Source organism: Ambystoma mexicanum, chromosome 4q, assembly GCF_040938575.1.
Source record: "Ambystoma mexicanum isolate Mex_15411 chromosome 4q, UKY_AmexF1_1, whole genome shotgun sequence".
Classification (NCBI taxonomy): domain Eukaryota; kingdom Metazoa; phylum Chordata; class Amphibia; order Caudata; family Ambystomatidae; genus Ambystoma; species Ambystoma mexicanum.
This window is the reverse complement of record NC_090928.1, coordinates 481,507,130-481,579,218: the sequence shown is the minus strand read 5'-3', so window position 1 is coordinate 481,579,218 and position 72,089 is coordinate 481,507,130.

Sequence of the window (72,089 nt, the reverse complement as noted above, 5' to 3'; positions counted from 1 at the left end):
TAAATGGAGGGCGAGTTAATGCTTCGTGCCCAAGTTGTTTCAGACCTGGTCCAAGTCCGTCCTGCAGTTTGGGCTGTGCGCCCTGGCAAAAATATACCTTTTATTTGTCTACGGGAAAATCAATGTGAAGAAGGCCGCAACTTTGGAAAATAATGTTTTCTTTCTTATTTTTTAATGTATCTTTACAAAACTTTGCAGTTTGGGGAGTCGGTGGGGGCAGTCCCTAATCACTTTCGCAATCTTTGTCAAATCTGTTACTTGAATCTAAAGTTCTTAACTATTGAATTTTGAAAGGTTCCTATAGGAGGTCGACTCAGCGTTACTATAGGGTGGCTATAGAATGGCAATATTCTTACACCTGTGATTAATGGTTTCCTTGTTTGGACATTTTCACTCTCTCATTCAAAACCCATTTTCTTAGTTAGGCCAAAATTCACAAACCAAAATTTGGAGAAAGCTAAATTCTGATGTAAAATTTCCATACTTTCTAAACTGCATTGCTTAAGTATTTGTAAACAGAAGCCCGAGGAGGGTGCTAATTATGAGTATCGATTCATTTTTATTAGGATATAGAAAATATCCATCAAACTATAAAAAGATAACATTTACATGTAGACAAAAAATAAGAAATACAAATGACTAATAAATAAGATAACACTGAATAATAGCATAAATAAATCATCTCCAGTTCACCATAGATTTCTATTTATCAAATCCATGGTTTAATCAATGAAGACACTAGTACTTATGTCCAAGCTGCTAAGGCAAATGTCACAAAACCACCTTTTTCACAAATGGATCACCTTAAGATAACAAGGCATGCAAGGCTATAATATACCGCCTTATGGCAATATAGCAGAGGATCAGAATCACATTTGTTTCCAGATCAAACTGTAGGTACCATATGATAGAAGAAAATGCACCAAAGTTTCATGTTGGCCACAATGACACATAGGTGTCAGCATTGTGTACACTTTCTTTCCTAAACAGCCAAAGCCTGACTCAATGGAAGGGTAATAACTCCCATGTGGGTCAAAATAACACAATGGATTTTCCAAGGAACAAAGACCAGGTGATCAACCGGCCCCTTCTCCAGAGCAAATGGCAGGAAATCCCTGTTAAGTGTATCCTTTTTTGCAAACAATCCACCTTTGACATTCTGCGGGGAAACTAAAGGTCACTTTTTTGGGGTTGTTTTTTTCCCTGCTTATGCATAGTTTCCTGTAACCTTAACTTCCATGAATATGGAGTATTGATGACATGCACAGGTATTAAAAACAGGTATTAAAAATAGTGTAGTAAACAACCACGAAAACACGATATTAATATTACTGCCATGCTGTTCAATATTCTCCTGTACAATTTAGAACCAGGGCAGCAAACTTACAGAGGCATTTACCTAAACACAACGGTATTAATCTGTGCACACTAGTGCACTTTATGTGATAAGGTCCTAAACGTGCAATTGGTGGGTGATCTGATAGTGATTCAGTGAAGTCCCCTTGAATATTTCTAGCTTGACTACTGACCAACACATATAAAGTCAATTAATTTCACCATGCAAATCAATGAATTGTATTGCATTGCATGTGGTACAGGTGACAAGGCTAACAATCGTTATTTTGATCTAGTCTAATATATTAAAAACTGTTTGTCTACCAGGTAGAATGAGTCAAGAAGGGATCCTTTCTGGAGTTAATGCTCAGACAAATAATATGTCCAAGCCCCATACTCCCCAGTGACCTCTCATGCATGTCACACTTTTTGCCATTGAGTGTGATTTCTAGTTCAGGCACTGCTTTTCTACTCAATCCAAATTGTCGGACACACTAACGCGTAGCTACAGTCCATTTAGACATATTAAAGGGCTGCAATGGAGAGCATTAACGCTTGGTTGAAACACTCCATATTGTATGGAAGAGCAGAGTTCTCTGTGAAATACGCATAAAATTTGATTTTCTATACCAAATGGCTATATATGTGGAATATTGTCTAGCTAGTCCTCACAGTTACCTGAATTTCTGATTAATTACTCTGACATTTCTGTTTATTTTGCATAATTAAAATTAACTGAGGAAAGTATATTATTAATGCCTTATTAATGATAATGGCCTAATTGGTGAATAAGAAAAAAAGAAGACACAGTCTCAATCTGTTGATCAAATGCAGTTACATGGTACATTAGCATAACACGTTTACTGCCAGGCGTATGATCAATACGAATTTCACTAATTCAGCTTCATGTAATGTTTAATAATTGATTTCTTTTTGTAAAGACAACAAATGTAAAAACTGCACTAATAGCATAATGAATGCTAATGAGCATGTACACAATGAATACTCAAAGCAACTTCATACAGAACTGCAATCCAAGTACAGGTTTCTAGCCGCTAGGCCCTAATCGTTATCATCAAGGTGAAACCTGAAAATGAGCAGCCTGTAGAACTTTAGAACAGCAACCAATTGGTGTGGATTAATCAGTCAGGATGTCAGCATGTATGGTCAGAAACATGATAGTTGTGTTTTATTCAGAAATGTGATATATGTATGTGCAGTAGCACCTGGAGCGTTCCAAGTGCCAGATTAAATTGCCATTAAACGTTTTCAGACCCAAATAACCAGAAAGACTCAAAGAATATGGCAAATTACTACTTTATTATCAGCTCAAATAAAGTAGGACACTTGGTGAAGAAACAGATTGCAGCTCAGACACTCTGGGTTATTTCAATTATTCAACAACATTATACTTCGATATCGTCAGCTATGACATCATCCTATGTGGCAAACAGTAAAAATTATTGGGTGAAGGGATTGGTTAAGGGAACACATATACCTATATGTTGTGTAGGTGTTAGTAACATATCTGTCTGCCCCTTATCTGGTAGAAACGCCTCACACTACCTCTAAATACATATAATACAGATTAATAGCAGAATAACAGCAGCAGATTGGCTTCTGCAACTTTGTATAGTACACTGTTACATAGGCCCTCATGAATATCTGGCATTCTCTCCCAACCATGGACTTTCAGCTCATTAGCAGCATGTGAGCAAAATGAAACTCATGTGTGGGGAACAAAGTCAGCCTACTACCCACATGGTCAATTAGCCTACCATCTCTCATCACTTACGTCTCAAGCCAAGTCTTCTTCTTTGACCTTGCTGACTGTTCTCTTCTCTGGGACTATTCAGGAAGTGTAGGTGCATCACTATCTTCAGTTGGAGCCTAATGAATAAGCTTTGTTTTCGGGTCTTGAATCACATGTGAGGAGACCACAATTGTGTCCATGTCAACCTTTTATTTAATGCAATTTAATTGAATTATACTGAGTGCTATTACTCCTCTTAGCCTCTGGAGACTTAGCTGTTTGATATCACGTATGATTTATGTGTCTTTTATTGTTCAATACTTGGCACTTGCCGATGTTTTCTTCTGTGCTTAATCTAAAAGAACTATGTCATGCGTATGTGGTTTATCCTCCTTGATGATTTCCCTTGTGCCTTCCAATTATTTCTTGATGTGGCCTCCTTGATCCCAGACCAATAGATATTCCTTATTCCTCACACAAAGATTTTTTCCAGCGCCTTTTAGTTCTGCAGTCCTGGTCTGCTTCTGAGGTAGTTTGGTCATTCTTAACACGAGTCCGACATTCATCTTATTCTCCATGGCCACTTTAATCATGTTATATTTAGTCTGCAGCAAGCTTTTAGTTGTCTTATCTGTCTTGCGTTTCTGCATATATACATTTATTTATCCTGCTCTCATTTATCTTCTCAATGAATATGGCTTGTTCATTTCTATAGGTTTCTATTCTTACTTCAGTTACATCTTTATTCTTCAAATATTTGCATATCCTTTCAGTATGTCGCTGTATCTTCTCTTCATGATGTCACTATGCTCTGGTCTGATGTCTCTTATAGCTCTTCTATATCCAATGGTGTATGCAGACATCCATCCAGCATGTCAGTGTAAGGGTACAATCGATATGGTTGCCTAAGTGCGTAACGTCTCTCAAATTTTCGATGCAGTATTGGGACGATACCTGGTGTCACATACAGTGCTCTCTTGCTGTTATTCCAGTGTGACAGAGCTGGGGGCAGGCACTAGAGATGACATGTACATCACCCACCTGGTTGAGTCCTCGGCCACCTCCTATTTCTCAATCGTCTTCATTTTTTCTCCATACTTTCGCTTCTACTGAATCCATATCTTTGTCCCCCTCTCAGGTCACATGCATTCTTAATGTGCTCACCCACACTCCTAGTCATGTGACAACCCTCTCAAGTCAGTTGACAGAACACACAACGTCCCACATAGTTCTTATGATCCTTGGGAAAGTAAACCTTAATTCCATGTGGTGTTAGGGGAATTCCTTTCAGGTGTTCACAAGTGGTGCTTTTAGTCTGTGTGTGCTTAGTCATAGCATTCACAACAATCTTTATCTTCGTTCCCATAGCTTTGCTGTTTTCTTGCATTGTTCTATAATTGTTCTTACAAGACATAATCCTAGCTTTACAAACACTAGTATTGCTCCAAGCAGTTGGAAGGTATTCACCAACCAGATTGGAATCCACGAAAACGGGGACGAGAACCAGTCATACTCCTCAGTCTCGTCTACTTCTTCATCTTCGTATGTAGAGTTGACAGCATAGTTATTGCCTCTGTCAGGGTTTCATTTTCTCCATCATGGGCTAGGGTGTATGTGCAACAGGAAGGCCTGATCTTTGCACAGCACTGCCTTCCAGTGCTGTAATCAAGTCCAACATATACCTCTTCTGGAGGGTCATGAGTCTGATAGCCCTCAATTCTTCTTGAATCACATTGAAACCTTTGATAGTTGTGTTTATTGTGTTTAACAGCTCCCATTTGGGTTATCTGCAACCACTTGACATTCAATGCAGTCTGTATCTGTATTCATGGCATGAATATAACTGTAAATATCACTGCAGTCTTACTGAATAGTGTGTGCTCAGATTGAATATCGTCACATGCTTTTATCAACTTTGCTGAAAAATAGCTCTCTCTCGTTTTTATGTATTCATTTATGGTTTACAAAGAAACCTTTACAACGTAGCACACCAGTTTAGACATATATATGTGATATCACTTCATATAAAACTCATACAAAACTCAACATTATACATTTCAAAGATCAATATCACATTTTACAACAAAACCAAAGCACAATAATCTGGCATTAAAAAGAAAAAAAATATATTTTAAAACTATAATCCTATTAAAAACATAGCCGCAATAGCATTCAATACATTCAGAGTAACATACAGTACAATGTAGCTAATGAAGGAATGTTACTTATCATGAATGCTACGCATGCCATTTTTAATAGGTCCAACTGTTGGAACCTATTAAATAGGAATACCATACGATACATCAAATATTATTACAACAGGGCATCTATCAAAGAATCATTAATAGACTTTATCTGTTATTGTGGTGGTATACTTACATTTAGAAATAGTTAGAAACACTCATAATGTTCCCCATCACCAGCGATAGTCAGGACAGAGAGGGCTTCATAAAGAGATGACGGTCTATGTATTGTATCTGTTCCTGGGCCATTGAGAGGCCAAACCTTCCGATATATTCTGAATGCTAATATATCTACTCCAAATATATTTGACATCCCCCTTATACCCAAATCTATAAACTTTTCCAGATAAGTCTGTAAAAACAAAGTTAAAATATTGAGGCTGAGAACCCCAAAAGGAAATACACTGAACACGGGTTACAAAGGAACATACAAAGATCTTTTATTTTATACTGAACAGTTTCAAAGGACAAAAGTAACAGATAGCTATCGGCCCTCAGTACAACACAATGAACTCCAGCGTGGTTCAGTGTCCTGAGTGAGTGGGGGTGTACATTAGAATAGTCCCACTTTATATACGTTTGAAACATGACGTCCAGCCCCACTGTGAGTTAATATTCCTCTAATACATTACTGATCTAGGGTTCATGCCGAGTTCACATATCTATATGCATAGGGTTTGCCTTTAATACATTCGCCAACAAGTCTAAACGGTATCAGTGTATTTTAGGATTTCTCATAAAGTCTTCGTCAAACATTAATAAAATGTAGTTAAACAAGTGTTCTCAGTTCAGTATTTGGATACATTGTTGTTAACATATGCTCGCGAATTAGCTTCATGGGCACAAGTAATCCTTTATATACAGGTCAACGAAGGATAAGGTCTCAGTTCACGACCCCAACATGTGGCCTGCAGGCAAGTTACATATTAGTTGTACACAGAGGTCAAGATGGCCATGTTGTATTTCGGAATAACATCGTCCACCATTTTAACTCACAGGGTGACTTTACAGCGAGAACCTAAAATGGCGGATTGTCCTAAAATGGCGGTTTACATCGATTCTAAGGTCAGGACCTTGCAACACGGATTTCTTCGCAAGTGGCTTACAAGCAGCTTGGCATAGGCCAATATACATATATTCATTGCAATAGGAGGCACGATATAATTTTCCCTCCACGATTTCCCACGATATAAAAACCCTCCTTTTGGCCTATGCCAAGTGCTAAACTACTTCTGATCTCCTTGCAAACAATTTCATGCATCATCGTCCATGCACCCTTAAAATTTCTTTTAACACATATTCCTTGGAAGTGTTATCTGGGGCATACACTGCATGTCCTATTGTATCTATCGCTTGTGCGCAACATCCTCCCAGTACCGAACATATACTAGGTAAACACTGGATACAACAACAAAGGAACAACAGAATTCCCAAAATGATCACTAAGACCAAAAGTACCTTCCAACCCCAAGATTCCAAGAAGTCCCAGAACCAAGCGCTAAGATCCCAGTTTCCCTCGGGAACATGCACTTCTGAACTAAGGACGTGCAGATTCTGTATTGCTTTGAAGATAGTTGGGGAGGAATCTGGCACGAAAACACAGCAAGCGGACCCCACTAAGTTACACACTCCACCACGTTCAGCCAGAATGACATCTAATGCCATCCGGTTCTGGAGCGCTACTAGTCTTATCACTTTCTGTTCTAATGTCATATTATAGATTATGTCCGTGGTCCGGTTGATGGTTCTCTCCAGTACTCTCGCTAGTCTTCTGATATCTTCGGAATTCGCTATCTGTCCCCAAAATTGCACAAATGATTTTGCTACATCTCCCAAGACCTGTGCTGGAGTGTCACCATTCTCGTCCCTCCGCGGACGAGACTTTGAAACCTCTACAGTACTAGCTAACACCCCAGGTAACAGGATCCCTAAATAACAGGTTCCCTGCCAATCCCTGGGTAACCATGGAAATGCTACATTACCGCAAACAAAGTAGACAGGTTCGCCTACATACAAAGGTCTGTCTTCCCCAGTCAAATTTGCAATGTTGGCACAACCTTTAAAATCTCCCATTGACTGAGTACCATTCCTCTGTATGCAGAAAGAAAATGAATCCGGGCTATGGTTAACAGAGTAAGAAGGAGGCATGGCATCCTTATTGCCTATCAGAGCCATCTTGAAGGAAATCAAAGATTGAAAGGGACGAGACAGTCTATCAGAAGGCCTAATAGAAGCAACATTGAGCTTACTCCTATTTGCGAAAAGCGAGCATCCCAGGGGAGTCAGAACATGTTTCTCAAATTCATTCAAATTAGTAGCATCAAAGTTCCCCGAGATGCTATTGTTCCATCGGCCAAAGAACAGTGCTCTAAAAGAAGCATAACAAGCAGTTGTCAAAGGTAAAGGATGAATATACCAACATAACCCCTTATCCCCATGTTGCGGTAAATGTGAACAGACCCAACAGTTGGACCTATTAAAAATGGCATGCGTAGCATTCATGATAAGTAACAGAGTATTGTTATGGTACCTTTGTCTATGCTGGGAGTCCCTAGGGGACAGAGTATGCAAATGTACGAAGGTATTAGAAACAGTGGGTACATTTTCAGTCTGTAACAAGGACTCTAAAGGATGAATTTCCTCGAGGTACCATAGGCCTAAGACAGTGACTATTATAAAACCAAATATTATTATAAAAACACAGCAATACGCTTTTGGGGCCCAAGTGCTTTGTCCATTATCCCGGCTGGTCACACAATCATTTACAAGTCCCATATGAGCGGTAGCGGTGGCAGGCATTGAAGTCTTCAAACAACAAACCCCAATGTTATTAGCTGGCGACCTCTCGGCCGCGCGACTTCTTAGTCCTTCCACAACCCTAGCCAACAGAATCCCCTTTCTCAAATTTGGGCAAAAACAAGCCCTCGATGCCTTCTTCGAATGCACAGCCGAACCGTGCCGTAAGTCTATCAGATGCACAGCAAAACTGTGCCGTAAGTCTATTTCCTTGGACGCAGATTGTACCTTGCTTTTCCCGGTACTGATTGATCTGGAAACAATGTGTCGTCACTTCCCGTTGAGAGCAACATATCAGGAGCAAGTGAAGATGCAGAATTTGAAATGACAGTTTCCGGAAGCAAAACTTTTTGAGAGTGTGGAGACAGAATGGCAGGTTCCCCAAGCCTCACGGGCTCAGAAAGATTCTCTGATGCACTCTCAGCGCTATTTACTGCTTTGGGATCGTTGGTTGCAGTGTTAGTGAGGGGTTCTGTTTCTTCTGTATCGTGCAGCACTGGGTGAGGAAGGCTCTTGACATGCGGCGCGTGGATCCAATTCTTTCTGCCTGAGACATGCACCGCCGTTTGTGTGACCAACAGGACCTGGAATGGGCCCCGCCAACGAGGTGCAAGGCAGGAAGAACGCTCAAATGCCTTGGTAAAAACCCAATCCCCAGGCCATATGCTGTGGCCTGGGCCCTCGTATCACACAGCTAAAGCCTCTCGCAACTGGTGATAAATCAAATACAGGTTTTTAGTCAAATGACTGCAATAATCTGAAAGAAGTACATTTTCAACATTTTTCAAGGATCTACATTTAGGAAGATTCCAGATATTGGCAGGTCTCCCCATTACCACCTCAAATGGAGAGAGCCCAGTCTTAGTTTGAGGGGTTGTACGCATGGCTAATAACACAATCGGTAAGGCGTCCGGCCATTTTAATGTAGTGCCGGCACACATTTTAGCGTGCTTGTTCTTGATGATACCATTGTGTCTTTCTATTAGTCTGGCACTCTGAGCGTGTCTGGCTGAATGGAACCGTTTGTCGATCTGTAATGCTGCACATATCTGCAGAATTACAGCAGTGACAAAATGTGGGCCATTGTCCGACCAGATGACTCTTGGTAGCCCAAACCGAGGAAAATACTCCTTTAACATGGTCTTCACAGTATTCATGGCTGTAGCATCTTTGACAGGGAAAGCGTCGACCCATTTAATAAACGCACAGATGACAACTAATACATACTTCATATTGTTGCACCATTCCATATCAATAAAATCGAAATTAATTACTTTGAAGGGGACAGAAGGTGGCCCATAACGTCCCCTTGGAGTTGATGTCCCGATTCCCACATTGTGTTGTAGGCAAATCATGCCGTCCTGAACATGGCGCTGGGCAATTTTCGAAATGTTGTCATTTGCCCAAACTTTCTCTAACATTTTCGTAACTTTCTGGGCACATATATGCATAGGACCATGGGCCATGATGACCATCATCATCACATAAGCGTCAGGAAGTAGCCATTTCCCTTCAACTACGTCCACCCAACACCCATCATCATCGAGTTTCCCCAAGCCTTCAGCCCACCTCTTGGATTCTTCTAACGTGGCATCGGCTTGGACATCCCGTACAGACCCGACACCCTCGTCCATTGCATAGGCATTTACAGTCTCCCTTGAAACATACATCTCCGTAAAGAGATCGGTGGCAGTTTGTCTAGGTATCTGATCAGCGAAAGTATTCCCTTTTCCTATATCATCTATAATCTTTCGATGTGCTGCACATTTCACAACAGCTAACTGAGTAGGGAGCGCAAGCGCTGAGAGCAGTTGTACTATTAGGGAGCCATGCTGGATCTTTGTGCCATGCGAAGTTAAGAACCCTCTCTCTGACCAAAGTCACACAAAGTTGTGAACCACCCCCAAAGGCATACTGACTATCAGTATATATGTTTACTGTAAGCCCTTCGGAGAGTTCACAAGCTTGGGTCAATGCTATAATCTCTGCGGCCTGCGTGAGGTGTTGCGTTTGTGTTCTGTTCAGTAGAACATCTACAGAGTGAGGCACCATCAGGGTTATTTCATGGCCTAGGACGATTCCCTCACTCTGTTTTACAGACGCAGCAGCAGCAGCGACAGCTCGCAAACATCTTGGCAAAGCGCATGCTACAGGATCAAGGGCGGAAGAAAAGTAACCGCATGGCCTATTCTTCCCTCCATGTTCCTGTGTTAATACAGCCAAAGCACATCCATCACATTCATGCACAAACAACACAAAGGCCTTTTCATAGTTTGGTGTGCCAAAAACTGGTGCCGAGCATAATGCAGTCTTGAGCAGATCAAATGATTGCTGGTGCTCTGTGTTCCACGGCAATGGTGAAGAAATGCCCTTTTTTGTCAAAGCCAACATTGGTTTAATCACTAGTGAGAAGTTTGGGATCCACAACCTACAGTAAGAAGCCATACCTATCAAGGCTCTAACTTCCTTCTGTGTATTAAGGACAGACATGCCAGAAATGTGTTTTATTCTTTCAGGTGTCAATCTTCTTCCCTCCTTTGACTGGAGATAGCCTAAATAGGCGACCTCCTGGCAACAATATTGAAACTTTGTGACCCTGTTTAGCTAGATGAATCAGCAATAACACAGTGCCCTCCTTACAGGCACTTTCAGAGTCTGCAGCTAAAAGCAGGTAATCAAAATACTGAAGCAATGTACAAGTAGAGGGCAATTCAAGAGTATCAAGCTGTTCTTTCAAAGCCCTACTGTAGATGCTAGGACTCTCTGTGTAACCTTGCGGTGCACGAGTAAATGTAAACAAGCGTCCCCCTAAGGTGAACACGAACAAGTATCTACTGTCCTTGTGTATAGGAATACTAAAAAAAGCATTCTTCAGATCCACAACACTAAAGTAAGTAGCTGTAGCTGGAACCATGGTCAATATTGTCGTCACATCAGGCACAATTGGAAATTGCGGAGCGACGACTTTAATAATGGCACGCAAATCAAGTATAAAACGGAATGGAATTGCATTATCGCCTTTCTTGTACACGGGTAAAATCGGACTATTGCACAAACTTCCTGAAATTTCCTCAATCACCCCGTGATGCACAAAATCAGAAACAATGCATTTCAAAGCTTGCTCGCCCTCAACTGAAATCTTATACTGTGGAATGCGTGGCAGCTCAATTCCATGCTTCAAAACTATCTTAACAGGCTCAATCTGTAAAACACCGACATCATTGTCGTTAATTGCCCACAAGCACTCTGGTACATCAATGAATTCCCGCGGCAAAGGTCTGGTTAAGAATTGAGAGACAGAAAGTTGCTGTGGTGAAATCGTCAAACGCACTCCGTCAGAAGAACAATGAATTACCATATTCAATTCTTTCAATAGATTCAACCCCAGCAAATTCTCTCCAAAATTCAAAGTCAACAGAAATGGACAGTGGTCCGTAAAGGGACCCAAAGAAATAGGTACTGGCAAAGAAACTGGACAAACAACTGGTGTGCCAGACAACCCTACAGAAACATTGGTTTGCCCTGACAGTGGAATGTTTGGAACCCGAGAATGATCAATTGAACACGTCTGTGCTCCAGTACCTATCAAAAACAGATGTTTCCTATTTCCCACTACCATTTCAACGTAGGGACCTTTCTGATTAATGGGAATAGGTGTAGGTTCCAAACCCTGCTTCGGGCAATCCTAACAAAACAGATTATCGTCAAAAGGAAGCTCTTCAGAGAGGTAAGCAGCGGAAGGATGATCAAATATGTTTCTAGTATCCACACTGGGTACCTGATTATCCTGTGAAAAAGGTTGCTGAGGATCCTGTGCAAACTGACCTCTACCAGGGCGCCCTACCCCCGGGCGACCTCTGGATCATCTACCCATATTTCCGAATGTGTTATTCAACCTCTGTTGAAGGACGGGGCATTGTGCATGCCAATGACCCTCTTGTCGACAATAGGCACACTGGTTAATGTTCACAGGACCCAAGGGCACATTCCCTTGCGGAACATACTGACCTCTAATCTGCGAACTACCCCCTCTGGGGCCTCTAACAATTTGCTGTAATAATACTTTAGTCTTTGAATCACCTTTTCGCTTCTCAACTCTATCTTTTTCATTGTTGACACGATTCGCGTAGTACAGAACCATGTGCTGTACTTCTGATTGGGACTTCGCCTGCCAAGTGCTCTCAGAAGACAAAGTTTATGACTGGATGTCAGGCAGCAATCCACGCACACATTTGTCCACAAATAATCTTTTCCAAGACTCTGTGCCTAAGTCTTGTCCACTGAAATCCGAGAATACCTGTTCGAACCGATTAAAGAACTAGGTAGCACCCTCAGACTTCCCTTGGACAAAGGCCGTAAGCTTGTCCCAAATAATTCTCTTTTCTGGAATTATGGTTTTCAATTTTGCAATGATTCTATCAGGCAAAGTTAGTATCACCTGGTGCGGTCTTTCACCAGCTGGCCTTTCTCCATCGAGTCTAGTTATGTTAGCCCATGAATCTCCCAACCCTGATACATCGTCTATAGTCCTAACTTGTTTCCACAAATCTACAGGCAGGAGTACAGGAAATAACAAATCAATATCACCCAGGGTGAATTCTGAGGACTGCAGGACAGACTCTATTTCTTTATAGAATCCTGTCAGATTTTTCATAATGCCAGGAATAGATTGTCTAATAGTATTCACTTCCTGTCTTGAGAACGGGACATGAACAAACTGTGATACATAATGTGCAGGAACGTTCACAGCAACTATACCCGCTGCAGCATTGGCTGCAATCTCAACCTTCGGGACAAATGTCGGAGGAAACTCTCTCATAGGCAAATAAGAAGTAGGCGACCCTGAACGCTTACTAAGCGACAAGTCGAGTGCTAAAGCAGTCGAAGAAGTGTCAAGTGAAAAATCTCTCTTATATATATTCAATAACTCTGTGGGACAACTAATCTTTCACACAATCATCCTGTAGGTACCCTAACATTACCTGTATCACTTCCTCTGCATTTCTGGCGTATACTGACTGTATGTGTCATATACCTCAACTGCAGTTATCGACATGTCTGTAATCCATCTAATCGCATCTTTCATACAAATTTGTGCTTCCTCAGATATCATTTTACGACAAGGAAGGAACCGTTTCTGTACATACATACATTCCCCATCGTCATCCGCATTCTGTAACCTTTCCAACTCCTTTCTCTACTCAAATAACCTCTCAACATGCTCATTTACTTTCTCCACAGTGTCTCTTGAAAACGCTAAAGTGTTTAGATCCCTTAACCCTTGCAGGAGATTTGTATTATTTAATTTGCCCCACATTACACATAAATGAATCCCTAAACCTTCAATGAAAACGTTTTTCTCAGGAAAATGATCCATATTAGAAAGTGTGGCAAAAACGTTAGTTTGATCATCTCTTTCTATACGATGCTTAGCCCATGCAATTAATTAATGTTTCTTTTCCGGAGATACAGTATTACGAGTGAAAACCCTTGACCCCGCACCCTGATCGACTATAAGCGGCACGACACCACTTGAAAGAGGGGGAGCAGGCAAATTCAATGGAGGTACTGTTACTGGTGCAATAGGAAGAGGTGGAGGAATAGGTGGAAGAACAACAACTGGAGGAAGAGGAACATTAGGAGGAGCAGGAACAACAGGCAGAGCAGGAATAACAGGAATAACAGCAGGAAGAGGCACAACAGCAGGAAGAGGAACATACAGAGGTGGCACAGTGGCACCAGGCCTCATTTAACAATTTGTCAATGAATTCATCAGAAACATTTTAATCTTTAGAAGGATAGATTTCCTGAATACCAAGTGAGAAAGCCCTATCCATATTCCTAGCTGACTCAGACTGTTTATCTTGGTCATACAATAATGCTTTTTCGGCATTCGTCTTATGACGGCACGCATGTTTTTCCCTACTCTTAAGTTGCTGTAACGCTTCTTTTTTCCAGTTCTGCAAAACATCGAATGCTGCAGATCTAGCCTTTTTCTTTAATAGAATTGACTCTAAATACTCAATACGAGGGATTTCAAAACTACCATTGATTGGCCACTGAAGTTCGGAGGCATGTCTGGTTTGCCTGTGCCAAATATCATTAAACACTATATTTCCAATGCCATGCTTACAGTACATAGTACACGCCTGCGACCCCTCCTGTGGTGCTGGACGGCTAAATTCGAAAGACTGTCTATCGCTGCGGAATAACGCCCTGAAGCAGGTAGACAATTTCCAAGGCATATCAAAATATTGGTGTTACCTGGTCAATAATTGTGTCTGCAGATACAATACGCCAAAATCAAATTATCAGGATACTTAAGAATCGGGTCAGGACTCACCTGATCAATCCTAAGGAGGTCCGATCGGATTACAAAGAATTTTACATAACTAATCTTACCTCGTGTTTGGTGATTTCTGCAAATCTGCCCGCCTTGATAAGTGGACCCTCGTCAAGATGCTTTCTCGGACCACACGCTAATCATCCAGGGATCGGGTCGTGCAGCGCTGCTGAGGTGTCGCATCTCATTCAGAAGGTGCCCCTTCACTGTCCGATCCCGTTCCGATAGCGCGTGTCAACCTTTGACAATCCGGCATCAATATTGAGGGTTCCTATTCGGGTACCAACTGTGAAAACAAAGTTAAAATATCGAGGCTGAGTATCCCAAAAGGAAATACACCGAACATGGGTTACAAAGGAACATACAAAGATCTTTTATTTTATACTGAACAGTTTCAAAGGACAAAAGTAACGAATAGCTATCGACCCTCAGTACAACACAACGAACTCCAGCATGATTCAGTGCGCTCAGTGAGTGGGGCTGTACATTAGAATAGTCCCACTTTATATACGTTTGAAACATGACATTCAGCCCCATTGTGAGTTAATATTCCTCTAATATATTGCTGATCTAGGGTCCATGCCAAGTTCACACATCTATATGCATAGGGTTTGCCTTTAATACATTTGCCAACAAGTCTACACGGTATCAGTGTATTTTAGGATTTCTCATAAAGTCTTCTTCAAACATTAATACAATGTAGTTAAACAAGAGTTCTCAGTTCAATATTTGGATACATTGTTCTTAACATATGCTCGCGGATTAGCTTTATGGGCACAAGTAATCTTTTACATACATTTCAACGAAGGACAAGGTCTCAGTTCACGACCATAAAATGTGGCCTGCAGGCAAGTTACATATTAGTTGCACACAGAGGTCAAGATGGCCGTGTTGTATTTCGGAATAACATCGTCCACCATTTTAACTCACTGGGTGACTTTACAGTGAGAACCTAAAATGGCGGATTGACCTAAAATGGCGGTTTAGATCGATTCTAAGGTCAGGACCTTGCAACACGGATTTCTTTGCAAGTGGCTTACCAGCAGCTTGGCGTAGGCCAATATACATATATTCATTGCAATAGGAGGCACGATATAATTTCCCGTTTGACAGGTCAATCTCCTTGCCTGCAATTCTGGGAAATGTAGTATCAAATGCTCCATTGATTCAGTTTCTCCTGTTTTCTCACAATAAAGGCACCATGGGTTCACCATGTCTGCCATCTTCCTCCTATAGAGAACCTCTCTTGGATGTTTCAATTTAATATAACCAATACATTTACGATAGTGTCGGTTTGGAAATTGAGTCATCAAAAAGGAGGCAGCTCCACTGCGTTTATGGCCCCACTGTAGATGACTTAGAGACAGATAGATGTGAAGTTTCTACATTGTTATAATCCAGTCCCTTTCATATATTAGTGATTTAACTTTATTAGGATTTGATATCAAGGTAAATCTGTCCGTATCCAGCTCCAATAACAATTTATCGCAGATGTCCCGGAGAGTAGTCAGATATTTTTTTATTTTTTTAAAATGTATTTATTGATTATTGTTTTAGTTGGAAACCCAACTTTTTCAACAGTTTATCTCACTTTATGTTACACATATTTTTGCATAATTGTTGTACATCAAATTCATCATGACGTACATCAACTCAACATTTATGAAAGATCATTGAAGTGAACCCTTAGCAATCAAATTGTTCAAAGTTACATGGCTACATAATGAATTCTAGTATTTACAAAGTAGAATATTGCAATTATTTTTCTATTTAAAACATAGAATTGATTGAGTTTTAATTTTGATGAATAATATCACTTTAAAAATGTAAGAATTAGCTGTGTCTTTTAAATGGGTCAAACATAAAAAGTCCAGTGATATAAAATAAGTTAAAAAACTTTGATGTAGTTAAATAAGAAGGATAAAAATGCAATATTTTAGTTGAGTAACAGACATTAGCAACAAATCTTACCCTTTTAAAAAGTTACAGTACTAAAATATTATAAGAAATCTGAAAAAGAACATCAGTAGATACAAATAGCACATAATTAAATATATCCATTGTTCATTTCACCTATCACTAAAGGCTGATGTAAAGTATTCTCAAATAATTTGACTTATCTTTATAGTAGAATTAATTAATTGTAGATAAGTCAGATCGATTTAGAGCTTATAAATAATGTATAGTTGCTATATTAAGAGACGTTTTTGTAGAATTAAACATATAGATCCACATATCATTCATTGTCATTGTATTAAATGGTTCTAGGTATTTAAAATACATGTTTTTTTTTCTCAATTCTAATGAGGCAGGACAATTCTGTAACCAGATGACATATGTTTCTGTATGTTCTGCTAGTCTACAAAAGTGACATGTTGCCTCTACAGAGACAGTTTTATTATAACACACTAGTTGGGTTTTTGTTAGCCAAATATCTAGGCAAAGTATCATGATTGATATTGCACATTTTGGATGCAGATATTTGGCAAGATATAGCGCTAGCTGGTTTAATGGTTTGATTTGGAAAGCACCCATTCGAAAAATACGATATGTGTTACAATGTTCCCATGCGTTCAACCAGTCGTGTTGCCACAGCTTACGTTTTGCCTTATCTGGATTTTCAATCATAGTTGTAATGATATTTCTGCATCATTTAAAATGGATTTGCAATGTAGATATCAGGAGTTCAAAGGGTTTTGTTTCTGAGAGATAAACTTGTTTCGAATATAGATAGAATAGTTTGAGATTTGACATCATAAATAGCTTTTCTGTACCATGCTAGGGTTAGCCAATCTACTCTTGTAGCTATCGATATAAATCCAAGTTCAAATCTTATTATCGCAATTGGTATACTTGAGGGCATGAAAAGAATTCATTTCCAATATAGCCCCTTAAGTAGATCCCAATTAGGGCAGTTGGATTTTAGTTTTGCTAGAGCTCCATAGATTACGATTGGAACTACTATTTGGTTATAAAAAATGATTGCTGGTTTGAAAGAGAGTTTGCCATATTTATTTTGTATTGCTTTTGCTTGAGCCGTGAGATGTTTCATTTTTATACCTTAATTCTTATTTATATGGAAGATCTTGAGGATGAGTGTTTACATTTTAACCCAGATATCTATATATTGACACTTGGTCAAGGGGTGATTTTGCTAGTGTCCAGTTGAACTTATATTTTTGTTTATGATTCTTGAGTTGAAATACCATTGTGTTTGATTTTCATGAGTTAATTAAATGATTTTCTAGTGCATACTTATCCAGTGTTGATAGTTTTCTTTGAAGGCCTATGGGAGTCTTATCTAAGATAATCAAATCATCTGTATTTAGCAACCACAATATTTCTTTATCACAAATGTTTAATGGAAAGGAGCAAATTGAATTAAAAGCATTATACATATCTTTTATATAAAAGTTAAATAACATTGAAGCAAAGATGCATTCTTGCTTAAGACCTGATGATGTTAAAATGTCTTTTGTTAAGAGACCATTGGTAGTTAATTTAATTCTTGTCAAGGTTTCAGAGTAAAACTGATAAATAAGATTAAAAAAATATATGTAGGGCAATTTGCTTTAACAAGTTTTTGCCATAACAGATTGCGAGAAACTGAGTCAAAACCTTATTTAAAGTCCACATAAGCTATAAAAACAGTTTGTTTTGATGTTATCTCATATTTATTGATTGCCGCCAGTAGTGTTAAAGGAGAAGTACCTATTCCTTTTATAAAATCTGATTGGTATTTATCTAAGAGATTGTTTCTGTTGAGCCATAGATTTAGGTCTCTTAGGAGAAGTCTAGCAAATATTTTTCCAAGGACATTCACTAATACAATAGGACGATAGTTTAGGGGGTCTGACCACATGCCTTTTTTAAATATTGGGATAATCACTGATTTACGCCATGTTCCTGGAATTTGAGATGTATCGATGACATCTTTAAAAATTAATTCAAGAATTGAGGCCCACTCAAGAGGATGAGATTGTAATGTAACATTTGTTAGACTTTTATGTCCCGGGGCATGAGATGGGCTTAATTTCTTAATTAATACAATTATATCTGTTCTATCAAAAGAAAGACTTTTGAGATCTGGAATTTCATCAAAATATTGTTGCTGAACTTGACTAGAATGATTCGCAAAGAGTGCTGTAAAATGAGAAACCCACTCTTGTTTGGTTACTGAATTGAGCAGGACTAAGGCTGCAGCACATTTATCTCTATTGTTAATAAGGCCCCAGATCTGCGCCAACGATTTAGATATTAATGTTGACAGCATTTTTTCTGCATTTGCCTGTTTCTCGTTTTGCCTTATCTGTTTGATGCAATTTCTATATATAGTTTTCAAAGTACGTTTACTCTGAACATCAATGACTGGATTTAGCGTTCTTACAAGTTGACAAAGTTGTTTTTTCAAAATTCTTATATCTTCATTCTGAGGATGTTTATGTTTAAAAATAGGTTTATTCTGAAATTTTGTTGATTCTGTAATTAATTAAATGCAATCATTATAGAATATAGTGTTCGACATATCATGTTCATATACATTAAGAGGGTAATTCATAGAATTTCGCAGAAAAGTGTCGCAAGCGGCTGGCGCAGAGTGTCCGCGTGTGATTGTCTGCGCCAGGCACGTGCGCTAAAACCGATTTCCGCGCACAGCGTATTCATGGATTTTAGGCTCCCAAACCAGCCGTGGCGCAGAGTATCGCAGCGACCCTGCAGCAGCGCCAGTAACACCACCAAGAACGCCCTCGCGCAAGGAAAAGCCATCAAAATCGCTAAATCATCGCAAAGGGCTGCGCTAACCCTGGACCAGTTTACAGGGCTGCCAAACAAGGAACGCAAAGCGGGTAACGTGCATATCAGGGGTACGCGTGAAGTAATACACGCGATTAGCCAGGGTACGTGTATTACAGGGGTACGCGGGAAGTTCTACACGCGATTGGCCAGGGTATGTGTATTACAGGGGTACGCGTGAAGTTTTACACGCGATTAGCCAGGGCACGTGTATCACAGGGGTACGCGGGAATTATCACACGCGATTTGGCTGGGTACGTGTATTACAGGGGTACACGGGAAGTTTTACACGCGATTCGGCTAGGTACGTGTATTACAGGGGTGCGCGGGAATTCTCACATGCGATTTGGCCAGGTACGTGTATTACAGGGGTGCGCGGGAATTATCACACGCAATTTGGCTTGGTACGTGTATTACAGGGGTGCGTGGGAAGTTACACACGCGATTAGGCTGGGTGGGTCCTCACAGGTGTTCCCTGTACACCCTCGACGGCCCCTGCAGGCAGCCCACAAAACAGGGGACTACCCTGCACACCTGCTCATGTCCCCCTGCACCCCCACCCCCCAGCAGTGCAGGGGCAGCCTCCACCAGGCCCCCACCCATGTCTCCCACCACCCCCACCCCCCAGCCACCAGGGGCACCCTCCACCAGGCCCCCACTCATGTCTACCACCACCCCCACCCCCCAGCAGTGCAGGGGCAGCCTCCACCAGGCCCCCACTCATGTCCCCTATCACCCCCACCCCCCCGCCACCAGGGGCACCCTCCACCAGGCCCCCAGCCATGTCTCCCACCACCCCCACCCCCCAGCCACCAGGGGCACCCTCCACCAGGCCCCCACTCATGTCTCCCACCACCCCCACCCCCCAGCAGTGCAGGGGCAGCCTCCACCAGGCCCCCACTCATGTCTACCACCACCCACACCCCCCAGCAGTGCAGGGGCACCCTCCACCAGGCCCCCACTCATGTCTCCCACCACCCCCACCCCCCAGCCACCAGGGGCACCCTCCACCAGGCCCCCACCCATGTCTCCCACCACCCCCACCCCCCAGCAGTGCAGGGGCAGCCTCCACCAGGCCCCCACTCATGTCCCCTATCACCCCCACCCCCCCACCACCAGGGGCACCCTCCACCAGGCCCCCAGCCATGTCTCCCACCACCCCCAACCCCCAGCAGTGCAGGGGCAGCCTCCACCAGGCCCCCACTCATGTCTACCACCACCCCACCCCCCAGCAGTGCAGGGGCACCCTCCACCAGGCCCCCACTCATGTCTCCCACCACCCCCACCCCCCAGCAGTGCAGGGGCAGCCTCCACCAGGCCCCCACTCATGTCTACCACCACCCCCACCCCCCAGCAGTGCAGGGGCACCCTCCACCAGGCCCCCACTCATGTCTCCCACCACCCCCACCCCCCAGCCACCAGGGGCACCCTCCACCAGGCCCCCACCCATGTCTCCCACCACCCCCACCCCCCAGCAGTGCAGGGGCAGCCTCCACCAGGCCCCCACTCATGTCCCCTATCACCCCCACCCCCCCGCCAACAGGGGCACCCTCCACCAGGCCCCCAGCCATGTCTCCCACCACCCCCACCCCCCAGCAGTGCAGGGGCAGCCTCCACCAGACCCCCACTCATGTCTCCCACCACCCCCACCCCCCAGCAGTGCAGGGGCAGCCTCCACCAGGCCCCCACTCATGTCCCCTATCACCCCAACCCCCCCGCCACCAGGGGCACCCTCCACCAGGCCCCCAGCCATGTCTCCCACCACCCCCACCCCCCAGCCACCAGGGGCACCCTCCACCAGGCCCCCACTCATGTCTCCCACCACCCCCACCCCCCAGCCACCAGGGGCTCCCTCCACCAGGCCCCCACCCATGTCTCCCACCACCCCCACCCCCCAGCAGTGCAGGGGCAGCCTCCACCAGGCCCCCACTCATGTCTCCCACCACCCCCACCCCCCAGCAGTGCAGGGGCACCCTCCACCAGGCCCCCACTCATGTCTCCCACCACCCCCACCCCCCAGCCACCAGGGGCACCCTCCACCAGGCCCCCACCCATGTCTCCCACCACCCCCACCCCCCAGCAGTGCAGGGGCAGCCTCCACCAGGCCCCCAGCCATGTCTCCCACCACCCCCACCCCCCAGCAGTGCAGGGGCAGCCTCCACCAGACCCCCACTCATGTCTCCCACCACCCCCACCCCCCAGCAGTGCAGGGGCAGCCTCCACCAGGCCCCCACTCATGTCCCCTATCACCCCAACCCCCCCGCCACCAGGGGCACCCTCCACCAGGCCCCCACCCATGTCTCCCACCACCCTCACCCCCCAGCAGTGCAGGGGCAGCCTCCACCAGGCCCCCACTCATGTCCCCTATCATCCCCACCCCCCCGCCACCAGGGGCACCCTCCACCAGGCCCCCAGCCATGTCTCCCACCACCCCCACCCCCCAGCAGTGCAGGGGCAGCCTCCACCAGGCCCCCACTCATGTCTACCACCACCCCCACCCCCCAGCAGTGCAGGGGCACCCTCCACCAGGCCCCCACTCATGTCTCCCACCACCCCCACCCCCCAGCCACCAGGGGCACCCTCCACCAGGCCCCCACCCATGTCTCCCACCACCCCCACCCCCCAGCAGTGCAGGGGCAGCCTCCACCAGGCCCCCACTCATGTCCCCTATCACCCTCAACCCCCCGCCACCAGGGGCACCCTCCACCAGGCCCCCAGCCATGTCTCCCACCACCCCCACCCCCCAGCCACCAGGGGCACCCTCCACCAGGCCCCCACCCATGTCTCCCACCACCCCCACCCCCAGCAGTGCAGGGGCAGCCTCCACCAGGCCCCCACTCATGTCTCCCACCACACCCACCCCCCAGCCACCAGGGGCACCCTCCACCAGGCCCCCACCCATGTCTCCCACCACCCCCACCCCCCAGCCACCAGGGGCACCCTCCACCAGGCCCCCGCTCATGTCTACCACCACCCCCACCCCCCAGCAGTGCAGGGGCACCCTCCACCAGGCCCCCAGCCATGTCTCCCACCACCCCCACCCCCCAGCCACCAGGGGCACCCTCCACCAGGCCCCCAGCCATGTCTCCCACCACCCCCACCCCCCAGCCACCAGGGGCACCCTCCACCAGGCCCCCACTCATGTCCCCTATCACCCCCACCCCCCCGCCACCAGGGGCACCCTCCACCAGGCCCCCAGCCATGTCTCCCACCACCCCCACCCCCCAGCCACAAGGGGCACCCTCCACCAGGCCCCCACTCATGTCTCCCACCACCCCCACCCCCCAGCCACCAGGGGCACCCTCCACCAGGCCCCCACCCATGTCTCCCACCACCCCCACCCCCCAGCAGTGCAGGGGCAGCCTCCACCAGGCCCCCACTCATGTCTCCCACCACCCCCACCCCCCAGCCACCAGGAGCACCCTCCACCAGGCCCCCACCCATGTCTCCCACCACCCCCACCCCCCAGCCACCAGGGGCACCCTCCACCAGGCCCCCACTCATGTCTCCCACCACCCTCACCCCCCCCAGTCACCAGGGGCACCCTCCACCAGGCCCCCACTCATGTCTCCCAGCGTGCTACGTGTATTTCAGGGGTTCGCGTGAAGTTTCTCACGCGATCGGGCCTGGGGGAGCGGCTACGTGTATTTCAGGGGTTCGCGTGAAGTTTCTCACGCTATCGGGCCTGGGGGAGCGGGCTACGTGTATTTCAGGGGTTCGCGTGAAGTTTCTCACGCGATCGGGCCTGGGGGAGCGGGCTACGTGTATTTCATGGGTTCGTGTGAAGTTTCTCACGCGATCGGGCCTGGGGGAGCGGGCTACGTGTATTCCAGGGGTGCGTGAGAAGATCCACACGCGAATAGCCTGGGCGCGTGTATTTCAGGGGTGTGCGGGAAGTTCCACACGCAAATAGCCTGGGCGTGTGTATTTCAGGGGTGCGCGGGAAGTTCCACACGCGAATAGCCTGGGCGCGTGTATTTCAGGGGTGCGCGGGAAGTTTTTCACGCGATCGGGCCTGGGGGAGCGGGCTACGTGTATTTCAGGGGTTCGCGTGAAGTTTTTCACGCGATCGGGCCTGGGGGAGCGTGCTACGTGTATTTCAGGGGTTCGCGTGAAGTTTTTCACGCGATCGGGCCTGGGGGAGCGGGCTACGTGTATCACAGGGGTTCGCGTGAAGTTTTTCACGCGAACGGGCCTGGGGGAGCGGGCTACGTGTATTTCAGGGGTTCGCGTGAAGTTTTTCACGTGATCGGGCCTGGGGGAGCATGCTACGTGTATTTCAGGGGTTCGCGTGAAGTTATTCACGTGATCGGGCCTGGGGGAGCGGGGTACCACTCACCGTCTGCCTTGCGTGTAGAAGAACGCGTAGCCAACACCCGCTGTGAAGTAATAGCGTGTAAACCCCAACGCATGGAAAACACACGCACCGCACGAAAAGCACGTACAGAACATAAAGGCACGCGGGATCACCAAGCCCTGCCAGGGCAACGCCCGTGCGCAAAACGTCACAGACGCGCTTACGCTGTAAGGGCCTCTGGTCCAATGAAATCACGTACGCGTGCTGACGCGCTTACGCGCTAAGGGCCTTTCCACGCTGACGTGCAGGATTTTCACGTGCCAAATCACTCCGTATCAAGCTGGCCACGCGAAAACACACGGAAGACCACGCTCCTGCCCAGAAGGCCGAATTACTGCCCCCCAGTGCCCCGAGCAGCCTCCCACGTGCCATCTGCTGCTGCCTGCCTGCCTGCCTGCCTGCTGCCACCGTGCCCTGCCATTTGGTGCCTGCACATTAGCCATCTGCAGGTGTCCATTTGCTGTGTCCACCCCTGCTGGAACAGAAGACTCCCGACTCGGATAACATCGCTCCACAGCCCAGCCCCAGGACCCAGTTGGCCACCCACTCCTGCCCCTGGGGTTGCCATGTCGGGCACATCAACATCTGGCACCAGTGGCAACCCCCAGCCAGAGGGGCAGAGGGGCACCAGCTTCACTGCCACCGAAGTTGGTGTCCTGGTGGAGCAAGTCCTGGGGCAGTATGATGCCCTCTTCGGATCGTCCCGCGCCAACAAGGAAGGACGGGACAGGATCTGGGCCGACTGTGTGGTTGCCATCAACACGGAGGGGGTGGCAACCCGCACCATCCAGAAGGTCAAGAAGCGCTGGGAAGACTTGAGGTCCAGGACCCTCATGAAGGCCCGGCGCCTCGTGGAGGGGGGCCGGGGGCGCATGAGTTCCATCCAGTTGAGGGTCCTGGAACGCGCACACCCAGCGCTCCACGCCCAGATCCTTGAGAGGGAGACCCGTCTGGAGTTGAGCGGTAAGTGGCCAAGCATTGCTGTGTGAGACAGGGCATGTTGCAGTGTGCTGGTTGTCTGATACTTGCCTGCATGTGTGACATAGGCCATGTACGCATGTATGTGTGCAGGGACATCATGGGAATGCATGTGCGACCTGTAATGTGTGAACCGCACGGTTGTTGCATGTGTTTGAATGCGACATGGGGAGCCCTGTGCAGATTGCACACATGAGAGCATGGCAGTCTCTGTTCCTGGACATGGGTGGGGGGGAGGGATGGGTGCTGATGCCAGATATATATGTGGTATCCATGTCTGTGTGCCTGACCTGCGTGTCTGTGACTTGTGAGTGCCATGGATGCATGACACATGTCTGTGACAATGTACAGATTCACTGATGCAGCCTAGTCATCCTTGTATGCACTGTGATTGGGGTGTACGGGGCCAGATGGATGTGACTGAGGTGAAGTGTGTGCATGTGATAGGCGTGACCCATGATGCATGTGAGTCCCATTACATTGTATGATTCGAGAGTCCATTGGACATGCATTGAAATGTCCATGGCACGCACCATGACTGTCACTGTGTGTGTTTTGCCTGGACTGACACATGTGTTGTGGTGTGACATGATGGAAGTGTACTTTGACAGTGGCACTCATCTGCTATTGCTTCCTGTCTAGGGGACCATTGTACAGTACCCTGATGCTTGTGTTCTATGTCTCCCTCTACGCAGCGGCTAGTGAAGGAGAGGGCGGAGACGGCGCTGTGGAGCAAGGCGGCGGGGATGCCCCCACGGCTGCAGCGGAAGGGGTGGGTGAGCCCCCACAGGGGCCTGCTACGGTGGTAGACGGCGAGGAGCCTTCCAGGTTGGTGGTTTCCACAGAGGAGGAGGAGGCCGCCACTGAGGCGCACATGGGGCCTGGTGGGGGCATCCCTGCTGGTGCAAGTGGTGCAGTCCAGGGGCAGGGGCAGGAGGCAGCACAGGTCTCCGTGGAGGGGCCTGTGCATGTCGCTGTCCCTGAACCTGTGGGTGCACCACCTTGCACCAGCAGGGATGCCCCGTCCCAGGCCCGTCCGCAGGTAGAGGGGATGTCCATGTCATCTGACTCCCCTCCACCTGCGGACGAGGGGACCCCTGGCCGTGTGGAGAAGGTCCTGATTGGGGTCGCGATGCGCACGGCTGTGATTCGTGATGCCGTGCGTGCTTCCCAGGAGGAGCACGCACGTCATCACAAAGAGCACCGTGCCGACGTGGCCCAATTGAGATCGGCCATGTTCGGGGGTTTCCTGCATGTGTCGGCCAATCTGGCGGCCCTCTCCTCCTCTGTGGAGACTATACGCCAGTCGTTCTCCTTGCCGTCTTCCAGCCCAGATGCCACCAGGGCCCCCTGTGGACCTGCCCTGACCAATGCAGCCAGCTCGGTGGGGATCCCATCCCTGCCACAGTCGGGAGTCAGAGGTCCAGCAGGGGTGGACAACACAGCAACTGGACCCCAGCAGATGGAGGATGTGACGGCATCATCGGGCAGGGCACGTGCACGACGGCGTCAGTGGTTTCCATCATCCTGGATGCCGTCGTGCTGGCAGAGGCAGTGGCGTCGGAGGCAGCAGCAGGCTCGACGTGGGAGGCATCATGGCTCGGGGCCATCAAGATCAGAGGGGCAGGCATCGGCCGGAGGGCAGGAGAACCCTGGAATGGTAGTGTCTTCCGTGTGGGAGCAGTTGGTCCAGCGGATAGGTGCGGAGCGGCAGCGGGCGGAAGAGGAGCGGCTCACCATGGTCAGGGCGGAGTTCTCCATGCGTCGGGCGTTGAGGCGGGCTGAGTGCCTCGAGGAAGCTCGCAGGGAGTTTGAGGTGAACATGGGGTTATCCCTGCGAGACCTCGGGGCCAGGACAGAGTACCGCCTCCAGGACATCGACATGGAGTTCGATGATGCCCTGGCCGGCAACATCACAGAGTGAGCCGCAGGACTTGCCCGCTGCCATTGTATATAGTTATATAGTTAGTGGTAGGTTTCCTTTAAATTTTTTTTTTTTTATTTGGTTGCGATTGGACAATGCGCCACTTTTTTGTATATAGTTCAGTTTTTAGTTAGTTGACATAGGTAGGTTTCATTTGGTTGGGCTCATGGACCCGGGATTGTCTTGTAAATAGTTCTTCTATGGATTTTTTGATTTCTTGGATTTTTTCATGGACATTCATCTTCTTTTTGTTGTTTTGCTTTGTGGTTTTTCTAATTTCATTTCCATTCAAGTTGATTTTCAATACATTTTTATTTTCATCCTTCAATGTGTCGTATCATCTCATTGCTTTCATGCATGTCATGTTGGGTGTTTTAACATTCACTTGCAGCCATTGTGTGTGACAGACATGTGTTCATTTGCATTATTTACATTGGGTGTGTAACATGTAATTGCCTTTGATATGTGGGTGGATGTGATAGTTGGTTGGGCCTTTTGGCAGGGGAGGATGGCCATTACGGACATAATTGGGGATTGTCGGGACCCAGGTGCAGGGGGGCATGGATGGGACATGGGCGAGGGCCTGCTGGCAGGTGCCCCACAGTGCTGGGGGGTGGGGGTGGTGGGGGACATGAGTTGGTGTTCATTAGTTCAAGGAGACATGTGCCTTTGCTGGGGGGCATGCCCATGTTGGGTGGGCTGCCTGCGGGACATGACCAGGGATGCAGGGTAGTCCCCTGTGGTGTGGGCTGCCTGCAGGGGCCGTGGAGGGTGTACAGGGAACACCTGGGAGGACCCACACTGTGAAATCACATGTAGGACTCCCCGGCACCCCTGAAATACACGTACCCTGCTGAAATCGCGTGTAAAACTTCCCGCGCACCCCTGAAATACACGCGCCCAGGCTATTCGCGTGTGGAACTTCCCGCGCACCCCTGAAATACACGTACCCTGCTGAAATCGCGTGTAAAACTTCCCGCGCACCCCTGAAATACACGCGCCCAGGCTATTCGCGTGTGGAACTTCCCGCGCACCCCTGAAATACACGTACCCTGCTGAAATCGCGTGTAAAACTTCCCGCGCACCCCTGAAATACACGCGCCCAGGCTATTCGCGTGTGGAACTTCCCGCACACCCCTGAAATACACGTACCCTGCTGAAATCGCGTGTAAAACTTCCCGCGCACCCCTGAAATACACGTACCCTGCTGAAATCGCGTGTAAAACTTCCTGCGCACCCCTGAAATACACCCGCCCAGGCTATTCGCGTGTGGAACTTCTCACGCACCCCTGGAATACACGTAGCCCGCTCCCCCAGGCCCGATCGCGTGAGAAACTTCACGCGAACCCCTGAAATACACGTAGCACGCTGGGAGACATGAGTGGGGGCCTGGTGGAGGGTGCCCCTGGTGGCTGGGGGGTGGGGGTGGTAGGAGACATGGCTGGGGGCCTGGTGGAGGGTGCCCCTGGTGGCTGGGGGTGGGGGTGGTGGGAGACATGGCTGGGGGCCTGGTGGAGGGTGCCCCTGGTGGCGGGGGGGTGGGGGTGATAGGGGACATGAGTGGGGGCCTGGTGGAGGTTGCCCCTGCACTGCTGGGGGGTGGGGGTGGTGGGAGACATGGGTGGGGGCCTGGTGGAGGGTGCCCCTGGTGGCTGGGGGGTGGGGGTGGTGGGAGACATGGGTGGGGGCCTGGTGGAGGCTGCCCCTGGTGGCGGGGGGGGTGGGGGTGATAGGGGACATGAGTGGGGGCCTGGTGGAGGGTGCCCCTGGTGGCTGGTAGGTGGGGGTGGTGGGAGACATGGCTGGGGGCCTGGTGGAGGGTGCCCCTGGTGGCTGGGGGGTGGGGGTGGTGGGAGACATGAGTGGGGGCCTGGTGGAGGCTGCCCCTGCACTGCTGGGGGGTGAGGGTGGTGGGAGACATGGGTGGGGGCCTGGTGGAGGCTGCCCCTGGTGGCGGGGGGGTGGGGGTGATAGGGGACATGAGTGGGGGCCTGGTGGAGGGTGCCCCTGGTGGCTGGGGGGTGGGGGTGGTGGGAGACATGGCTGGGGGCCTGGTGGAGGGTGCCCCTGGTGGCTGGGGGTTGGGGGTGGTGGGAGACATGGCTGGGGGCCTGGTGGAGGGTGCCCCTGCACTGCTGGGGGGTGGGGGTGGTGGTAGACATGAGTTGGGGCCTGGTGGAGGGTGCCCCTGGTGGCTGGGGGGTGGGGGTGGTGGGAGACATGGGTGGGGGCCTGATGGAGGGTGCCCCTGGTGGCTGGTGGGTGGGGGTGGTGGGAGACATGAGTGGGGGCCTGGTGGAGGCTGCCCCTGCACTGCTGGGGGGTGGGGGTGGTGGGAGACATGGGTGGGGGCCTGGTGGAGGGTGCCCCTGGTGGCTGGGGGGTGGGGGTGGTGGGAGACATGAGTGGGGGCCTGGTGGAGGCTGCCCCTGCACTGCTGGGGGGTGGGGGTGGTGGGAGAGATGGGTGGGGGCCTGGTGGAGGGTGCCCCTGGTGGCTGGGGGGTGGGGGTGGTGGGAGACATGAGTGGGGGCCTGGTGGAGGCTGCCCCTGCACTGCTGGGGGGGGGGTGGTGGTAGACATGAGTGGGGGCCTGGTGGAGGGTGCCCCTGGTGGCTGGGGGGTGGGGGTGGTGGGAGACATGGGTGGGGGCCTGGTGGAGGCTGCCCCTGCACTGCTGGGGGGTGGGGGTGCAGGGGGACATGAGCAGGTGTGAAGGGTAGTCCCCTGTTTTGTGGGCTGCCTGCAGGGGCCGTCGAGGGTGTACAGGGAACACCTGTGAGGACCCACCCAGCCTAATCGCGTGTGTAACTTCCCACGCACCCCTGTAATACACGTACCAAGCCAAATCGCGTGTGATAATTCCCGCGCAACCCTGTAATACACGTACCCAGCCGAATCGCGTGTAAAACTTCCCGTGTACCCCTGTAATACACGTACCCAGCCAAATCGCGTGTGATCATTCCCGTGTACCCCTGTAATACACGTACCCTGGCCAATCGTGTGTAGAACTTCCCGCGTACCCCTGTAATACACGTAGCCCGCTCCCCCAGGCCCGATCGCGTGAAAAACTTCACGCGAACCCCTGTAATACACGTAGCCCGCTCCCCCAGGCCCGATCGCGTGAGAAACTTCACGCGAACCCCTGAAATACACGTAGCCCACTCCCCCAGGCCCGATCGCGTGAGAAACTTCACGCGAACCCCTGAAATACACGTAGCCCGCTCCCCCAGGCCCGATCGCGTGAAAAACTTCACGCGAACCCCTGTAATACACGTAGCCCGCTCCCCCAGGCCCGATCGCGTGAATAACTTCAAGCCGACCCCTGTAATACACGTAGCCCGCTCCCCCTGGCCCGATCGCGTGAATAACTTCAAGCCGACCCCTGTAATACACGTAGCCCGCTCCCCCAGGCCCGATCGCGTGAAAAACTTCACGCGTACCCCTGTAATACACGTAGCCCGCTCCCCCAGGCCCGATCGCATGAAAAGCTTCACGCGAACCCCTGTAATACACGTAGCCCGCTCCCCCAGGCCCGATCGCGTGAGAAACTTCATGCGAACCCCTGAAATACACGTAGCCCGCTCCCCCAGCCCGATTGCGTGAAAAACTTCACGCGAACCCCTGTAATACACGTAGCCCGCTCCCCCAGGCCCGATCGCGTGAGAAACTTCACGCGAACCCCTGAAATACACGTAGCCCGCTCCCCCAGGCCCGATCGCGTGAGAAACTTCACGCGAACCCCTGAAATACACGTAGCCCGCTCCCCCAGGCCCGATCGCGTGAATAACTTCAAGCCGACCCCTGTAATACACGAAGCCCGCTCCCCCAGGCCCGATCGCGTGAAAAACTTCACGCGTACCCCTGTAATACACGTAGCCCGCTCCCCCAGGCCCGATCGCGTGAAAAGCTTCACGCGAACCCCTGTAATACACGTAGCCCGCTCCCCCAGGCCCGATCGCGTGAGAAACTTCACGCGAACCCCTGAAATACACGTAGCCCGCTCCCCCAGGCCCGATCGCGTGAGAAACTTCACGCGAACCCCTGAAATACACGTAGCCCGCTCCCCCAGGCCCGATCGCGTGAAAAACTTCACGGGAACCCCTGTAATACACGTAGCCCGCTCCCCCAGGCCCGATCGCGTGAATAACTTCAAGCCGACCCCTGTAATACACGTAGCCCGCTCCCCCAGGCCCGATCGCGTGAAAAACTTCACGCGAACCCCTGTAATACACGTAGCCCGCTCCCCCAGGCCCGATCGCGTGAGAAACTTCACGCGAACCCCTGAAATACACGTAGCCCGCTCCCCCAGGCCCGATCGCGTGAGAAACTTCACGCGAACCCCTGAAATACACGTAGCCCGCTCCCCCAGGCCCGATCGCGTGAATAACTTCAAGCCGACCCCTGTAATACACGTAGCCCGCTCCCCCAGGCCCGATCGCGTGAAAAACTTCATGCGAACCCCTGTAATACACGTACCCTGCTGAAATCGCGTGTGAGACTTCCCGCGCACCCCGGTATACACGCACACGTACTTTTTGTCAGCGGGTGTCCGTGTTTGTGGGTACCCCTTTGCACGTCATTTGTCCTGGAGGGCCACAGTATAGGACATTCATCATGGCAGTATATAGGTGCTATTTGTTGGCGCACCTTTTGGCGCACATTTCTTACAGCCGCAGAGACGCTACCGCCTGCTTTCTTGTGGCGGTCGTGTTTGTGCCTGTGCGCTGGTTTCAGCGTGCGCTTTTTTGCCGTATTCTATTCCATGAATACGTGTTGTAGGCGAGTGTGTGGGCGTTCCGCGCACTTGTGCCCTGTACTTTCCCCCGTGACGCCCACGTTTTGGCAAGTTGTTCCCCATTCCGAGTGTTACGCCCGTGTTCCGCCTACTTTTGTTGCGTGCGCCGCGCTATGTGCGAATTTCGCTGTGGCCTGTGCGATTTTCGCTGTGACCTGGCGCACGCTGTTAGATGGCCTGTGCGCCAACGTGCGCCGCGCACTTTTTTATCGCACATCCGCTGGTTTTCTCGCGCACGGACTTCCATGAATCGACGTGTGCTGCTTTTCGTGCGATTTTCGCACTTGCACTGCGATTTTCGCTATTCCACTGCGATTCGCACGTTTTTGCCCACTTGCGCCGCGCTAATTATTCCATGAATCGGCCTGTAAGTTTGGTTTTTAAAGCTCTATTCTATACAGTGGCCAGATCAATCGATGTCTACCATGGCTAATATTAAATGGATGTTTATAGCTTTGAAATTAACGTAATATGTATGGATGCCATGCAAGTTCTAAAATATTGTGATCCCTTGCCGAATTATTTTGACTTTAAAAGCAGCCACTTTTTTTATAGATGAAGTAAAGACATATTCAAGAGTTGAAACTACAGATCCTCTTGACCATGTGGGTTTTGAACTTGTGTTAACACAGTTTATGTTGAAATCACCTACCTTCACTGTATTTATGATAGAGGGGTCTAGTGCAATAAGGTCCAAAATATATTCTATGTGCTGTAAAAATAGTTCATCTGAGATGTTTAGCGGATTCCAATAAATGTTGATAAAGGTCGTAGCAGGATAAAATGGGTGAGAAGAATTAGGTGTTGAGATCTTGGCTACCTGGATAGCTGAGCAAGGAGAGGCTGGATGTTTCAAATGAAAAGATGAATGAAGATTAACTGCAATTAACAGGCCTGTCGCTGGGCGTCCCTTAGATGCTTTGGTAGCAACAACATGGGCAATATGAAAGTCAGGCCATGTTGGGATGATGATCATCCATGTCTCTTGTAGTAGAAGAATGTCATATTTATATTTCAAGTGCAAATATGGGAAAAGCATCTTTTGTTCAATACCACCATAATACAAATCGAGTCTTTTTTTTTTCTAGGTCAATCTAAGATTCATTACGATTTGCATTTTCTGATATTGCTTTAGAAAGCCATGCCCATTGTGATTGGGGAGCGGTTTTATTATTTGCTTGCACTTGTGTTGGATTTCACACAGGCTTGCAAGAGCAATTGCATTTATATGAAGACTCTGAGGATTCTTTTCTCTGTGAAATGTTTTCATGTACATTTTCCAGAAGTTCTCGTAAGGTTTTGTTCTTTTTACATAACGAGAGGTGGTTGTGTTATGCTTTTTTCAACTAAAAATCCACATGTTTTAAAATGTTCATTTTTCTGAAAGATCAGATTTTTTAACAATTGACACTGACTGAATGTCATGAGTGGAAATATATTCAAGATCATGAATTGAGTTAGAAACTGCCAATATGGTTGCTCTATTCAGAACAGGATCAGAGAATAATCTATTTAGTATTGTTATTCTAATATTCCCTGATTCCAAGATCGACGTCTGATGAGGAATTTGATGATTAGGATGTATCATTAAGCAATCATTAGCTGGATTCTGATTCAAGGCTTGTTGATTGAGTAGATTGTAAGGCTTATGATATATTTCATTTGATTGTATACAATGTATCTCATTGGATGAAGTGTGTGTAAATTCTCATTTTTGGTCCAAGGTTTTAAATTGTCCATAATCCACATCTAAATTCACACATATTCTTTGATAATTTTAGGATTTGACCCTAAATCAAGATGATGCAAACTTTGGTGAACCACATCTATTTGTGGCAGAGATGAGGTGGAGTATACAGATAAATTCATCAACAGCAATTTTCCGCATCAGATTTTCAACATTATTTGGGAGTGATACATTGAGTATACTACCTTGAGTTGCTGCCGGTACTTGCAGTGGAGCAATAGACTGAGTTCTCTTCAGCGAATTGTGAGACTTTTACATTGGGTTCTTACTTGGGACTTCTAGAAAACTATCATCATTCTGAGACGGGGACATTTTTCCAAAACTTTTTTTTATCTTTTATTTGCATTTTTTTGCTAAGAGGCAGGTTGGTTGTTTTTTTTATTTCGGGAGATACTACCTCATTATTTCGTCTATTTTTTCTGTTTTTATTTGTTTTCTTGATTTTTGATTGAAAAACATCATAAAGAGGTTTTTCAGAGGTGTCAATTTCAATAGGTTCTACATTTTCAACCAATTGTTGATCTTCAGGTTCTGGAGGAGATGATGGTGCATGCGAAGCAGTCACCATCTCAAGACTTCTCCCATGAGAAAGCCTTTATATACACCCAGGAAAACTATAAACCAAGTCAATCACGAGATCAATCTCAACCAAGAGGACGTAGAGTCTGATTCGGCAACACATCATACAGTTTGACCGACTCGAGTGATGAGAATTTTGAAGAGGGTGACGACAACTACCCGAACAATAGAGATGCTCCAAGAGGCAGAAGACCCAATGGCATGAGACGCGGACAACCACAGAGACCCCAGAGGGAGAGAGGCAGAGGTAATTTGAGATCGAACTCTGCTTTTTTAGATCAGGACCAAATGAATTGGGACTTCGAACCACGACACACAAGGAGCAAGACACCTCATTAGTCAATTTATCCAACTACCAACTTAACGAAGAAGAAAAATCTATACTCCAAAAAGTATTTAGCTTTGTCCCAATGGATCGCTATGAACCGTTCAAAAATAGAACTGATTTGGAAATGCTGTTCAGGAAAATGCACCTGAAACAATTATTTTCTATGATCACCTACACTGGTTAGACAAATGAAATGGGATTACGCCATCCATCGAACTTCAATCCCACTACAACTAGTCACACTCCTAAATCTATAGTGTTTGAAAGAAGAGTGATGAGCAACCTTGAAAACTTGGAAAATGGGACTATTCCCCATAAATTTCAAAATACGAATAGAAGAGAAAGAGAAGCCAACCGAACATTGAAATCTAACCAAAACATAGTGATCAGAAAAGCAGACAAAGGAGGAGCCATAGTCATCCTCAATAGACAGGATTACATTGAAGAGTGTGAAAGTCAATTGAGTGACATCTCATTCTATAAACCTCTCACAACAGATCCTACTAAGAAATTGCAATCATTGATTAACTGCAAAGTCACCAAAGCAGCAGAAATAGGCTGGATATCCAAGCAAGAAGTTGAATACATGATGCCTCCACACCCTAGTGTCCTGAAGTTCTATACTCTACCTAAAATACATACAACACTTGAGAACCATCCTGATAGATCGAGAATGTCCGGTTGTGGCTCCCTTTTAGAACTGCTTTCTAAATTTGCCGACCCATTCCTGAGCCCATATGTAAAACTAATGGCATCTTACATACAGGACACGACTGAGGTAATCAGGCTGCTATAGGGGATGAAGGTAGAGAATTGGACCTATTAGTAACTTTAGATGTGGTATCATTGTATACTAAAATTGCACAACTAGCCACACTCAACATGCTAGAAGAGAAATTGTTAACCTCAAGAACTACAGGCAAAACACCAAATTATTTTATTCTTTAGTGTACTGAGATGTCACTATGTGAAAACTATTGTGTTTTCAATGGTCTGTTTTACAAACAAGTACATGGCACCGCCATGGGGTGTGCAGTGGCACCAACTCCTGCAAATTTGTATGTAGAAACCATTGAAGTACATGTCATCATGTCCGATTTTAATCCATATAGAAAATATATCAAACTATGGAAAAGGATTATCAATGACATTTTAAAGATTTGGTCATGCGATATGTTGAACTTTGACTCCTTTGTACTGTGGCTGAATGCACAAAATCTTTTTTTGAAATTTACCAAAACTGTAAATTATGATTCAATCAATTTCTTGGACTGACAATCTTTGTGGACAGACAACAATCAGTACTTAAAGTTAAGCCATTCCATAAAGACAACGACAAAAACTCCATGCTACTCTATTCGAGTTTTCATCCCAAACACACAAGACAAAATTTGCCCTTTGGTGAATTTCTACGTACGAAGAGAAATAATAGTACTAAAAGAGATTTTGTGCAAGAAGCCGACAATTTGCAATACAATCTGATACAGAGTGGTTACCCTATGATGGTGGTAAAGACAGACAAAATGATGATTAGATCAGGTTTGTTAGCATATATAGCCCACTATCTAATGAAATAACTAAGATTCTGAGACACAATTGGCATGTGTTAGAAAAGGGTGAATATCCTCTATAGGCACCTAAATGTGCCTTTCAGAGAAGTAAAAACTTGAAGGAATTAACTACTAGAAATGACGCGCTCCTGAAATCCAGCATACAATCTACACTAACAGAAAGCTGGGGCCTTTCAGAACCACGGGCCATGCCCCGTGTGGCCATTGTAATTGCTGTGTACAAACTAGTAGAACCAAAGACATCAATTTGGTTTTAAACAAAAGATGGGAACAAAGAGTCCTAAATAATTGTAACTCTATAATGGTAGTGTACGGTATTTGGTGTCCCTGCGATAGACTTTACATTGGTCAAACCAAAAGGAAAGACAAGGTCAGGATAGGAGAACATAAAAGCTGTATAAGGAACAACACTCTCAATGCACCATTAGTGGGTCACATCACTAGTCTAGGGCACAATCCGGAAGAACTGAGATGGACAGTCATTTTGAAAATTGGACAAACCCACGACTGTAGGATAAACACACGCTGAGTGTACAAGAGCAAAAGATGATCTTCTTGACTGAATGGTACCCTTTGGGGTTAAAATAGAGCATTGACTGGAGTGTATTTATCAACTAAGACACTGTAGGTGTAGATCTCAACTGCAGGACTCTTTATGTCAACAATGGCTGCTCTGCTACTTCTCCCCTTAATGGCCCTTTATTGTTTTTTGGAGCCCCCTCCATCTTCTTAGACTGCATAGCCCTTCACACTGACACATTACCATGCAGGTACTAACTATGTACCACCCACTTGTTGTCATCTCGCATTTAATAGCCAATCGGAATTGTGGATATACTGTATGCATTCCCCGTACTTTGGGGTCTGGTGGCCAGTATGTTTTTTTCAGATTGACTGATTTCATTTTTTTTCCTCTATTTACCTCGCAGCAGGTAGGCAAATTGTCTGATCAGCGAAAGCATTCCCTTTTCCTATATCATCTATAATCTTTCAATGTGCTGCACATTTCACGACAGCTAACTGAGTAGGGAGCGCAAGAGCTGAGAGCAGTTGTACTATTAGCTAGCCATGCTGGATCTTTGTGCCATGCGAAGTTAAGAACCCTCTCTCTGACCAAAGTCTCCCAAAGTTGTGAACCACTCAAAGGCATACTGACTATCAGTATATATGTTTACTGTAAGCCCTTCAGAGAGTTCACAAGCTTGGGTCAATGCTATAATCTCTGCGGCCTGCGTGGAGTTATGCGTGATTCTCTTGGTTTCCATGACCGTGCATAATGTGGTGATTGCATAAGCAGCTGTGGATGTACCATCCGGAAGTTTGAAGCAGGAGCCATCACAAAACAGCTCTCCTTGTGGATTGTTCAAAGGAGTCTCTTTTAGATCAATTCTACCCTTTGTCTCTTGTTCGGTAGTATACAGACAGTCATGTGATTATGCGTCGCCGCAAGCAGTTCCTTGCGGGAAAGGTAGGAGTTCAGCTGGATTAAGAACACAACACCTCTTAATTTGGATGTGAGGAGGAAACAAGATCAATTTGTATCTCGTCAACCGTGCGGATGTGAGGTGTTGTGTTTGGGTTCTGTTCAGTAGAACATCTACAGAGTGAGGCACCATCAGGGTTAGATCATGGCCTTGGACCATTCCCTCACTCTGTTTTACAGACGCAGCAGCAGCAGCGACAGCTCGCAAACATCTTGGCAAAGCACATGCTACAGGATGAAGGGCGGAAGAAAAGTAACCGCACAGCCTATTCTTCCCTCCATGTTCCTGCGTTAATACAGCCAAAGCACATCCATCACATTCATGCACAAACAACACAAAGGCCTTTTCATAGTTTGGTGTGCCCAAAACTGGTGCCGAGCATAATGCAGTCTTGAGCAGATCAAATGATTGCTGGTGCTTCGTTGTCCACGGCAATGGCGAAGAAATGCCCTTCTTTGTCTAAGCCAACATCGGTTTAATCACTAGTGAGAAGTTTGGGATCCACAACCTACAGTAAGAAGCCATACCTATCAAGGCTCTAACTTTCTTCTGTGTATTTGGGACAGACATGCCAGAAATGTGTTTTATTCTTTCAGGTGTCAATCTTCTTCCCTCTTTTGACAGGAGATAGCCTAAATAGGCGACCTCCTGGCAACAATATTGAAACTTTTTAAGCAAAGCTTTGTGATCATGCTTAGCTAGATGAATCAGCAATAACACAGTGCCCTCCTTACAGGCACTTTCGGAGTCTGCAGTTAAAAGCAGGTCATCAACATACTGAAGCAATGTACAAGTAGAGGGCAATTCAAGAGTATCAAGCTGTTCTTTCAAAGCCCTACTGTAGATGCTAGGACTCTCTGTGTAACCTTGCGGTGCACAAGTAAATGTAAATGAGCGTCCCCCTAAGGTGAACGTGAACAAGTATCTACTGTCCTTGTGTACAGGAATACTAAAGAAAGCATTCTTCAGATCCACAACACTAAAGTAAGTAGCTGTAGCTGGAATCATGGTCAATATTGTCGTCACATCAGGCACAATTGGAAATTGCGGAGCGACGACTTTATTAATGGCACGCAAATCAATTATAAAACGGAATGGAATTGCATCGTCGCCTTTCTTGTAAATGGGTAAAATCGAACTATTGCACAAACTTCCTGAAATTTCCTCAATCACCCTGTGATGCACAAAATCGGAAACAATGCATTTCAAAGCTTGCTCGCCCTCAACTGAAATCTTACACTGTGGAATGCGTGGCAGCTCAATTCCATGTTTCAAGACTATCTTAACAGGCTCAATCTGTAAAACACCGACATCATTGTCGTTAATTGCCCACAAGCACTCTGGTACATCAATGAATTCCCGCGGCAAAGGTCTGGTTAAGAATTGAGAGACAGAAAGTTGCTGTGGTGAAATCGTCAAACGCACTCCGTCAGAAGAAAAATGAATTACCATATTCAATTCTTTCAATAGATTCAACCCCGGCAAATTCTCTCCACAATTCAAAGTCAACAGAAACGGACAGTGGTCCGTAAAGGGACCCAAAGAAATATGTACTGGCAAAGAAACTGGACAAACAACTGGTGTGCCAGAAAACCCTACAGAAACATTTGTTTGCCCTGACAGTGGAATGTTTGGAAACCGAGAATGATCAATGGAACACTTCTGTGCTCCAGTATCTATCAAAAACAGATGTTTCCTATTTCCCACTACCATTTCAACGTAGGGACCTTTCTGATTAATGGGAATAGGTGTAGGTTCAAAACCCTGCTTCAGGCAATCCTAACGAAAAAGATTATCGTCAAAAGGAAGCTCTTCAGAGAGGTATGCAGCGGAAGGGTGATCAAATATGTTTCTAGTATCCACACTTGGTACCTGATTATCCTGTGAAAAAGGTTGCTGAGGATCCTGTGCAAACTGACCTCTACCAGGGCTCTCTACCCCCGGGCTACCTCTGGATCGTCTACCCATATTTCCGAATATGTTATTCGACCTCTGTTGAAGGACGGGGCATTGTGCATGCCAATGACCCTCTTGTCGACAATAGGCACACTGGTTAATGTTCAAAGGACCCAAGGGCACATTCCCTTGCGGAACATACTGACCTTTAATTTGCAAACTACCCCCTCTGGGGCCTCTAACAATTTGCTGTAATAATACTTTAGTCTTTAAATCACCTTTTCGCTTCTCAACTCTATCTTTTTCATTGTTGACACGATTTGCGTAGTACGGAGCCATGTGCTGTACTTCTGATTGGGATTTCGCCTGCCAAGCGCTCTCAGAAGACATAATTTGTGACTAGATGTCAGGCAGCAATCCACACACACATTTGTCCACAAATAATCTTTTCCCAGACTCTGTCCCTAAGTCTTCCGAGAATACCTGTTCGAACCGATTAAAGAACTCGGTAGCACCCTCAGACTTCCCTTGGACACAGGCCGTAAGCTTGTCCCAAATAATTCTCTTTTCGGGAATTATGGTTTTCAATTTTGCAATGATTCTATCAGGCAAAGTTAGTATCACCTGGTGCGGTCTTTCACCAGCTGGCCTTTCTCCATCGAGTCTAGTTATGTTAGCCCATGTATCTCCCAACCCTGGTACATTGTCTATAGTCCTAACTTGTTTCCATAAATCTATGGGCAGGAGTACAGGAAAAAACAAATTAATATCACCCAGGGTGAATTCTGAGGACTGCAGGACAGACCCTATTTCTTTATAGAATCCTGTCTGATTTTTCCCAATGTCAGGAATAGATTGTCTAATAGTATTCACTTCCTGTCTTGAGAACGGGACATGAACAAACTGTGATACATAATGTGCAGGAACGTTCACAGCAACTATACCCGCTGCAGCATCGGCTGCAATCTCAACCTTCGGGACAAATGTCAGAGGAACCTCTCTCATAGGCAACTGAGAAGTAGGCGACTCTGAACGCTTACTAAGAAACAGAGCCAAGTCGAGTGCTAAAGCAGTCCAAAAAGTGTCAAGTGAAAAAGCTCTCTTATATATTCTCAATAACTCCGTGGGACAACTAATCTTTCTCTTCACACAGTCATCCTGTAGGTACTCTATCATTACCTGTATCACTTTCCTCTGCATTTCTGGCGTATAGTGACTGTATGTGTCATATACCTCAACTTCAGTTATCGACATGTCTGTATTCCATCTAATTGCATCTTTCGTACAAATTTGTGCTTCCTCAGATATTATTTTACGACAAGGAAGGAACCGTTTCTGTACATACATACTTTCCCCATCGTCATCCTCATTCTGTAACATTTCCAACTCCTTTCTATACTCAAATAACCTCTCAACATGCTCATTTACTTTCTCCACAGCGTCTCTTGAAAACGCTAAAGTGTTTAGATCCCTTAACCCTTGCGGGAGATCTGTATTATTTAATTTGCCCCACATTACACATAAATGAATCCCTAAACCTTCAATGAAAACATTTTTCTCAGGAAAATTATCCATATTAGAAAGTGTGGCAAAAATGTTAGTTTGATCATCTCTCTCTATACAATGCTTAGCCAATGCAATCAATTCATGCTTCTTTTCCGGAGATACAGTATTAAGAGTGATAACCCTTGACCCCGCACCCTGACCGACTATAAGCGGTACGAGACCACTTGAAAGAGGGGTAGCAGGCAAATTCAATGGAGGTACTGTTACTGGTGCAATAGGAAGAGGTGGAGGAATAGGTGGAAGAACAACAACTGGAGGAAGAGGAACATTAGGAGGAGCAGGAACAACAGGCAGAGCAGGAATAACATGAATAACAGCAGGAACAGGCACAACAGCAGGAAGAGGAACATACAGAAGTGGCACAGTGGCACCAGGCCTCATTTAACAATTTGTCAATGAATTCATCAGAAACATGGAAATCTTTAGAAGGATAGATTTCCTGAATACCAAGTGAGAAAGCCCTATCCATATTTCTAGCTGACTCAGACTGTTTATCTTGGTCATACAATAATGCTTTTCCGGCATTCGTCTTATGACGGCGCGCATGTTTTTCCCTACTCTTAAGTTTCTGTAACGCTTCTTTTTTCCAGTTCTGCAAAACATCGAATGCTGCAGGTCTAGCCTTTTTCTTTAATAGAATTGACTCTAAATACTCAATACGAGGGATTTCAAAACTACCATTGATTGGCCACTGAGGTTTGAAGGCATGCCTGGTTTGCCTGTGCCAAATATGATTAAACACTATACTTCCAATGCCATGCTTACAGTACATAGTACACGCCGGCGACCCCTCCTGTGGTGCTGGACGGCTAAATTCCAAAGATTGTCTATCGCTGCGGAATAACGCCCTGAAGCAGGTAGACAATTTCCCAGGCATATCAAAATATTGGTGTTACCTGGTCAATAATTGTGTCTGCAGATACAATACGCCAAAATCAAATTATCAGGATACTTAAGAATCGGGTCACGACTCACCTGGTCAATCCTAAGGAGGTCCGATCGGATTACAAAGAATCTTACATAACTAATCTTACCTCGTGTTTGGTGATTTCGGCAAATCTGCCCGCCTCGATAAGTGGACCCTCATAAAGATGCCATCTCGGACCACACGCTAATCGTCCAGGGATCGGGTCGTGCAGCGCTGCTGAGGTGTCGCGTCTCAATCTCAAGGGGCCCCCTTCACCGTCCGATCCCGGTCCGATAGCGCGTGTCAACCTTCGACAATCCGGCATCAATCTTGAGGGTCCCTATTCGGGCGCCAACTGTGAAAACAAAGTTAAAATATCGAGGCTGAGTACCCCAAAAGGAAATACACCGAACATGGGTTACAAAGGAACATACAAAGATCTTTTATTTTATACTGAACTGTTTCAAAGGACAAAAGTAACGGATAGCTATCGGCCATCAGTACAACACAATGAACTCCAGCGTGGTTCAGTGTACTCAGTGAGTGGGGCAGTATATTAGAATAGTCCCACTTTATATTCGTTTGAAACATGACGTCCAGCCCCACTGTGAGTTAATATTCCTCTAATACATTACTGATCTAGGGTTCATGCCGAGTTCACACATCTATATGCATAGGGTTTGCCTTTAATGCATTCGCCAACAAGTCTACACGGTATCAGTGTATTTTAGGATTTCTCATAAAGTCTTCTTCAAACATTAATACAATGTAGTTAAACAAGCGTTCTCAGTTCAGTATTTGGATACATTGTTCTTAACATATGCTCGCGAATTAGCTTCATGGGCACAAGTAATCCTTTACATACAGGTCAACGAAGGACAAGGTCTCAGTTCACGAAACCAACATGTGGCCTGCAGGCAAGTTACATATGAGTCGCACACAGAGGTCAAGACGGCCGTGTTGTATTTCGGAATAACATTGTCCACCATTTTAACTCACAAGGTGACTTTACAGCGAGAACTTAAAATGGCGTATTGACCTAAAATGGCGGTTTACATTGATTCTAAGGTCAGGACCTTGCAACACGGATTTCTTCGCAAGTGGTTTACCAGCAGCTTGGCGTAGGCTAATATACATATATTCATTGCAATAGGAGGCACGATATAATTTCCCGTTTGACAGGTCAATCTCCTTGCCTGCAATTCTGGGCAATGTAGTAGCAAATGCTCCATTGATTCAGTTTCTCCTGTTTTCTCACAATAATGGCACCATGGGATCACCATGTCTGCCATCTTCCTCCTATAGAGAACCTCTCTCGGATGTTTCAATGTAATCTAACCAATACATTTACGATAGTGTTGGTTCGGAAATTAAGTCACCAAAAGGAAGGCACCCCACTGTGTTTATGGTCCCACTGTAGATGACTTAGAGACAGATAGATGTGAAGTTTCTCCATTGTTATAATCCAGTCCCTTTCATATAGTAGTGATTTAACTTTATTAGGATTTGATATCAAGGTAAATCTGTCCGTATCCAGCTCCAATAACAATTTATTGCAGATGTCCCGGAGAGTAGTCAGATATTTTTTTAATTCATTTACTGATCATTGTTTTAGTTGGAAACCCAACTTTTTCAATAGTTTATCTCACTTCATCTTACACATATTTTTGCATAATTGTTGTACATCAAATTCATCATGACGTACATCAACTCAACTTTTATGAAAGATCATTGAAGTGAACTCTTAGCAATCAAATTGTTCAAAGTTAAACGGCTACATAATAAATTCTAGTATTTATAAAGTAGAATATTGCAATTATTTTTCTATTTAAAACATAGAATTGATTGAGTTTTAATTTTGATGAATAATATCGCTTTAAAAATGTAAGAATTAGCTTTGTCTTTTAAATGGGTCAAACATAAAAAGTCCAGTGATATAAAATAAGTTAAACAACTTTGATGTAGTTAAATAAGAAGGATAAGTAACAGACATTAGCAACGGATCTTACCCTTTTAAAAAGTTACAGTACTAAAATATTATAAAAAATCTGAAAAAGAACATCAGTAGATACTAATAGCACATAATTAAATATATCCATTGTTCATTTCACCTATCACTAAAGGCTGATGTAAAGTATTCTCAAATAATTTGACTTATCTTTATAGTAGAATTAATTAATTGTAGATAAGTCAGATCGATTTAGAGCTTATAAATAATGTATAGTTGCTATATTAAGAGAGGTTTTTGTAGAATTAAACATATAGATCCACATATCATTCATTGTCATTGTATTAAATGGTTCTAGGTATTTAAAATACATGTTTTTTTTTCTCAATTCTAATGAGGCAGGACAATTCTGTAACCAGATGACATATGTTTCTGTATGTTCTGCAAGTCTACAAAAGTGACATGTTGCCTCTACAGAGACAGTTTTATTATAACACACTAGTTGAGTTTTTGTTACCCAAAGATCTAGGCAAAGTCTCATGATTGATATTGCATATTTTGGATGCAGATATTTGGCACGATATAGCGCTAGCTGGTTTAATGGTTTGATTTGGAAAGCACCCATTCGAAAAATACGATATGTGTTACAATGTTCCAATGCGTTCAACCAGTCGTGTTGCCACAGCTTACATTTTGCCTTATCTGGATTTTCAATCAATAGTTGTAATGATATTTCTGCATCATCTAAAATGGATTTGCAATGTAGATATCAGGAGTTCAAAGGGTTTTGTTTCTGAGAGATAAACTTGTTTCGAATATAGATAGAATAGTTTGAGATTTGACATCATAAATAGCTTTTCTGTACCATGCTAGGGTTAGCCAATCTACTATTGTATCTATCAATATAAGTCCAAGTTCAAATCTTATTATCGCAATTGGTATACTTGAGGGCATGAAAAGAATTCATTTCCAATATAGCCCCTTAAGTAGATCCCAATTAGGGCAGTTGGATTTTAGTTTTGCTAGAGCTCCATAGATTACGATTGGAACTACTATTTGGTTATAAAAAATGATTGCTGGTTTGAAAGAGAGTTTGCCATATTTATTTTGTATTGCTTTTGCTTGAGCCGTGAGATGTTTCATTTTTATACCTTAATTCTGATTTATATGGAAGATCTTGAGGATGAGTGTTTACATTTTGACCCAGATATTTATATTTTGACACTTGGTCAAGTGGTGATTTTGCTAGTGTCCAGTTGAACTTATATTTTTGTTTATGATTCTTGAGTTGAAATACCATTGTGTTTGATTTTCATGAGTTAATTAAATGATTTTCTAGTGCATACTTGTCCAGTGTTGATAGTTTTCTCTGAAGGCCTATGGGAGTCTTATCTAAGATAATCAAATCATCTGTATTTAGCAACCACAATATTTCTTTATCACAAATTTTTAATGGAAAGGAGCAAATTGAATTAAAAGCATTATACATATCTTTGATATAAAAGTTAAATAACATTGAAGCAAAGATGCATTCTTGCTTAAGACCTGATGATGTTAAAATATCTTTTGTTACGAGACCATTGGTAGTTTATTTAATTCTTGTCAAGGTTTCAGAGTAAAACTGATAAATAAGATTAAAAAAATATATGTAGGGCAATTTGCTTTAACAAGTTTTTGCCATAACAGATTGCGAGAAACTGAGTCAAAACCATATTTAAAGTCCACATAAGCTATAAAAACAGGTTGTTTTGATGTTATCTCATATTTATTGATTGCCGCCAGTAGTGTTAAAGGAAAAGTACCTATTCCTTTTATAAAATCTGATTGGTATTTATCTAACAGATTGTTTCTCTTGAGCCATAGATTTAGGTCTCTTAGGAGAAGTCTAGCAAATATTTTTCCGAGGACATCCATTAATACAACAGGATGATAGTTTAGGGGGTCTGACCACATGCCTTTTTTAAATATTGGGATAATCACTGATTTACGCTATGTTTTTTGGAATTTGAGGTGTATCAATGACATCTTTAAAAATTAATTCAAGAATTGAGGCCCACTCAAGAGGATGAGATTGTAATGTAACATTTGTTAGACTTTTATGTCCCAGGGCATGAGATGGGCTTAATTTTTTAATTAATACAATTATATCTGTTCTATCAAAAGAAAGACTTTTGAGATCAGGAATTTCATCAAAATATTGTTGCTGAACTTGACTAGAGTGATTCGCAAAGAGTGCTGTAAAATGAGAAACCCACTCTTGTTCGGTTACTGAATTGAGCAGGACTAAGGCTGCAGCACATTTATCTCGATTGTTAATAAGGCCCCAGATCTGCGCCAACGATTCAGATATTAATGTTGACAGCATTTTTTCTGCATTTGCCTGTTTCTCGTTTTGCCTTATCTGTTTGATGCAATTTCTATATATAGTTTTCAAAGTGCGTTTACTCTGAACATCGATGACTGGATTTAGCGTTCATACACGTTGACACAGTTGTTTAGTCAAAATTCTTATATCTTCATTCTGAGGATGTTTATGTTTAAAAATAGGTTTATTCTGAAATATTGTTGATTCTGTAATTAATTGAATGCGATTGTTATAGAATATAGTGTTCGACATATCATGTTCATAAACATTAAATTTGGTTTTTAAAGCTCTATTCTATACAGTGGCCAGATCAATCGATGTCTACCATGGCTAATATTTAATGGATGTTTATAGCTTTGAAATTAACTTAATATGTATGGATGCCATGCAAGTTCTAAAATATTGTGATCACTTGCCGAATTTTGATTGACTTTAAAAGCAGCCACTTTTTTTTATAGATGAAGTAAAGACATAGTCAAGAGTTGAAACTACAGATCCTCTTGACCATGTGGGAGCCGGCGGATGATCTTCTATAGATGTTCCATTCACTATAATAAAATTACAAAGTTTCATTAATGAGAACCAATTAGAGGATCTTGAATGAGATTGTTTTGAACTTGTATTAATACAGTTCATGTTGAAATCACCTACTATCACTGTATTTATGATAGAGGGATCTAATGCAATAAGGTCCAACATATCTTCTATGTGCTCTAACAATAGTTCATCTGAGATGTTTAGCGGATTCCAATAAATGTTGATAAAGGCTGTAGCAGGATAAAATGGGTGAGAAGAATTAGGTGTTGAGATCTTGGCTACCTGGATAGCTGAGCAAGGAGAGGCTGGATGTTTCAAATGAAAAGATGAATGAAGATTAACTGCAATTAACAGGCCTGCCACTGGGCGTCCCTTAGATGCTTTGGTAGAAACAACATGGGCAATATGAAAGTCAGGCCATGTTGGCATGATGATCATCCATGTCTCTTGTAGTAGAAGAATGTCATATTTAGCAAGCAATTTTGCATTTCAGGTGCAAAGATGGGAAAATCATCTTTTGTTCCATACCACCATAATACAAATCGATTCTTTTTTTTTCTAGGTCAATCTAAGATTCATTACGATTTGCATTTTCTGATATTGCTTTAGAAAGCCATGCCCATTTTGATTGGGGAGCCGTTTTATTATTTGCTTGCACTTGTGTTGGATTTCACACAGGCTTGCAAGAGCAATTGCATTTATATAAAGATTCTGAGGATTCTTTTCTCTGTGAAATGTTTTCATGTACATTTTCCAGAAGTTCTCGTAAGGTTTTGTTCTTTTTCAATAACGAGAGGTGGTTGTGTTATGCTTTTTTTTTAACTAAAAATCCACATGTGTTAAAATGTTCTTTTTTCTGAAAGATCAGATTTGTTAACAATTTGAGAAGTCACTTTTACTTCAACAGTGTTGTGATTTGATGTTTGTACAAAACTCACTGACTGAATGTCATGAGTGGAAATAAATTCAAGATCATGAATTGAGTTAGAAACTGCCAATATGGTTGCTCTATTTGGAAAAGGATCAGAGAATAATCTACTTAGCATTGTTATTCTAATATTGCCTGATTCCAAGATCGACGTCTGATGAGGAATTTGATGATTAGGATGTATCATTAAGCCATCATTAGCTGGATTCCGATTCAAGGCTTGTTGATTGAGTAGATTGTAAGGCTTATGATATAATTCATTTGATTGTATACAATGTTTCTCATTGGATGAGGCTAGTGTAAATTCTCATTTTTGGTCCAAGGTTTTAAATTGTTCATAATCCACATCTAAATTCACACATATTCTTTGATAATTTTAGGATTTGACCCTAAATCAGGATGATGCAAACTTTGGTGAACCACATCTATTTGTGGCAGAGATGAGGTGGAGTATACAGATAAATTCATCAACAGCAATTTCCGCATCAGATTTTCAACATTATTTGGGAGTGATACATTGAGTATACTACCTTGAGTTGCTGCCGGTACTTGCAGTGGAGCAATAGACTGAGTTCTCCTCAGCGAGTTGTGAGACTTTTTTTTTCATTGGGTTGTTACTTGGGACTTCTAGAAAACTCTCATCATTCTGAGACGGGGACATTTTTCCAAACATATTTTTTTATTTTTTATTTGCATTTTTTTGCTGAGAGGCAGGTTGGTTGTTTTTTTTTATTTCGGGAGATACTACCACATTATTTCGTCTATTTTTTCTGTTTTTATTTGTTTTCTTGTTTTTTGATTGAAAAACATTATAAAGAGGTTCTACATTTTTGACCAATTGTTGATCTTCAGGTTCTGGAGGAGATGATGGTGCATGCGAAGCAGTCACCATCTCAAGACTTCTCCCATGAGAAAGCCTTTATATACACTCAGGAAAACTATAAACCAAGTCAATCACGAGATCAATCTCAACCAAGAGGACGTAGAGTCTGATTTGGCAACACATCATACAGTTTGCACGACTCGAGTGATGAGAATTTTGAAGATGGTGACGACAACTACCCGAACAATAGAGGTGCACCAAGAGGCAGAAGACCCAATGGCATGAGACGCGGACAACCACAGAGACCCCATAGGGGGAGAGGCAGAGGTTTTTTGAGATCGAACTCTGCTTTTTTAGATCAGAACCAAATGAATTGGGACTTCGAACCACGACACACAAGGAGCTAGCCACCTCATTAGTCAATTTATCCAACTACCAACTTAACGAAGCAGAAAAATCTATATTCCAAAAAGTTTTTAGCTTTGTCCCAATGGATCACTGTGAACCGTTCAGAAATAGAACTGATTTGGAAATGCTGTTCAGGAAAATCCACCTGAAACAATTCTTTTCTATGAACACCTACACCGGTTAGACAAATGAAACGGGACTACGCCATCCATCGAACTTCAATCCCACTACAACTAGTCACACTCCTGAATCTATAGTGTTTGAAAGAAGAGTGATGAGCAACCTTGAAAACTTGGAAAATGGGACTATTCCCCATAAATTTCAAAATACGAATAGAAGAGAAAGAGAAGCCATCCGAACATTGAAATCTAACCAAAACATAGTGATCAGAAAAGCAGACAAAGGAGGAGCTATAATCATCCTCAATAGACAGGATTACATTGAAGAGTGTGAAAGTCAATTGAGTGACATCTCATTCTATAAACCTCTCACAACAGATCCTACTAAGAAATTGCAATCATTGATTAACTGCAAAGTCACCAAAGCAGCAGAAATAGGCTGGATATCCAAGCAAGAAGCTGAATACATGATGCCTCCACACCCTAGTGTCCTGAAGTTCTATATCACTATAGTTCTATATCACTATAGAAAACCTCAAACCTCTTCTCGCGCCTATCAGTAAAGCTAATCTACCTACGCAAAAAAACAACCCAGCAGCCATAATAGATCTTTATAACAAAACTTTAGAACTAGCCCTTAACCAAATAGTTCCTCTCAAACAACAAAAAGCCAAACCTATTGCCCTTTCCAACAAATGGTTTTCAGCAGAATTAAAAGCTCTCCGCAATATTAAAAGAACTGCAGAAACCAGCTGAAGAAATGCCCCTTCTCTCTGCACTAAAGACAAATTCGCCTCAGCTGCCTCCACCTACAAATCCGCCATCTTAAATGCCAAGAAAGAGATCTACAATTTGAGAATACAAAATGCCAAATCTGGCACCAAAGAACTCTTCTCTATACTAAGAGAACTTGAATCACCACTGCCCCCTACAGAGGTTTGCATCAAAGACAAGGCCTGGTGTAACAATATCCAGCTCGCCCTTGCTAACAAAATTGCCCTCCTACAAACTAAGATAAAAGTAAAAAAGGCTAGCCTCGCCTCTTTACAGAACCCCAGCAGCAAAATTAACCACATTACCCCTATCTGCCCATCCTTCCACTTCTCTCCAGTCACAGAAGAGGAAGTAATCAGATAATCGCCAGTCTCAAACCATCCAATTGTAAAGGTGACATTTGCCCAGCATCCATCATCAAAGATGGTGCTAATGAGTTAGCCCCTCTCATCACCTCTCTGATCAACTCCTCCTACAAGAACTCAGTGGTCCCCAACAACCTCAAAGAAGCGTGGGTCCTACCCCTGCTCAAAAAACCGAATCTAGATCCCAACATTCCCACAAATTACAGGCCCATCACCACAGTCCCATTTCTCCTCAACATTTTGGACAGGGTAGCCTATCTCCAAATACAACAACATTTGGAAGAAAACAATCTCCTAGACCTGCGACAATCCGGCTTCAGACCAAGGCACGGCACTGAAACTTCCCTCTTGGATCTAAAAATCCAAATGGATGACGCCAAAGACAAGGGCAAACTGGCCATTTTGCTCTTGTTGGATCTCTCTGCTGCCTTTGATCTGGTCGACCACCAGATCCTCACTCAACACCTCTCCTCGGCTGCTGCATTCTCCCAGAATGCCACTAAGTGGATCCAGTCATTTCTGTCTGACAGAACGACTAGAGTCTTCGCCCCCTCCACGGCTGCGGACCCCATCCCAATCACATGCGGAGTGCCACAAGGCTCCTGCATTTCTCCCACACTTTACAACATTTTCACGAAGCTCCTATCTGACCGTCTTGACGATCTGGGTGTCAGCTACACTAATTATGCTTACGACACCCAGGTCCTCATCACGCTCACTGGTAGCTACGAGGAAGATGTTGCCAAGCTTAATGATATCTACTCAGAAATCCAAACATGGATGGCCACACACAGTCTCTGCCTTAACGACGATAAGACAGAACTGCTTATCGTAGGCTCCCAAGCGCGCCTCAACAAACTGGACCAAAGGTACCACTCCTTTACTATTGATGGCAACATCATAAAAGTCTCCAAAGAGGTTAAAACATTAGGTGTATATCTAGATTCTACCCTTTCACTAAAGAAACAAATAAATTCTACCATCTCAGCTACCTCACACACCAATAAATTGATCAATGCCTTCAGGCCTTTTCTCTCCACCTCTAGCTGCCTCACCCTTTCTAGAGCGCTGATATTGTCTAAATTAGACTATTGTAACACACTCTACTTAGGCACTTCCACTAAAAACTTGAATAGACTCCAGATCCTGCAAAATAATTCACTTAGATGTGCCCTCAACCTCACGCGCAAGGCTCACATATCTATGACTAGAAAAGAAGTCCACTGGCTCCCGATCCAGGACAGAATTAAACTAAGAACACTGGTCATCACCCACAAGTGCCTATCTCACACTGCCCCACGGTATCTTTCTGACAAATTCTCTAGACACTGCCCCACTAGACCCACCCGAACACCTTACCTACACCAACTAAAGATCCCGAGTTTCAACCTAAAAACAGCAGGGGGTTCCAGTTTTCCAGTGCTTGCAGCACAATGTTGGAACACCCTCCCCACTACAATTAGATCGGAAGTCGCATTCTGGCCATTCAGAGCTATGGTCAAATCTTGGCTATTAGCCTAAACACCCAGATTAACACCATCATGACCTGCTAGCCGCCGCTCTACACCTCTAGCAATGCTTACTCTACCTACAGCATACTCAGGACCAACCTGTAACCTGGTCCGCATTAGCCACTGTAACTATTATTCCTCATCCCATATTCTTTGTACATACCTCTCTTTTCTTGGTATATTCTACTCTTGTATGTAAGCACTCAGAGCTTGGACTAATGTACGCTCTGTCTGTTGTTATACGATGTTTGTGCAAGGATATGTAACCTTGCTGTACACATGACTATGCGCCCAGTTATCTGAGGGTTCGGACGCGCTTTATAAATAAGCAAACTAAACTAAACTAAACTATACTCTACCTAAAATACATACAACACTTGAGAACCATCCTGATAGATCGATAATGTCCGGTTGTGGCTCCCTTTTAGAACTGCTTTCTAAATTTGCCGACCGAATCCTGAGCCCATATGTAAAACTAATGGCATCTTACATACAGGACACGACTGAGGTAATCAGGCTGGTAGAGGGGATGAAGGTAGAGAATTGGACCTATTAGTAACTTTAGATGTGGTATCATTGTATACGAAAATTGCACAACTAGCCACACTCAACATGCTAGAAGAGAAATTGTTAACCTCAAGAACTACAGGCAAAACACCACATTATTTTATTCTTTAGTGTACTGAGATGTCACTATGTGAAAACTATTGTGTTTTCAATGGTCTGTTTTACAAACAATTACATGGCACCGCCATGGGGTGTGCAGTGGCACCAACTCTAGCAAATTTGTATGTACAAACCATTGAAGTACATGTCATCATGTCCGATTTTAATCCATATAGAAAATATATCAAACTATGGAAAAGGTTTATCAATGACATTTTAAAGATTTGGTCATGCGATATGTTGAACTTTGACTCCTTTGTACTGTAGCTGAATGCACAAAATCTTTTTTTTAAAAATTTACCAAAACTATAAGTTATGATTCAATCAATTTCTTGAACTTGACAATCTTTGTGGACATACAACAATCAGTACTTCAAGTTAAGCCATTCCATAAAGACAACGACAAAAACTCCATGCTACTCTATTCGCGTTTTCATCCCAAACACACAAGACAAAATTTGCCCTTTGTTCAATTTCTACGTACGAAGAGAAATAGTAGTACTAAAAGAGATTTTGTGCAAGAAGCCGACAATTAGAAATAAATCTGATACAGAGTGGTTACCCTCTGAAGGTGGTAAAGACAGACAAAATGATGATAAGATCGTGTTTGTTAGCATATTTAGCCCACTATCTAATGAAATAACTAAGATTCTGAGACACAATTGGCATGTGTTAGAAAAGGGTGAATGTCCTCTATAGGCACCTAAGTGTGCCTTTCAGAGAAGTAAAAACTTGAAGGAATTAACTACTAGAAATTACGTGTTTCTGAAATCCAGCATACAATCTACACTAACAGAGAGCTGGGGCCTTCCAGAACCACGGGCCATAGCCCGTGTGGCCGTTGTAATTGCTGTGTACAAACTAGTAGAACCAAAGACATCAATTTGGGTTTAAACAAAAGATGGGAACAAAGAGTCCTAAATAATTGTAACTCTATGATGGTAGTGTACGCTATTTGGTGCCCCTGCGATAGACTTTACATTTACACGCTGAGTATACAAGAGCAAAAGATGATCTTCTTGACTGAAAGGTACCCTTTGGGGTTAAAATAGAGAATTGACTGGAGTGTATTTATCAACTAAGACACTGTAGGTGTAGATCTCAACTGCAGGACTCTTTATGCCAACAATGACCTCTCTGCTACTTCTCCCCTTAATGGCCCTTTATTGTTTTTGGAGCCCCCTCCCTCTTCTTAGACTGCATAGCCCTTCACACTGACGCATTACCATGCAGGTACTAACTATGTACCACCCACTTGTTGTCATCTCGCATTTAATCCCCAATCGGAATTGTGGATATACTGTATGCATTCCCCGTACTTTGGGGTCTGGTGGGCAGTACGTTTTTTTCAGATTGACTGATTTAATTTTTTTTCCTCTATTTACCTCGCAGCAGGTTGGGAAATTGTTGATTTCCTGTAATCTAATGAACCTAAAGCTCTGAAAAGCTACTGACATGAGCGCTAATCTTAGCGTTTTCGAGTGGGTTTCACTTTAGATTATTGATTAGAATTACGCTTTAGGCACATGCGCAGTAACGTTAAACAACTGCATATAGCGTGTCGGGTTACCGTGGTAACCATTTACCCAGTCCACGCTTTGCAGACCGCAACACCAGCTACACCGAAATGGCGTCTGACTCAATGGAGTCATTAAGGTACTTTCGAGTCACTTACTTATCGTTGTATGCGTGTGACGGTGTGCATTTGCAACATCTACTCGTCGATCAACACTCCATTTAGCTTTGACACTTTTTTGAACACGAAATCTAACCTGTTGTCAGGTCGCGCAAGAGTGCAAGTTACAGTACCTCGCAGTGACGAGCAGGTCTAATATATACTCAGTACCATTGCTCAACACACCGTGAGTAACCGCAAACGAGTTTATAGAGCTTCATTAATGGCCCCTCTTGCACCCGTTTCATTACATATACAGGCTGATTGTTATAATACATTTTCAGCAATGCATTTTTTAACGCATGTCCGTTCAGTGTTTGGACACCATAGAGCTGGGTATCGCAACCATCTAGAGAGATCCCAGGACCCTATACATATTATTATTTTCCACGCATATGCTCGGCTTACTGGATATATTCGTTTTAATAGCTACTTAATGCGCATTTAAGCACCGCCACCAACGACTCAACGTTGAACATGCTACCGTTTACATTGCAGGACTCTCTAAACAGCCCTGTTTACCGGTACCCTTAACCGTATGATTACAACACAAGAAGACGACTACTCCGCATAACTTTCAGCTACCTGTCTTTACTAGATTACTTGATGTTCTTATCCGATATTTTCCAACTAGTGAGTTTATGGAGAATGTTGAGTGACACACAGTTTGTCTACATGATGGGATTAAATGATTTTGGGGCCGATTCATGGAACAAACGTGCGCCGAAAATCTATGCGCAAGCAGGCGCAAGCAGGCGCAAGCGCGAAAAAAAAGGCGCACGCGCACATGTGCGATTCATGGAAGTCCCTGCGCGTGTTTTCCTCGGGATGTGCGCCAAACACGTGCATGGCGCACACGTCACTGAAACATCCCGAACGGCGTGCGCAATGCGCACAGTGAAAGCGCACAACCTCGGCGCACACACCAAAAAGGGGGCGGAACACGGGGCGTAACGCGCGGAATGGGGAACAACGCGCGAAAATAAGGGCGTAACTGGGATGTACTGCTGGGAAGCAGACGGAACGCCCGCACGCACGCGAACCACACGTATTCATGGAATCGAATAGGGCAAAGCCGCGCACGGCCAAAGACACGCACAGGCCTAAACACGTCCGCCACACGAAGGCAGGCGGTAGCGTCCCTGCGCATCACAAAAGCACCAATATACAGCAATGATGAATGTCCCATACTGCTATTATGATCGGGCCTGGGGGAGTGGGCTACGTGTATCATGGGGGTTCGCGTGAAGTTTTTCACGCGATCGGGCCTGGGGGAGCGGGGTAGAAGAACGCGTGGCCAACACCCGCTGTGAAGTAATAGAGTGTGAACCCCAATGGCTGGAAAACACACGCACCGCACCCCACGAAAAGCACGTACAGAGCAATGTAAAGGCACGTGGGATCTACAAGCCCTGCCAGGGAAACGCCCGTGCGCGAAACATCACAGACGCGCTTACGCACTAAGGGCCTTTGGTCCAATGAAATCGCGTATGCGTGCTGACGAGCTTACGCGCTAAGGGCCTTTGGTCCAATGAAATCGCGTATGCGTGCTGACGTGCTTACGCGCTAAGGGCCTTTCCTCGATTTACACGCAGACGTGCAAGATTTTCACGTGCCAAATCACTCCTTATCAAGCTGGCCACGCGTAAGCACACGGAAGACCACGCTCCTGCCCAAAAGGCCAAATTACTGCCCCCCAGAGCCCTGAGCAGCCTCCCCCGAGCCATCTGCTGCTGCCTGCTGCCTGCCTGCCTGCTGCCACCGTGCCCCGCCATTTGGTGCCTGCACATCAGCCATCTGCAGGGGTCCATTTGCTGTGTCCACCCCTGCTGGAACAGAAGACTCCCGACTGGGATACCATCGCTCCACAGCCCAGCCCCAGGACCCAGTTGCCCACCCACTCCTGCCTCTGGGGTTGCCATGTCGGGCACTGAAACATCTGGCACCACTGGCAACCCCCGGCCAGAGAGGCAGAGGGGCACCAGCTTCACTGCCACCGAAGTTGGTGTCCTGGTGGAGCAAGTCCTGGGGCAGTATGATGCCCTCTTCGGAAGTAAGCGCGCCAACAAGGAAGGATGGACTCGGATCTGGACGGACATTGTGACTGCCATCAACGCGGAGGGGGTGGCAGTCCGCGACTACCAACATGTCAAGAAGCGCTGGGATGACTGCAGGTCCAGGAACTTCTTGAAGGCCGGCGCCTCGTGGAGGGGGGCCGGGGCTGCATGAGTACCATCCAGATGAGGGTCCTGGAACGCGTAGGCCCAGTACTCCACGCCCAGATCCTTGAGAGGCAGACCCGTCTGGAGTTGAGCGGTAAGTGGCCAAGCATTGCTGTGTGAGACAGGGCATGTCGCAGTGTGCTGGTTGTCTGATACTTGCCTGTATGTGTGGCATAGGCCATGTATGCATGTGTGTGTGCAGGGACGTCATGCATGTGAGACCAGTAATGTGTGAACCACATGGTTGGTGCATGTGTTCAAATGCAACATGGGTTTCCCTATGCGGAATGGCCACATGAAAGCATGCCAGTCTCTGTTCCTGGACATGGGTGGGGGTGAGCGATGGGTGCTGATGCCATGTACATGTATGCTGTCCATGTCTGTGTGTCTGACCTGTGTGTCTGTGACTTGTGAATGCCAGGGATGCATGACACATGTCTGTTGCAATGTTCAGGTTCACTGATGCAGCCTAGTCATCCTTGTATCCACTGTGTCTGTGGTGTACGAGGCCAGATGGATGAAACTAGGGTGAAGTGTGTGCATGTGATAGGCATGGCCCATGATGCATGTGAGTTCCAAAACAACAATGTATGTTTCAAGAATCCCTTGGACATGTATGCTAATGTCCATAGCATGCGCCATGCCTGTTACCGCATGTGTTTTACCTGCACTGAGCCATGTGTTGTGGAGGGACATGATGGAAGTGATCTTTGACAGTGCCACTCATCTGCTATTGCTTCCTGTCTAGGGGACCATTGTACAGTACCCTGATGCTTGTGTTCTATGTCTCCCTCTACACAGCGCCACGTGAAGAAGAGGGCGGAGACAGCTCTGTGGAGCAAAGCGGCGGGGATGCCCCCACGGCTGCAGCGGAAGGGGTGGGTGAGCCCCCACAGGGGCTTGCAACGGCGGACGACGGGGTGGAGCCATCCAGGTTGGTGGTTTCCACAGAGGAGGACGAGGAGGCCGCTACTGAGGCGCACATGGGGCCTGGTTGGGGCATCCATGCTGGTGCAAGTGTTGCAGTCCAGGGGCAGGGGCAGGAGGCAGCACAGGTCGCCGTGGAGGGGCCTGTGCATGTCACTGTCCCTGACACTGTGACTGCACCACCATGCACCAGCAGGGATGCCCCATCCCAGGCCCGTCCGCAGGTAAGGGGGAAGTCCATGTCATCTGACACCCCTCCACCTGCGGACGAGGGGACCCCTGGCCGTATGGAGAAGGTCCTGATTGGTGTCGCATTGCGCATAGGTGCAATTCGTGATGAGGTGCGTGCTTCCCGGGAGGAGCATGCACGTCATCACGGGAAGCACCGTGCTGACGTGGCCCAGTTGGGATCGGCCATGGTCGGGGGTTTCCTACATGTGTCGGCCAATCTGGCGACCCTCTCCTCCTCTGTGGAGACTATGCACCAGTCGTTCTCCATGCCGTCTTCTGGCCCAGATGCCACCAGGGCCCCCTGTGGACCTGCCCCGACCAATGCAGCCGGCTCGGTGGGGATCCCATCCCTGCCACAGTCGGGAGTCGGAGGTCCAGCAGGGGTGGACACACCAGCAACTAGACCCCAGCAGATGGAGGATGTGACGGCATCATCGGGCAGGGCATGTGCACAACGGCGTCGCTGGATTCCATCAGCCTGGATGCCATCGTGCTGGCACAGGCAGTTGCGTCGGAGGCAGCGGCAGGCTCGACGTGGGAGGCATCATGGCTCGGGGCCATCAACATCAGGGGTGCAGGCATCGGCCGGAGGGCAGGAGAACCCTGGAATGGGAGTGGCTTCCGTGTGGGAATGGTTGGGCCAACAGATAGGTGCGGTGCGGCAGCGGGCAGAGGAGGAACGGCTCACAATGGTCAGGGCGGAGAACTCCATGCGGAGGGCGCTGAGTCGGGCTGAGTGCCTCGATGGTCTTCGCAGGGAGTTGGAGCTGGACACTGCTTTATCCCTGCGAGACCTCGGGGCCAGGGAACATGCCCGCCTCCAAGCCATTGAACAGGAGTTCGATGATGCCCTGGCCCATGACAACATCCAGTGAGCCGTTGGACTAGCCCGCTGCCCATGTAAATAGTTATGTAGTTAGTGTTAGGTTTCCTTTGTTTTTGCATTTTCTTTGGACCTTTTGGACAATGGGCCACATTTTTGTATATAGTTATTTTTTATTAGGTAGTGTTGTTAGATAGGTTTCATTTCTTTTGTTGGGATCATGGACCCTGGCTTGTTCACCTGTACATAGTTCACTGTTGGTTTTTCTTTTCTTTTTAAAATTTACCCATGGAGCAATGGCTTTCCATTATAATTTCCCATTGGATTTTCTTTTGTGGACTGTGACTTTGGACACCATTCCTTTGGATTCTGATTTTTGGTTTTGCATTTTTTCACGGACATGCTTCTTTTTACTTTTTTTACATTCCTATTTCTGTTAGTTTATTTTTGATTCAATTCATGTTTCCTTTAATACATATTTTTTGATCAAACTTCAATGTGTGGTATCATCTCATTGGTTTCATGCATATCATGATCCAAACTTGCAATTGGTGTTCTATCATGTTATTGCCATTTCTAAGTGGGTGGATGCAATACTCGGGTGGGTGTTTTGCATTTGGAGGCTGACCATAGGGACCAGGGATCTAGATTGTGATGACATGTTGGCTGGGGAACATGAGTTGGACATGAGTGGGGGCCTGCTGGCAGGTGCCCCACAGTGCTGGGGGGTGGGGGTGCAGGGAGACAGGAGTGGGGCCTGGTGCAGGGTGCCCATGACTGCTGGGGGTGGGGGTGCAGGGAGACAGGAGTGGGGGCCTGGTGGAGGGTGCCCCTGGCTGCTGGGTGGTGGGGGTGCTGGGAGACATACATTGTTGATCAGTAGTGCAAGGTGACATGTGGCTTGGCTGGGGGGCATGAGCAGGGGTGCAGGGTAGTCCCCCGTGCTGTGGACTGCCTGCAGGGGCCGTGGAGGTTGTAGAGCGAACACCTAGGAGGGCCCACACGGCCAATTCACGTGTAATACTCCCCAGGACCCCTGAAATACACGTACCCTGCTGAAATCGCGTGTGGAACTTCCCGCGCACCCCTGAAATACACGTACCCTGATGGAATCGCGTGTGGAACTTCCCGCGGACCCCTGAAATACACATACCCTGCTGAAATCGCGTGTGGAACTTCCCGCGCACCCCTGAAATACACGTACCCTGATGAAATCGCGTGTGGAACTTCTCGCGCACCCCTGAAATACACGTACCCTGCTGAAATCGCGTGTGGAACTTCCCGCGCACCCCTGAAATACACGTACTCTGATGGAATCGCGTGTGGAACTTCCCGCGCACCCCTGAAATACACGTACCCTGCTCGCACGGGGCCAATCGTGTGTGGAACTTCCCGCGCACCCCTGAAATACACGTACCCTGCTGAAATCGCGTGTGGAACTTCCCGCACACCCCTGAAATACACGTACCCTGCTGAAATCGCTTGTGGAACTTCCCGCGCACCCCTGAAATACACATACCCTGCTGAAATCGCGTGTGGAACTTCCCGCGCACACCTGAAATACACCTACCCTGCTGAAATCGCGGGTGGAACTTCCCGCGCACACCTGAAATACACGTACCCTGCTGAAATCGCGTGTGGAACTTCCCGTGCACCCCTGAAATGCACGTACCGAGCTGAAATGATGTGAGGTACTTCCCGCGCACCCCAGTGATACACGTAGCCCGCTTACCGTGCTGGTACAGGGTTAGCGCAGCCCTTTGTGCTGGATTGGGGATTTTGATGGCTTTTCCCTGCGCGAGAGGCGTTCTTGGGGGCGTAACTGGCGCTGCTGCAGGGTAGCTGCGCCACTGTGCGCCACGGCTGGTTTTGGTAGCTGGAATCCATGAATACGCTGTGCGCGGAAATGGATTTTAGCGCACACGGCTGGCGCAGGGATTCACATGCGCACACTGTGCGCCAGCCGCGTGCGCCACTTGTGCGCTGAATTTTATGAATTACCCCCTTTGTGTCTTGTCTTTTTTATGTCAACAGGGAACCACAGGACTACCACAAAGAGAATCAATGCAGCCCTTTAGGATTGTTTACTGACATTAAGAGACGGCAAGCTCCTGAGTACATCTAACAATTATAATGATGATTGATGTACCCCAATGACCACCCTCAGTAATTAGGATGTGGTGTGTTTTTGTAATTAGGTATGGCCGTATTTACTCCCTTGTACTAAAGACAAGTAATTGTGGACATTTACCTCTCTGAACTGTCCGCTGGGAAACAATATTCAAGATCTCACACTGACACGACAGCTCAGACTTGTCAAGTTCTTTTTAGATACCACCACGAGTTGAGCTTTGGGTGCTTCCACGCCTCGGCCCACCTATTCCCCTGAAGAAGTTCATACCAACTCCAAGGACTATAGGAATGAAACATGTAGGGCAACAACAGATACTAATGTCAAGTATCTAGATGAGTATTAGAACCTTTTGTAAGGTGCACTTTAGGTACTTGTCGACTAAGGCAAGTACCTAAAGTGCACCTACACTTTTAGAGTAGATTAGAGTCACTACACAACAAAGGTCTCTCATTCGGTATATTGTGTGGTTTTGTTTACCCAAGAATCAAGGTTTAAATAACCTGAAGTTGTTTATATGTATATAAGTACATTTGATGTTACTTTAGTATCTAAAGAGAGAAATACAGATTGAATGTGTATTTTGCACATTGTCAGTTTTCTGGTGATTAGCACTAAGCAACTTTTGGAGCACTGGTCACTTTGCTAGTTTTTATGTGTTTGTTTTAAATACTTTTTTTTATTCAAAATTACCTATTTTAAATGCACAATTATTGAAGTCAGGTTGTGTTTTCCATGAACTTCTCAAACTGTTTTGTAAGTGTGATAACCCTAGAACTATCCAGTGAATTGTATGCCAACCCTGTAACAGGTGTGGAAGCCTATTGTTCTTGTTTAAGATGTGTCAGGTTTGCTCCCTTGAAACCTCCAGATATACCTGATTTCCCTCAAGTTGTTTTTAGCATGAGAAGAAGTCACCATCTCAAGAGGTGTTTGTTTGGATAAGTCAGACTCCATTACAGTTACCGGCAGGCTCATTTTGGTACGAGCCAAGTTATCAGCATTTGAAACTATTAGGTTACGACTGTGAGGAAAATAGATATTTTCCCGCTGAACAATGTGAGGGGCTATGCAATCTATTTTCACCATTAGAATAAGAACATTCGTATTTTGTTCTGTTATTCGCTGACTTTCGTCAGCGTGATAATGTTTGAATTAAGAGCAAAAAGGGTAGTATCTATTAATGAGGTGGGATGCTGAGGGAAGCCAAAACAAGATCTCTTTGCTGTTAAGGACAGCTGACGAGTTTTCCGAAAATAGTTTTGTGGGTATAGAGTACTGGAGATATGGAAAGTCTGGTTAGTGGGGATCAGAGCTCTCACCCATACCAGGGTTTCAATTAGATGCTAGGAATGATGAGACAGGGGGTGGACAGACCATTTGTGCGACTGAACACATTAAGGGTGTTACTGTATCGGGGACACAGCGAGAAGTTGGGTCATCTATGCTGCTGTATGTTGGACAACCTGTGAGTATAGCCCAGGATTTGCAAAGAGTCTGCTGTATGAATGGTGGCCTGCACACGCATGTCCAGCATATTTTCAGTAGGAGCATAATATAATTCCTGAATCGGTTCTGTGGCATGTTGCTAGAGTGGCGTCCAATAATTCCGTATTTTGATTGGAGGGGCGCCTGCCTATAGACGAAGAATGTTTTATTTTATTTTTATTTATTTGAACTTATAAAGCGCACAGCAGCCCTTAGGCATTGTGGCGCTGTTACAGAGGGCTCGCTTGGAAACAGATTCATAGGATGGAATATGAAACAAAAAGAATTACATGGTTGCTTGCAAAAGAACAGTTGGTGTGTTCCATGGTTACAGGATACAGTCTAATTAAAGATCTTTGTTTTCAAGGCTTTTCTGAACACGTTGAAGGAGGTTACATTTCTTAGCGTGAGTGGTAGTGCATTCCAGTTTTTAGGTGCTAACACTGAGAAGCTGGCCCCGCCAGCTTGGGCTCTTTTGAACGGCGGGACTGTAAACTGGTGTGAACATTGGGCCTGTTTGGGTCTGAATGTGGGTGTTGTGTGAATTCTTTCTGACAAAAAGGGGGGTGGTGAGTAGGAGAGGCATCTGTAGGTGATGGCAAGGGTCTTAAACAATATACGCTCTTTAAATGGAAGCCAGTGGGTGTCTCATCTGGCCTGCGAGATATGGTCCCTCCTTGGAATGCTTACCGCAGTTCTGAGAGCGTTTTTTGAGTGATTTGCAGTTTATTGAGGTTTATGGATGAGATGCCTGGAGCAGGATGTTGCAATAGTCCAGCTTGGCCCCGATGGTGGCCTTGCCTATATTAAGGTGAAAATGACTACAAGGTTTCAGGTTTCAAATGAAGTAGAAGGGGGAGAGCCCATAGAAGATGGCCAGAGTGAGGAGAAGAAAGAGGGAGCAGGAGTCCCAATAGGAAGGATCTCAGTCTTGCTGGCATTGAGGCAGAGATAATTGGAAGTACACCAGTCAGGAACAATGGAGGTCGTAAGGAGAGGGTCAGAAGGAAGTTTGAAGAAGAGTTGTGTATCATCTGCATAACACTGGAAGTTGGGGGAAAAGGTGGAAATGAGGTGTGAAAGAGAATCAACATAGGTGTTAAAGAGCCAGGGAGAAAGTTTGGAGCCCTGGCGGACACTGCAGGTGGAAACAGAGTTGGGGGGAGGAGAAATAGCCCAGAATAACCTAGGACAGATGTCATTGAAGAAGGAGGTCAGCCACTCCATTGCCGGCTCCGCGATACCTATGGTATTGTGGAACCGTTTTATGAGGTTGGAGTGGTGGACTGTATCAAATTTAGAGGTGAGATCAAATAGAATGAGAACAGCTGGAGAGTTGAAGTCAAGAGATTTGAGCAGTTCCTCACATGTGTTTAGAAGAGCCGTTTCTGTGCCTCTGGATGCTCGGAATCCAGATTGATGATTGGATTGTGCAGGCAACCCAGTTTAGTGTGCTGGGCCAATTGGGGGAAGAGCAGCTTCTCCAAGAGTTTCCCAAGGAAGGGGGTGATAGATATAGGGCAGTAGTTGGCTGCACAAGATGGGACTGCCGACGGTTCTTTCAGGAGATGGTGCATAGGGGAAGGCTTGAGAGAGGAGGGGAAAGATTCAGTAGCAAATGAATGGTTGCAGAAATCAAAAAGTGCAGGGGCAAGAAAGCCAATATTGTCCTTAATGGTTCTGGAGGAACAGGGGGAAACCTTTTTGAAGGATACCTTCATGCAGCAGAAGACTCTGGTGACCTCATCAGGTGCGGTAGGAGAGAAGGAGGAGAGAAAGCCAGAGGGGGGTCCAAAGGAGGCAAGGGGTTGGAGGAAGGGGAGAGGGAGAGGGACACAAGGGTGCTCAGGATATCCTGAGTTTTTGAAGGGAAGTATGTGGCCAGTGCATTGCTGAGGGATTGGGAGGGAAGAGGTGAGGAGGAGACTGCGGAATGGTTGGCTAATTCCCTGCAGATTATAAAGAGTTAAGTTGTGTTGTCAGATGCACCAGAGATGCCAGACTGGATGTGGGCCCTTTTCTTGCTGCAGGTGGAGAGTCTGCATATCCTTTGGAGCAGGCGACAGGCCAATTTGTGAGAGGGTGATCCTGAGGACTGCCACTTCCGTTCTGCAGGTTTGCCCTTGTGTTTCAGGGCTGCAAGTTCAGAGTCATAGCAGGTGGTTCGCTTGGAGATATGTTTCGGGTGGATCCTCATGACTGGGGCAAGAATGTCAAGGGTATTAGCAGGGATGTCATTTCACCAAAATGCCAGGGGTAACGGAAGTGACATGACACGACCCTTGACCCCTGATGACATCACAGGAAGTAATGTCATTTGACCCCACCCCGAAGTGATATCGCGGGAAGTGATGGAACACGACCTTTCACCCGTTGACAAAACAGGAAGTGGTATCACTTAGCATTGTACACTACGAAAAATGTGGTTACAATATCACTATAATGTGATGTACATTTCATACAAGAATGGATCACCATATGCATCGCTAAGATCAGTGAATATAGGCCCATATTACCAAATTACATGAATGGAAGCAGACGCCCATGGCCAAATGATAATGATGAGTTATTATATAGCGCTTTATATAGAAAAAATATACAGCCAATATCGCCCACCCTGTGTTGGTACTCATTTATCGACCTCAGAAGGATGAAAGGCTGAGTTGAGGCGTTTAAGAACAGACTAAATCAGTGACTCACCCCCTGAAGTGTGCCTGAAATAAGCCTTTAATGAGTCTAGTAATTGTATAGAATTCCAGAAAGACACATTATTTGGTATTCCTATTCCTTCTTATTTAGGTACAGTGCTGAAAGTGTTAGACTTGTGGTACTCCTATTCTTATTTTTCTTCTTTTTTTTAAGGGGCCTGAACAAGAAAGCCAACCACTACAGAAGTAAAGAGCCACATTGTGCTGGTCACAGCCCAAGAGATTGCATTAGAGGTTGCAAGGGAGACCACAGAGGTCACAGGGGAGACCTCAGAGGTCGCAGTTGCGACCTCTGGTGACCCCTAAATGACATCCCTGGGTATTAGTAATGGCAATATGGAGGTCACTGAGAGCAGAGTCAGAGGTAGAGTCTGTAGTGGGTGGAGAAGGGCGATGAAGGTAGATGCAACGGCAGCAGCAGCTGACGCTTGTGCCATCGGATGGATGTTCATGAATGAGGATGCCAGGGCTGGGGGAGATACGGTCAGTGGGCCAAGAGGACCTAGGTGAGAGTAGAGGAGAGAGTGATCTGACCAAGAGATTGGTCTGATCAGTGGGGCAGTGAGTGAAAGATCAATGTGGATGAAGGCATTTAGAGTGTGTCTAGCCTATTGGACATGACCAGAAGTCAGAATGGAGAGGGAGGGCGAGGTGCAGAGGTCACAGAAGAGACTGGATGCTGTGATTGAGTAGTCAAGGTGGATGTTGAAATCGCCCACCAGAAGAGGTTTAGAGGTGGTTGTGAGGAGATAGGAGGAGAAATCAGCCGATTCAGAGAGGAACAGGGTGGCAGAGCCAGGTGGCCTGTAGATAGTGGCAATGGTCAGAGAGGAGGTGGGAGAGATGACCAGCTGGCAAACCAGGTGTTAGGCAGAATCACATGCAGTACCCTTTGAGAACACTACATGCAATTAAGACTGCAAGTGTCAGTACAAATTCACCTTTGGTAAAGCCTGTACTACACAGTTTATGTGGTAGCAGTGGCTGAGCAGCCAGACCTATCTCAAGAGTAAAGTGAGCAGTACAAGAGGTTACACAAAGGACTAGCAATCACAGTGGTTCAAAAAAGCACTTACTCAAGGTTTCTTGGTAAAAGAATATACATTTATTTACACAATCATTTGGTACACATTACACTAGCAAGAGCAGCTCAATATCACAAACTAATATGCTACAATACACAACCAATAAGTTACTGAACAAGTTCAGCTCCTCTGAAGTGGGAGCAAAATGGCACTTCAGTTACTTTTAAAAGGGGTAACAAGAAAAGGTTAAAAGAATCAAGGCACAAATACTTTCATAGGCAAGGCAAAGGGTTTCAGTTCACTACAACCCGCAATTCAATTTAATAGGCCTGGGCCAAAGTCAATGGTTCAGAGTCTTGTATAGGATAGCACCGTTCTGGTAGTAAACGGTTAAGTCTTTGCCACAGATTTTAAGAGTAGTTGGTCAGACAAAAAGTTAGATGTTGGTTTAGGGAAGGACAAGCCTTCAAAGATGGGAAAGTTTCACAAACTTTCACCGCGGCAGAAAGGATTTCCTGACCGCATTTGCACATTACCTTAAAAGTGAAGAAAAGCTGTACCTGAGGCAGTTGTTCCTGGCAGTTCCTGCAGATCTCGCTGTTATTGAGCTTCAGTCGTGGGGACAAGAAGGATGACATCAGGAGGTTCCTGTACTGCCCAGGGAAGAGGCCACAAGCTTGGCAAAACATCAGTTTAAGGTGTGAGTGCCTTAAAGACCACAAACTGGTATCCTTCCCACTGGCTATCCGGTTTTCCACAGCACTCTACAGAAAATGTTACCAGTTCAGGGATGGTGTCCAGGTGGCTTATGAGTTGGTTGTTCTCACCAAACTCAAGGGAAGACGTTAACCTTGAAGGGCTTCTCTGTAGATGGAGTTTCTGGCAATTCTGACCTGCAGCAGGGTTTCACCAGTGGACCAGAAGTTCCAGCAGTCATCTTCCTTCAGCCTGTCTTGGGTTCTCTCGTTCCAGTGGTCGACTCTGCTTTCCAAGTCCCAGAAGCCTGCTTTCAAACATTTTTCCCCCAATCATTCCAGCCTTGCTGTAACTCACACAGCAGGGTGGCTCTCCTTGCCGGACAGCCAGCCGACCAATAACGCCAGAGTGCATTCAGGTCTCCTAGGAGACTAAGCACAGGGAGTTTCTGGCACCTCCCTCACATCCTGTCCACCCCAGACACTCAGGCGCCAGAGGAGGGCTGCAGCACTGAAGCCCACCAAAGGCCAACAAACAAAGAGACTAAACCTGGTTTGGCGCACAGAGTTGGACACAAGAAGGTCCTTTCCTAAAAAAAACGGCGAAAAAAGACGACCGGAGTCTGTTTTTACAGATAGGTCTTGGGTGCCATATTGAAAAATATGGCGGACCCGATTTTTAGCTACCGGTGTTTGCGGTCGGGAAAAATCATGGTAGTTTGTTAGAAAACACTGCCACCAGCCATTTAAAGTAGGAAGGGGTAACATCTGACTGTTACATGAGTGTTTAGACTCGGGATTCTTTGCAACCCCTCCAGCACTCTATAGGAAGATAGTGTTTGCTGGCTCTGTAAATTTAAAGAGACAAGTAAAGTCAATTTAACTTAACATGCTCTGGGAGACAGTAGTCAGTCCCAGAGAAGGTATTTAAACCTTGGGGAGTCTGAAAGACACCCCTTTGTCACTGCACTAAAGGTGCTGTGTGACACACAAGAAAAAGGTGATGCCTATGGAGTTGTTTCAAAACTCCATAACCAAAGAACACAAAAGTAAAACACACATCAAAATACATGAAAGAGTGGGAAAAAAGTCTCACACTCTTTCCAGGTAAAAGAATCAAATCCTAGAAATCCAGCAAAGTTGCTGGGGGTCTCAAAAGGTAAGGGACATTAGCACATTCATGAGAATTCTCCCTAACACCAGGCTCTTGAAGGAAGAGTAAGGCTAGGTGGGCATGAGGGAAGAAGGGACTCACTAAGGGAAGATCAAAGTAACCCCACCACCAGCACAGTAGGGCAAGGATTGGAAATGATTTATAGAGATGAGTAAGAAGGGAGTCAAAAGCAGTGACTGAGCTGGTATTGAACCACGTCTCCTTAAGAGCGAGGATATTGAGGTCAAGGTCTTCAAGGAGGAGGCAGATGCCAGGAGAGTGTTTGATGGTGGAACAAGCATTAAGTGTGGCTAGATGCAAGAGCTCTCCACTTTTGGAGGTTTTCAGAGGAGGGGTACACGGGTGAGGTCAGGGGGGCAAAGAAAGTGGGAAGAAGGAGTAGCATTTCTGTTAAGGAAGTTAATGAGGGATGGCAGGCACCTGTCAAAGAGTAGGCGATTGGGTTGAGGACCCTGAACCATGATAGTGCCAATGTGATAGACCATTAATGATACACCTGGATGATGCGAAACCTGCTAAGAGGTCTTCCAATTTAGTGCCACCAATAATGGGTGAGCATGTGAGAGGAGAGAGAGTACAGATGAGATGATGGGTCCAATGATCTGGAGAGGGGACATAAAAGAGGGTATCAGTGAATATTTGTCTGGAAGTTGCACTTAGATAGGTGTCTGAGATGCGTTGGCCAGGGTTAGTTTCAGGATTTATTTTGTAACCTTTTTTCCTTCCAGACTTCATGAGAGAGGGGGATAGGTTAGAGTGTAACAGTTAGAAAATATATGGGAGATGGTGAGTGCTATAGGGGCAGCAGAGGATAGTTGGAAGAGAGCCAGGCAGCCTAGTAGCCAAGGCAAACCAGAGAATAGATGCACTGGGAATATCTTAGCACCGCAGATGGTGCAGAGATGTTGAAAAACACACCATGCTTTGAATTTCGAAAAAAGAGACACAAAATGCAATGCAAAATCGGCTGTCAATGTGTACAAATACAAACACCATGCTTCGAATTTGCAAAAAAGACTCAAAATGCAATACAAAATGGGCTGCAATGATGTAAAAATACACACACCATGCTTCGAATTTGTAAAAAAGTGACACACCATGCAATGCAAAATGGGGTTCAAAGATGTAAAAATACACACACCAGACTTCGAATTTGCAAAAAGAGTCACACAATGTGATGATGAAGGAATAAGTGATATTAAGTAAGGCAAGGAAGGCAGAAAGGTGTAGGCACACCTTGGTTCAACAGTTGTTCGGGTTAGTGGAGAGGCAATGACAATGTCAGCCATCATTCACAAGTATTCTGCAGTGTGCATAGAGTCTCAGAAGTCCAAGTCTGTGGGGTAACAGGCGCCTGCCTGGGGACTGTTCCATGGTTTGCTGAGGGGCGAAAAGAGGACGGGGCCCTTCAAGCCCTCCAAAGCCTGGACAAGCTCAGACAGGGGCCTAAGTTGTGGGCCTTAAGTGGGGGGGCCGACATTTGCCCGCCAGCTCCCTTGATTGGTCGATGTAGGAAACAGGCTGCCCAATCACATCAAAGCTGGCGAGGAAAAGCAGTCACTCCGGTGCAAGCCATCTATTGCGGCCATATTGGAAAGTTTGCATGGCCCAGGAAAGTAAAGCCCAGGTGGGCTCTGCAGTCACAGAAGCACACAATGTGCAATCACAGCACAAACACTGCTGCACCGAAAAATTCAGGCAATCTGCAATTTTATCCCAACACAAGGAGTGCATGCCCAAATCTTGGTAGTATTTCCGCTTAAAGCCACAATGCCGGCGAGGCTTACCTTGCTGTCTTCATGTCATTGTAGCTGCCTGCAGAGAACAGAGGAGACATCAGCTGCCCCCCCCACCTGGTGGTGGCACAAGAAGGACAAGAGGAGGGCTGGGACATACTTCCGTGATTGGTTGAGGTAGGGAAGAGGCTGCCCAATCACATCAAGGCTGGCGAGGAAAGGCAGGCACTCCGATGCAAGCCATCCATTGCAGCCATATTGGAAAGTTCGGCCTGGCCCAGGAAAGTAGAGCCCAGCAGGGCTCCGCAGTGACAAAAGCCCACAATGTGCAATCAAAGCACAAGCTTTGCTTTACTGACAAATGCAGGCAATCTGCAATTGTATTCCCAACATGAGAAGCACTTGCTGCTAATCTTGGGTGTATTTCCTCTTAAAGCCTTAGTGCTCGCATGGCTTACCTTGATGTCTTCATGTGATCATGGCTGCATGCAGAGAACAGAGGATGCAGCAGATGTTTCACCCCGGCTGGCTGTGGCACAAGAAGGTTCCATCTGATGTGCAGGTGTTGGCGGTCTCCCTAGATATGCAGAAAGCATTTGCCATGGTCTTGTTGCCCTTTATATTTCAGGTCCTGTCTAATTATGATTTTGGTCAGAACTTCATTTTATGGGTCAAATTAATGTACATGCACCATTCACTTGAGTGTATACGAATGGAATGCTATCCCAGATCCTGTATCTGGGAGGTGGAACAGGACAGGGACGCCCCTTTCCCCCTTACCTTTCACCTTAATCATTGAACTGTTGGCAGATAGGATTTGTGACAAATTCAGTGGGTCTGGCATACGACTGTGTCGGACCTCTGAAATGATATCATTGTATGCTGATGATATTCTTTTGTATGTTCAGAACCCTGGGGGTAATTTAGCGTAGGCATTGGAGGTGGTGTCGAAAATCAGGTAATTCAATAGCACCATAAAAACGATAGAAAACAATATATGAATAAGGTACATTTGAACAAATAAGAGAATGTATTAAAAGTCAACAGTTTGTGCACAGACTACAAGCTATATAATTTACAATGGAGTCCCATAAGAAAAGTTAAACGGTACTGAAGATACATTTTGTTAATGAGGATAGAAACTTTAAATGTGTGATTGGGCATAATAATGAGGAGATGAATTTATACAAAATATCAACTTCTTCCCGAGTAGGAGTTGTGACACTGAGTCCTATTATGCAAACCATATTCACCTCACATACAGTGCAGAGAAGTAACTAGCATAAATGGCCTTCTTCTGACATCGAGGTGAGTCCAAAATGTCAACTGAAGGCCTAAATCTCAATGTTTGACACATTTGTGTATGTGTAAAATCAAGAAAAGCACAACAGATATGGTTCACATTTCGACAATCTACTTAGAAATAGTCAAAATGGAATGGCATGTTTAGGATTATTTGCAAATGAACAGGACAAACATGTAATTCAAAACGTTTGGAAATAGCTTCAAACAAGGACACAAACAAGAATGTTATACTCATCCCATAAACCACACCAAATAATCTAAATGTGTATTTGCTAGCACAAGAAATCTAATATAATTCTGAAAACTTAACTCTGCAGGACATGGATGAGTGCCATTCCATTAAGACCTGTTTGGGGGTCCTTTGATGAATCCTCACTACGTACTATAATTTCTGCTCTTCTTCTTTTCGACTTCCAAATTAAGAATTCCCTGCGTTTTTTAAGTAACATTCTGAAATCGAAGTTATAAGGTTTCTACAACATCATTCCAGGTTGACCGTTGTTCTTCTTAGCCTATGGCTGTACATGCTTTGTGAGGGAGTTTGAGGCCTTTGGAAACATCGGGGTAGACAACTGGGGGAAAAGACCAGGGGTGCTGCGCTTGTCCAACTCACTTGACAAATTTCTAACACATTTTTAACAGTTATTGGACTGGTGGAAAAGTTCTGATCAGGCCCCAATGGGCTTGGGACCTATACAAGTTAGAGTGAGATTGGAGACAGCTCTCTGCCTTCCGATTATCACAAGGTGAATGGACACCTATGTTTTAGGTATCTGGGACATTTCCAGAGAGGGAGGAAGGAAAAAGAAACAGAGAAACAGCAAGAGAGAGCTAGAAAGAGGCAAAGTGTGAACGTGAAACCCAGAGCTGCCCGGAGATGCCAATCGTAGAAGCATGAGAAGAAGGCCATGCTCTGCCTTGTTTGATATATTATTTTATTTTTATGACTTTGTTAAGACATGTTATGCCTTTCTATTTGTAACTTATTGATTGTCTGCTCACCATCCTGATTTTACACCTTCTCCTGCACCCATTGATTAGTCAACGATACCCTGGACCCCAGCCTGCATGCCAAGGCAAACAGTGGAATATCTCACCTCGCCAAACTTGACAGTAGTCTGTGAATAAGGAAGATATGTTGTATGTGCTCTAGTAAAAGTTAGTTAAGTCCCTAACCAACCTTGAAAGATACTTGTGTCGAGTTACTAGCGCACACATGAGCAAACAAAAAATAAATACGCAATGCTTGAAAACATGATTCCAAATAGAGTCATTACAATGATTCAACTCAAATTAATAGTTTAGTATTCATGTTATTCAATTGACATGTCCAACAACACATGTTTCGACCACTCAGGTCATTTTCAAGACTGGACAATATTAACATGTTAAATTATAATTTTTGTGGAATTTTCATGAATAATTAAAGATATGTATGCTTCGGGACTTAAGTAAATTAGGTTTGATGTATAGTGCACACTATCACATTCAATTGAAAAGGGAAAGGGTGGGGAAGAAAATTATAAGGCAAGAAACAGAGAAGAAACACCATTAGTTCATATTTGTATTCATCCATGTTCATAAGTTAGAACTCAGCAAATTGTGTTGCTATTTGTTAGGAAATCATTCTTACCTTAAATACATTTGATTTATTATTTCTCCTGCTTTGGGTTGTGCTAGTTGCACAAAACACATTCGTGATTCATTAATTACATTGAGTCAAATTCATTAAGTCTTCCTATTGTCTCTGCAAAATGAATGTAAGAGACACAGATTCATGTGTTGGAACGTGTTCTTGTTGGTATATGGCTCGTATTGTCGAAATTACAAATCAAATTAAATGGACGATGGCGTACTCACATATGTTGCTGAGAAGCAGCATCAGTAACATTCTCCTTTCTTAACATACTTCATGATATTTCTGTGAGATGGATGTAAAAGATGCGTAATTACGTCTTTGAACCTGTTAATCTTATTACGAAAAGTGCGTTCCCATGCATGTTGCAGTGCATCAAATACGTTTTCTATAGTTACCTGTATGTGTTCTTGATCACAGGTATAATAAGTCTTGTATGGTTTTCTCTATCTCTCAAAACATTTCTTAAA